The sequence below is a fragment of the Beta vulgaris genome, chromosome 7, assembly GCF_026745355.1.
Source record: "Beta vulgaris subsp. vulgaris cultivar EL10 chromosome 7, EL10.2, whole genome shotgun sequence".
Classification (NCBI taxonomy): Eukaryota; Viridiplantae; Streptophyta; class Magnoliopsida; order Caryophyllales; family Amaranthaceae; genus Beta; species Beta vulgaris.
In genome coordinates this window covers 58,501,200-58,563,529 of record NC_079208.1, presented here as the reverse complement: position 1 = coordinate 58,563,529, position 62,330 = coordinate 58,501,200, and the positions used below count along the sequence as shown (strand labels likewise).

At 35.1% G+C, this 62,330-nt stretch overlaps 8 protein-coding genes across 13 annotated transcripts; 4 read left to right on the top strand and 4 right to left on the bottom strand.

Annotated features, from left to right (window-relative positions):
* Positions 1-3,800: 3,800 nt before the first annotated feature.
* LOC104900142 (osmotin-like protein) lies at positions 3,801-4,753 on the bottom strand. Its single transcript, XM_010687496.4, has one exon. The coding sequence runs from the start codon at positions 4,697-4,699 to the stop codon at positions 3,953-3,955; it is 747 nt and encodes a 248-aa protein (XP_010685798.2). The 5' UTR covers positions 4,700-4,753; the 3' UTR covers positions 3,801-3,952.
* Positions 4,754-12,932: 8,179 nt separating this feature from the next.
* LOC104900141 (CLAVATA3/ESR (CLE)-related protein 46) lies at positions 12,933-13,880 on the top strand. The gene is made up of 3 exons (XM_010687495.4): positions 12,933-13,288; positions 13,442-13,509; positions 13,623-13,880. The coding sequence occupies exons 1-3, from the start codon at positions 13,186-13,188 to the stop codon at positions 13,698-13,700; spliced, it is 249 nt and encodes an 82-aa protein (XP_010685797.1). The 5' UTR covers positions 12,933-13,185; the 3' UTR covers positions 13,701-13,880.
* A 582-nt stretch (positions 13,881-14,462) lies between these two features.
* LOC104900139 (inner membrane protein PPF-1, chloroplastic) lies at positions 14,463-26,586 on the bottom strand. The gene is made up of 11 exons (XM_010687494.4): positions 26,146-26,586; positions 23,572-23,682; positions 23,012-23,086; positions 22,535-22,595; positions 18,467-18,540; positions 18,265-18,369; positions 16,789-16,896; positions 16,600-16,700; positions 16,092-16,241; positions 15,892-16,006; positions 14,463-14,775 (listed from the first exon to the last, which is right to left on the bottom strand). The coding sequence occupies exons 1-11, from the start codon at positions 26,464-26,466 to the stop codon at positions 14,674-14,676; spliced, it is 1,323 nt and encodes a 440-aa protein (XP_010685796.2). The 5' UTR covers positions 26,467-26,586; the 3' UTR covers positions 14,463-14,673.
* A 2,871-nt stretch (positions 26,587-29,457) lies between these two features.
* Positions 29,458-32,930, top strand: LOC104900138 (heat shock cognate 70 kDa protein 2). The gene is made up of 2 exons (XM_010687493.4): positions 29,458-29,910; positions 30,991-32,930. The coding sequence occupies exons 1-2, from the start codon at positions 29,697-29,699 to the stop codon at positions 32,721-32,723; spliced, it is 1,947 nt and encodes a 648-aa protein (XP_010685795.2). The 5' UTR covers positions 29,458-29,696; the 3' UTR covers positions 32,724-32,930.
* A 1,018-nt stretch (positions 32,931-33,948) lies between these two features.
* LOC104900137 (hypothetical protein) lies at positions 33,949-36,926 on the bottom strand. Of its 4 annotated transcripts, none has more exons than XR_791047.4 (3): positions 34,744-36,926; positions 34,537-34,590; positions 33,949-34,427 (listed from the first exon to the last, which is right to left on the bottom strand). XR_791047.4 is itself a non-coding variant. In XM_010687492.4 (2 exons), exon 1 carries the CDS (start codon positions 36,299-36,301, stop codon positions 34,766-34,768), a length of 1,536 nt encoding a protein of 511 aa, XP_010685794.2. In that variant the 5' UTR covers positions 36,302-36,926; the 3' UTR covers positions 33,949-34,590; positions 34,744-34,765. The 4 variants fall into 4 exon arrangements, 1 of the variants encoding a protein (XP_010685794.2); XR_791048.4 differs by having other exon boundaries at positions 33,949-34,244; XR_791049.4 differs by having other exon boundaries at positions 33,949-34,235.
* An 8,102-nt stretch (positions 36,927-45,028) lies between these two features.
* On the bottom strand, positions 45,029-47,284 carry LOC104900453 (WUSCHEL-related homeobox 2). The gene is made up of 2 exons (XM_010687869.4): positions 46,759-47,284; positions 45,029-45,718 (listed from the first exon to the last, which is right to left on the bottom strand). Exons 1-2 carry the CDS (start codon positions 47,258-47,260, stop codon positions 45,195-45,197), a joined length of 1,026 nt encoding a protein of 341 aa, XP_010686171.4. The 5' UTR covers positions 47,261-47,284; the 3' UTR covers positions 45,029-45,194.
* A 1,141-nt stretch (positions 47,285-48,425) lies between these two features.
* Positions 48,426-55,154, top strand: LOC104900136 (quinolinate phosphoribosyltransferase [decarboxylating] 1a). Of its 3 annotated transcripts, none has more exons than XM_010687490.4 (10): positions 48,426-48,583; positions 48,733-48,871; positions 50,094-50,227; positions 50,317-50,380; positions 50,487-50,569; positions 51,327-51,410; positions 51,494-51,646; positions 51,813-51,989; positions 53,205-53,272; positions 54,600-55,154. In XM_010687490.4, the coding sequence occupies exons 2-10, from the start codon at positions 48,784-48,786 to the stop codon at positions 54,694-54,696; spliced, it is 948 nt and encodes a 315-aa protein (XP_010685792.1). In that variant the 5' UTR covers positions 48,426-48,583; positions 48,733-48,783; the 3' UTR covers positions 54,697-55,154. The 3 variants fall into 3 exon arrangements, with proteins under 3 accessions (XP_010685792.1, XP_048504277.1, XP_010685793.1); XM_010687491.3 differs by having other exon boundaries at positions 48,427-48,583; positions 48,724-48,871; XM_048648320.2 differs by lacking the exon at positions 51,813-51,989.
* A 3,685-nt stretch (positions 55,155-58,839) lies between these two features.
* On the top strand, positions 58,840-60,653 carry LOC104900135 (hypothetical protein). Its single transcript, XM_019251020.3, has one exon. It carries the CDS (start codon positions 59,432-59,434, stop codon positions 60,341-60,343), a length of 912 nt encoding a protein of 303 aa, XP_019106565.2. The 5' UTR covers positions 58,840-59,431; the 3' UTR covers positions 60,344-60,653.
* The last annotated feature ends 1,677 nt before the right edge of the window (positions 60,654-62,330 follow it).

The window sequence follows — 62,330 nt, the reverse complement described above, 5'->3', positions numbered from 1 at the left end:
AAAAGTTAGGGCCTGTTCTCTTCGGCAAAAAACAGCTGAACTGAACTGAACTGAACTGAATTCAACTGAACTGAACTGAATTGAACTGAACTGAACTGAATTGAACTGAACTGATCTGAACTGAACTGATCTGAACTGAACTGAACTGAATTGAACTGAACTGAACTGAAATGAATAGTGATATGTGAGAGTAAAATTTGTCAAGAGCTGAACTGAACTGAACTGGTCTGAACTGAACTGAACTGATCTGAACTGAATTGAACTGAACTTAACTGAATTGAACTGAACTGAACTGAATTGAACTGAACTGAACTGAACTGAAAATAAGCTGGGGAGAACAGGCCCTTAGTTGTCTCCCCTTTTTTCTAAATTTCAGGACTACTAATATACTTTTTCCATTTTCAAATAAGTGCAACATAGAGAAGTGACACACGAACCAAGACAAACAAAGAAAGAAAGTTAGGGATCACAATTAAGGAGATTAGACACTTAATTAAATAAAATACTTAAACTAATTACCTAATAATTTTATAACCTAACACCTTTCACCTACCATCCACCACCAAAATGCCACCACCACCATAAGAATAAATGAAATTAATGACGTATAATTAGCAATAATAGTATTGTGTATTAGAAAAGGTAATTTGAGAGTACATTTGAAATTTTAAAAAGATTAAGGTTCAATGCAAAAATTAAAGAAACAGAAAGATACAACGTAGAAAAACATAAGCTAAACAAGTTCATATAAATTCACATGCTTTATAAAATGAACTTTAAGTTCATAAAATCATGCTTTATAAAATGAACTTTAAGTTCATAAAATCAAGTAAATTCAAACAAGTCTAACTTCGATTATTTGTAAAAATTTAAATAAAGAGAATACACCTCTATCTGCGAATACAAGCCCATATACAAAGGCATAAATGCGTAAACACCCAAGACCCACCTTCCCTAGTGAAATGAAGTATGTTCCGAATACCCTTATGCTGGGCCTCAGGCCTTCATCTCTCATTTGCTGACTCCTGGCAAGCATTTATTTGTCACTCAAACAAAAATTTAGATACTAACCCCATATTTCAGGGTGTATTATGTTTTATGTAAACTTATTATCGCCTATTGGGATAACACTTTTCTCTATTTAAATTTTTTCTCACTTTTTTTCTATCTTTTTCCTTTTTATTGGCGGTTAGCGGTTTTAGTTGGTTTATTTGACTAGTTGGAAATATTGGCTATATATATCGTCTTTTTGAGTTGGTTGTTCAAGTCAGCTGTTTGTAAACGTGTTTGGTAAAATTAGTTGTGATAGTTGGCTGTTTATTAGAAAGTTTGGCTTTTTGAGTTGGTTGTTCAAGTCAGCTGTTTGTAAACGTGTTTGGTAAAATTAGTTGTGATAGTTGGCTGTTTATTAGAAAGTTTGTGGACCAACAAGTCAATCCCAAAAGCAACGCCATGCAACTTTTTTATTTTGGCTTAAAAGTCAGTCTTTCAGCCAACCAAAAAGCCAATAACCAAATACTTTTTTTGGTTGTTTAACCAAATTGAAAAGCCAAAAGCCAATAAAAAACCTTTAAAAAACATGGCCTTTTTCTAGTTTTTGTTCACGTTAATAATACAACTCTATTCTCTCTTTGTATTTACTACCCCATTATTGGGTAACTTTTACCTATCTTTTGAGTTTTCTCTCTATATGTAAAAATAAGTTTATTTAGTAATACTTTTTTGTGGGAGAAAAAGAAATTCATTAATCAAGGGACAAAGTATCTATTAATATTTAATACATAGGGAAAACCTTTATAAAAGCATGATTTTCCCAACACTCGTTGTCAAAAGGCACCATTCTAGCTAAGTTGTGAGTAACTGCATTTCCATCTCTTTTCACATGAGATAAATTCTCAATTAACTGACTCAAAACTATCATACACAAATATATCTTCTAATATAGAATTCCAACCCTTTTCACATGAGACAAATTAACTGATTCAAACCTACTACACATGAATAAATTAACAAAGTTCATTTAGTAATTTAGTTCAGCTTAACTATTACAAAAATGTCTGCATAATTGAACTTGGGTCTTGGGTACTCGCAAGTATCTAATCACTATAAACCTTACTTTACCATCAAACTATTAACTGATACAAATTATTGTGATTTTATGGAGCCCATTTCACCATCAAAGGAAAAAATAATAGTCATGTGCTGAACAATGTCAGAGTCAATTGATCAAAGTCTACTTTCAGAGTTTCAGGCATAAGGTAGGTATTGAGCATTGACAACCAAATTTTTTAATAAGGTGATTATTAATCACGATTTTTTTAAAATGTTATTTATAACAGAAGTGTGAAACCATGTTCTTTTGGATCGAGAAGAACTGAATTGAAATTAATTATATTAAATTGTAGAGAGAAAAAAAATAAACTTAAAAGAATTAACTAAAGTGAAAACAAGTCCAAAGAACATGACGTAAATATATAAGATAAATTTTGACAAGTTTTCCTATTATTGTCCTATGCCTTTCTGCACCACTCCCTACTCTGCTTTTCCAAACTACTGCACAGAGATTCCGAAACAAAATCTTATCACCTTTTTTTTCCCTCCCTTTTCCTCTCGTTCTTTCATTTCCATGTCCACAACATATTCCTGTATTACTCGATTACTCCTTTTATAAGTTCTCACTTCCTTTATTACTTTCTCCTTGGCTAGTTTAGCGTTTGGAATGATTAATAAAAACGGAATCGAAAAATTTTGAATAAGAAGGGGACATGAAAATAATAATTGTTACCGTTAATCATTGTTTGGTATGCTAGGGTGTTTGGTTCATATAGTGGTATGGGTTTGGAATTGAGAATGAAACCAAGGTGATATATGTTTGGAACATGATACCTTATACCATGTGTTTGGTTTTATTTGGGATTTTTTTTTTCTTCTATTTGATACCTTGAGATATTAGTATGACTGTATGAGTCATACCCACCTACCTTCTTGAGTTTCTAAACCCCATACCTTATGAGTTTGAGGTATTGGTTTTGAATCTATTAATTTTGTAAACAAACACTAGATATGGGTTTTACTCATTCTAAACCCATACCTCATACCATAATCATATGAACCAAATGCGCCCCTATTAGAATGGAAACAATTAAAAAGGTTTATGATTGATGAAGGAAACGTGATTTATTTCCACCAGTTTGATAAAGGGTAACAAATGGGGGAATGTGAATCCTTCTGGAAATGGTATTTGTTACTTAACACTCATACCAAACAGTTAGAAATGAAAACACTTAGAAGTATTTAAATTCGTTTTCTACATCAATTTTTTCTATACCAGACATCCTCTTAACCCATTCCCTTTCCCCTTAATCAACTGAATTAATTACATTAAAGTTTTAATAGCAATGTTAAACAAAAGATTCAACACATATAGCAATAAAGGTGATGATTAGTTGGGTCGGACTCTTTCCCAACGCAACATTATTTTTACTTTTTTGATGCTAACAAGCGACTAGGTGATGGTGAGGGTATTCCCTTCTAGGTATTGGGAACCATCTCTATACGACTTTACCATTTAAATTAGATGACATCCCGTGATCCCCAATACTACATTAAAAATTAAATAAACGCATTTTGCGCCTAAAACTCATGCTCAAAGGCCAAAGCCCAACAAAAATACCCAAAACTTGTTACAACCAATTTTTGTATCGAGTCAGTAGGCCAGTCTCAAATTGATCCACTAGGTAATAAAAAACAAACATTCTTTACATAACACATCAACATCAAGCATATAAAGAAAGCTTAGATATAGTAACACAATTTATAGCTGAAAGAGACTTCCATTAACATTTTCATACCAATCTCACATCATCCATTCTTCATTAATCCTTCACTTAGATAGCAAACTTACAACAAAAAAGGACCATAATAGCAAAGAAAATGACATATTTTCTCTCTCCTAGTGACAGAAAATGACTTTGAGCTCACGTGGGGCAGCACAATCATGCATGAGAGAAGTGTCATGAGCATAAGTAAAAGTAGCAGGACAAGCATGCTTAAAGTACTGAGAATATGTGTTCCCATGGCAAGTTTTTGCGCTATTATACTGATTCCTACAACAAAACTCATCAGTGTTAAATGCCAAACATCCACTCTTACATCCCACAATCGGTCCATTACCATGTAGGCCTCTAAACTCTAGAGGCTTAGGACAATTTTGTAACAAGTTCGCCTTACATCCCACTACAGGGCAAACTCCTTTGCCCTCGTGGGGTGTTATAGTCATGGGCAAGTTGAAGCCGTCAACAAGGCTCACTCCGTAAGCGGAGTGATCCCTATTACCATGATGAATGCTAAATTGGGCTAGTGTTGCGGGCACTTGCCCGCCTAGCCCATTGCATTCTATGCGCCCACCGCAATCGCCGGTAGCGCAACTAAATTTTCCATTTGAGTAAGTGCACCCCGTCCTGGCCCAAACACGCCCAGCCCAGTGCGTGTTTGGGACAGGAAATGAGCGATGGGTAAGGCTTGATAGGGGAAACCCGCCTTTTTCTAAGATGGGGAAACCATGGTTGGGCAGGACCGCGGGCCAAATTGTGAATGGGCAATTGTTGACAACGGTTAGGATGAGTTCGGATTGGGCTTGGGCTAAGGTAAGGATTATTGCTAGGAAGGAAAAGAGAGTGAGGGAAGAAATGAGTGCCATTTTTTTTGTGGTTTGAGATTGTTTGGATGAAATGAATTGTGTAGTATTGGGTGGTATTTATAGGAGGGAGTTTGAAAGGTTAGAGTATATGGTAAAAAAAAAAAGTTTGAAGTGGTAACATTATTGTAAGCATTTGTAGGAAGACAAATATAGCCTTGCTAGGGTTTGCTGGGAGAAGTGTTTGTATAATTGTATCCACATGTGAATGACAGACGTGGAAGAGATGATAAAGATTGTTTAGAGTTCTTCCAAAAAGGCAAAAGCACATTGTAAAGTTTAGGCTACGTACTAAGCCTCATCATACCAGCAAATGATGAAGAGTTAGAGATTAAAGTCGATTCTTTTGAACTTATTTTAAGATCAATTCAATTTAATCAGTTTCTCTTAATAGTTCTTTTTTTTGTTCACTTTAATTCAGATTCTCTTAATATAAAAGAACAAGGTCTAAATAAGCTAAATAAATCATATTTTGTCTATTAATAAGATATCTAATAATTTGATTTTATTGAGGTCATGGGACCGTATCTCAACGGAATATTATTATGAAAGGTAAAGATTCTCTTATCCTTTTTATGTATAGACGAGCTAACCTATTAAATAAGTTTACTAAGGCTATGTTCAGTTCACCTTATTTTTGCTTATTTCAGATCTAATCAGATCAGATCAGATCAGATCAGAAAAAATAAGTTCAGATCAGATCAGTCAGTTTTAAAAACTCATTTTTACTATTAAATATCTTTCATTACATATTAGTAAAAATTATAATAATTGAATATTAATAAAGTACTCATTGAGACGAATCAAACAAGACCCCACATGACTATATTTTTTCTTATATATTGAGATAAATCTAAAAGATAAGATCTTGTTATCAGATCAGTTCAGAAAAAATAAGTTCAGATCAGATCAGATCAGAAAAAATAAGTTCAGTCAGATAAGTTCAGATCAGAAAATTTCAGGTGAACTAAACATAGCCTAATTCATGATGTGCTGATCGAGTATAACTTTTCTCCTCTTGAACAACGAATACTACTATATATATTGACCGAACTGAAAGAACATAATTACTTCATTTAGGCTATGTTTAGTTCACCTTATTTTTGCTTATTTCAGATCTAATCAGATCAGATCAAATCAGATCAGAAAAAATAAGTTCAGATCATATCAGATCAGTCAGTTTTAAAAACTCATTATTATTATTAAATATCTTTCATTACATATTAGTAAAAATTATAATAATTGAATATTAATAAAGTATTAATTGAGATGAATCAAACAAGACCCCACATGACTATATTTTTTCTTATAGATTGAGAGAAATCTAAAAGATAAGATCTTGTAATCAGATCAGTTCAGAAAAAATAAGTTCAGATCAGATCAGATCAGAAAAAATAAGTTCAGATCAGATCAGATCAGATAAGTTCAGATCAGAAAATTTCAGGTGAACTAAACATAGCCTTAGAGTTGAGTATTGAACAAGATCACTTTCAGTATGTAAATGATTACCAATTAAACATGATTTCCATTTTTCAAGTATTATCATATCCAAGAATTCCTGAAATAAGAGAATGTCACTTCTTTGGAAAAGGACAATGAGAAAAAACCACAAGACAACCCAACAAAAACAAAGGAAAGAAGATCTAGATATTTCTACATGTAAGTTAGCCAATTAGCTAACATTATTAATCTTCAGAAACATAGATTGGATTACATAAATTAATAAGCACTTTTTAAATCCTTCAAAAGAAAGTATCGTGTTTGAGTAAATCCTTATGTTCAAAAGATCAATGGGCATTGAATTTTAACGCTTCCCGACAATAGTTTGGCGCCTAACTTAGGGGAACCAAAACAATGTAATTAGATAAAGTCTAGAAAATGAGAACGACCCAATCCATTGAAAGATTCGGTAATTTTTTTGGAAAGAAGCCAAGTGAAGAAACAGGTTTTTGTACATAGATTATAGACTTTCACACTCGTGCAGTATCCAAGATAGAGGTTTAGAGTATCCAATGTTAAAATAAGATCAGTGAAAGTACTGGTCCTTCATTTCCCAGGATGACTAAATAAAATAAAAGATTCCACATGTCACTGAAATCTTTTTTCCTGAAAAAGGAAACTATTTGCTTTTTAATTTGACATAATTTTTAATTAAGTTATAAATAAAGAGATTGATGAAAGGAAAATATATATTGGAGTTTACACGATTTTTAATACTAAATCTAGTTATTAGACCCGGCTATGTTTCGAGTAAGAAAAAATTTCATTTATCAATATGATATTTTATGATAATAACACTAAATACAACTTAGCCTAGTGGTTAGAACTATAATATATATACTTGAGGTCTTGGGATCAAATCCTATACTAGACAATTTCTTAATTTATTATCGTACATGAATTACATAAACATAAACTCCCTAGGGAGAACGCCACGTGGCACAGTTTCTTGTTTTCGCACGCCTTTTAATATATTTGTATAGATACTAAACATTGGCCCAAAGTTTTTTAAAATCGTTCTGATCTCATCAAAATTTTCAACTTTACCCTTCCTTTTATCATATTTTCTTTCCCAAATCACTACCTGCTGCCACCACGACACTGATTGCCACCACCTCCAACACCATCGTCACCTCCTCCCGCCTCGCCACCACCACCCAGCTCAGCTCGAGGCTTTGGCAAATATTTTTGGCCCAGTTCGAACCCACCTCAATTTTTTTTTGCCTTTAGAACTGGTTTTAGACGAGTTCCAAATGACTTTTCAATCTAATTTCGACCCAACCCATTTTTGCCCGACAAGCTCGCTATTCTTTGGTCGAAATAGCAAGCTTTGGGCACAAAATTTGCCCCAATTATGGTCCAACTCGAACCCAACCCTGACCTTTGATCACCTCGATTATAGCTTGTAGAATATCTTTGTCATATAAACTTTCACATTTTTTTTAATCACTTTTAGTTGCAACAACTTGACTAGTGCCTGGTGGTGTAAGAACAAATGTGTTTAATTTATTTACAATCAATTTTCAATTCACATCACATAAGACATAGGCTTTATGCGCCATTTCAACTTACCCCGTTATAGTTGATCAAAAAGTTTTTTTAACCTAATATTTTAAAGGGTGTTTATAGTTTATAGTTTAATCTTACAAGTACACTTCATACTTAAGGAATACCATTTTCTTAGGAAAGGAGGAAAAGCCAAAAGGTGATTACAAATAGCATGACATAACCTTCAATGCTTCATGGAGCATTTAAGTAAAAGACGATAACAATTATACTTAAAAATGCTTTTCATTAGACTGGCCCTATTTTCACTGCCATAGAGCAACTCCAATTATTGTATTTTAGACTTGCTTGCTTTGAATGTTGTGAGCAAGATACTCAACCATTGAAACAAGATAATTGATAACTACTTGAGAGTAACACCTTCTCCACCAAGATACTTGCTTGACTTTAAAAAGGCAATATGACTTAAAATTAGAAAAAGGAAAAAGTGATGCTTACCGTGCATATCATTGGTGAATGCATCTCTATCCACAAGGACCACAACAAAGGCACAATTTTTTGTTTCCTAACTAATTATAATTAAATAAAAAATTAAAATTCAAAATATTGATTGAAACGTAAAACTATTCAAGCAACAATGTATTGTACCTTACGATTGAAATACTTTATAGCTAGAAAGCACTATTGCTTAAAAACCTCATGTAACAAATTAAGATACAAGGAGTAATAAATCGCCATTGAAATTGCTCTAAGGAAACTTACTCACTCATAATAATTTCCCCTATATCTTAGGGAAAATTTTCAATTCCCACTAAACAAGTACTTCCTCCTTTTTTTTTCAACATTTTTATGTATTAGGGAGCTTTATATTACTTGCAGTACTGATTATTTTTTTATAATAACTTCTCTCTATTTCTCTTTTAATATATAGGAATCTTTTTCTATCTCTTATCTTTTCTTAATTTTTATATCGTTCTTTAATATTAATATTGGAAGTAAAAAATAGTAGGAGTAATAGAATATGAAAACGGAGTTTCCATCTCTATCCTCAATTCCCACAGGCCACAGCAAACAGCCCATTAAAAGAGATTGAGCACGAAAAAAGGCGACAAAAGGAGGCGAATATCCATGCATAGATGCCTAGCAGTAGCAGGAAATTGATAAAGACAGGGGCACCTGTTAGAGGACGTGAGGTCCGAGGTAAATGATAAAAAGATGAAAGCATTAAAGCACGATATACATGATACACGTTGGATATTCTTTACAGCTTTTCCCGCTTTATGGAAACAAAGTTTAGCTATACACACAGATTGAAAATTAAAACTTTAGATTCGGTATTGTTGTGATTTTCTGTTTGAAAATTTTGCTTAGAATAATTTTATCTTTGATCGATTTTTTAAAAATAATCTCACCTTTGAAATATTCTAAAATAATCCTACCTTTGTTTAATAAGTTGAGTTTTTGATCCCAAAAAATAATGACCGGTAACAACAGGTTACTAACACCCTTATCCTCTTGCCCCACCCCACCCCCACCCCCCCACCCCCCATCACCCCACCCCCACCCCCACCCCACTCACCCCCAATGGCCCAATAGCCCCCCTCCCCCCTCGCAACCCCCACCCCCTCCCATTTGCACCATCTCACCACCATAATCTCCCCATTCGCACCATTATCTCCACCATTCGCACCACCTTGAAATCCGCAAAGAAAAAAGAGGACAGAGACAGGAGAAAGAGAGAAGCGGTAATGAGGAGAAAGAGGGGGTGGGGGCCTGGTGGCTAGGGCGTTGTCTGGTGGCTGGGGAGAGGTCTAGGAAGGAAAATTTACCGATTCGCCAAGGTACAGGTTCTTGGGACCAAAAATTCAATCTAGTAAGCAAAGGTAGAATAATTCCAGAATAATCTAAAGGTTGGATTATTTTTGAAAGATCGGCCAAAGGTGAAATTATTCCAGGCAAATTTTCCTTTCCGTTTTTTAATTTTAAAAATCATGTCTAATAATTAATAAAAAATTAATCAAATTTATTAAGAAACATAATGATTTTGAAACTGACAACTAAAATGTGAAAATCACTCTTTTATGGTTTCCTGTTTTTGCTTTTCACTTTTCATCAAAACTGAAAATCAAAAACGAAAAACGATAACGAACAGATCCTTAGTTATTTTATATGAAAAGAAAATAAAGTTTAGTTAGCTCTACTGTATACGGCCCAACTATGTAAGGCCATTGTCCAACGGGCATAACTAGACATATGGACTGAGGAAGTATACGGCCCAATTATCTTAGGCCAGTGTCCAATCAGATACTACTTTAGATGCAGAACGCTGGAGGGCTGAAAGCTCCCAATCTGGTATCCTCATTGTAGAGGGCTAAAGGCTAAGGATAGATATAAATTTTATTAACGGGCCAAACCCATTTAAAAATAATAAGGGATATCCGATATTCTATTTGGGCGACCCACCATATACCCATTAGGCAATTCTCCTTATTTTCTTTATACTCCTATTTGAATATTTCATTTAAGTTCCGTTTATTTTGGAAGAAAACGATTTTCACATTTTTTGTTGTTTGATTAGACAAGAAATTGAAAAGGAAAAACTAAGGTGGAAAGAATTTTCCATTCACTTTATAAACATTCTCCTCCGAAGTTCGAAGGAAAACTATTTTCCTTTTCTCTTTCATTCTCAACTCGTCAATTTCTCCTTCTTGGCTTAATAGTTTTTCATGAAACCAAGCAAAGAAAAACTAAGATTCATTTGCATTTTCCCCTAGAAAACGTTTTTTCATGAAAAATCATTTTCTATCAAACCAACCAAACACTAAAAGAAAAACATGAAGAGAATAGCATCAAATCATCAACAAAGAGAGAAGTGTCCTAACGATCTAATGTGTTATCTTATTAATACTTCACATTAACGTTGGGTAAATACTCTTGAAAAGCTCCATTAATTAAGGAACTGACGAAGATGAAGAATTAAGGGCAAATAAAAAGAAAAAGAGGGGGATTGAGAAATTAGACATTGTATAACACGCATTTATATTGGTTAAAACTTAAAAGTTCATATACTCCTACGGTACCAAACTTTCAAATCGTGGATATCCTAGAGGTAGAGGTGGTAGGCTGGTAGCTCAGTGTAGTACCACCCCGAATTACAAAACTAAGGTTCAAATCCTCATCCCACCAATATGTTGGGCATTTACTTATATATTGTTTAGTCTTGTATCAAACCTCAGAAGCTGATGTGTTCTGTAAGCCAGTAACCTAACAGGGGTTGGTCTTCGTACCAATTATCTTTCCTAATTGAAAAAAAATGTAGATATCCCAGTTCTAAGGACCAAGTACTAGTTCACCACAAAGCCACTGCCACTTCACCACCGGGCACCAACCCACCTAAATTTGTCATAGCCACCCACTGTTCACCACCAAATTCACTATTCCTCCAGTCAATTCATCACCAAAATAGGGAGGAGGGAATCAAATCAAACTCCACCAGCACCATCTGTTCTTAAACTCCTCATCACGACCATAAAAAACCCAATTGTCAACTATAAGCATAGAGAAGAGAGAGTTGGGGGGGGGGGGGGACTGCGAGAGAGCTCGATATAGCTCGAGAGAATGCTAAAATAGAAGAGCATTCTTTGACGGGAGGTTGTCATTTTGTGCCCTCTAAGAGATCCTGCGTTCTTCATTTATGTGTCTCACCTTATGTTTCAGCTTTTCATCCTTCCCCGTTATCATTTAAAGAGTAAGGCCTCTATATTAGGACAAGGTGAGACACAAGACGAAACACAAGAATAATACTTGAAGGTCTAGAACTTGGAGTGCTTAGGGTGGGCAGGAACCTTACCTTCAATATAACAGATAGCTCATAATCAAATACCTACTGGGAATAGGCTACTTCACAATTTGATTAGTCCATTGCTCCATTACAATTCAAAAGTCGAACAATAGTGAACTTCCAACTCTTATTAAACAATAGACAATATTCAGAATTGCCAAACTAATAAACAAATGAATAAAAAATAGTCCGAAAATCAACCCGAGGATCTAGCATGATTAGTCAATAAATAAAGTTAAAATGCATATCTATGATTATTGATTACTTCAAGGACACAAAGGTTCAACTCTTTTAACTTATTCTAAAAGCATGCATATGATAAACACTGCTAATAACCGACAGCAATCATTGCCACTTTTGACTCACATAGGTAGCAAGGCAAATTATCATATGTTGTGTTGAAATCCATTGCCACCCTATAATTTGAGATTTATAACCATAATCCATTATCCAAATTCCACCCTTTTCAACCCAAAAAGCCTTAACCTCTGGCTTTCACAACTTTCTTTTCTGTAATACAGCAATGTCATATGACGTTATTTAGACTATTTGTTTGCTCTCATGGAGATATTTCAGAAATTAGTCTAAACACTAGGCATATAGCCCTGTCGGACATAAATTCCCAAGTCCATGGACCATGTAGCATAAATCATATGAACATATATTATGGTAATGACATGATATCCAGCATTGTCATAATAATCTGTTAAAAAGTGTGGAAATTAATGAAGCGCGTACACAGAATATCAGGCATGAAAGGGTACCTGCAAAGTGTGGATTACTGATTCTAGATGCAGACGACACCATAGTTGAAGTGGGTGAATTTTTGATGAGCTCCAACTCACTTCAAGAATGCATCTGCTGCGCGCAGATTTAGGACCAATTTATGACAAGTCAGCAAGTAACAAAGATGCACAAAAAGTATGTGACAAGAACCTGATGAAACCAACTTAATGCTTCTTCAGGACCTGAAAGTCCTGAGAAAAGAGTTTGTCATCCTAGACTAGTGTTAGTCATATTCATCCCACCAAGTTTATTGCAACAATGAGCAAGCAAGAGCACGGGTGAGTGCTCTGCTCAACCAAAAAAGTTTGTTACTTTAACCAGATTCAACAGAACACATAATAACACATAATGAGAAGCCCAGTGAGAAAGAAAAAGTAGGCAACTAGTTCAAAAGAGAGGCAACTGACAACATCTGCGCAAAACACATTTTCATATTGTCTAGCACCATCATTTTGTTAGCATTCAGTATATAATGCCCACTACTCACTCCATCAGAGTTGCCACAACTGAAAGTTTTTTTGTAGACATTAGTGGGTCCCAGAATCCCTGACCAACAACCTTGTTTTGGGCGCCAAAAAACAATTTTAAAAAGAAATGGAGATAAACCAAAGAAGCAAACAATTTATTATCATGGAAGCAATTATAACCAGTAAGAAGTCAACTCACAATAAGATGAAATCCAGATTGGTCATTCTGTCATTTCATGCCTCAGCATGTAAAGGCATAAGATTCCCAGACAACCAGTGCAACATCCTACATAGTTTTCAAGTTGTGCAATGATTACCAATTATGTATTAGTAAAAGCCACCTTGCACCTCCCAAGCTCATTCACTCCAACACAATAACTCAACTTCAGATGGCGAGAAGGCATACACTCATCCTCCTCCTCTTAGCATGGTTTATCTTCGTGGCTTTTCAATGCAATAGCGCATTCAGCAAGGTTCAAGCTACTAGATCAGGTACGGTACTCTTTTTGCAATCAAATTCTAGGAAGTAATAGTGGATAATGCAAATTGCTATAGCAAAACACATAGTTCTATCACTTTCATACATTGTACACTGACAAACAAGTCATGAAGGATATACCTTTTTTTGTGGGTCACTTTCTGCAGTCAATTTCAAGCTACGATCTTCACAGTCCAGCTCGAAGTGGCCAACCAAGCATCATGTTCCTTCTTGGGTAGGTGCTGCAGCAGTCCCCTTCATCAGGATTGACAGTACATAATTTGAGACCAATTACCATCACTTAAAGGTTTAAGCACTTATCTAACCAAATGAAGTTTCATGTGGCAGGATGGTACGAGAAAAATTCATAAAACGCCATCTGGACCAAATCCAGTTGGAAACCAACGCCCACCGACAAGACCGTGAATAAATGCAAGTGATTCTGCAAGAAGAGTAGAGCTGACAATGCAGGAGCATCTATTTAAGAGTTAGGATATTGTGGGTGTACAAAAATGCGAAAGTAATTACAATTTCAATTTCATTATGCTTCTCTATTGTATCCTTAATTTATCTGGCAGTGAATAGTGCATGCAGTTACTTTCTGAATGCTGTTCCTCGATAAACAACTGCTTTTCTTTGTGGGGTGTTGGGGGGGGGGGGGGATAAAGTTTCTCATGAATTCCATGCTTAACAGCTTCAAACATTATTAACGAGTGAATCTCCTAGCAGACAACTGATGTAGAATTCAATAAAATCCCAGCAGATGAAATGAACTTTGTGCAATTGCCCAGTCATGCTAGAAGTAGGCATATGCTGAATACATGGATAGCGAATAACATACAAAGTATATATAAGACGGCCATACACCAATAAAAATGAACAGAGGTAAATAGGAAACCAGGCAAGGTAATTCATGCAAGATTTGAAGATATAAACAAAATATGCTTGTTAGCGTTCTGATTTTTGAGCAGGCAATGATTCAATATAACTCTGAATAACAATGCACAAACAAGTATAACCCATATAAACCAGTGGAATTCCAAGGTGCAAATAACTTTTCTCCAAAAGAGAATCCAACAAAGACCCACAAAACCAGAATAGCATCTGCTAGAAGTCCCTCATGTGAATCATCAGCATTACACATCTATTATGACATGAAATTACACAAAATATCAATAACAAAAGGCGTAGAGGAATATGGTAGCTTTTGATTCTATTAGATACTGTAACAATTTGGTTTTACAAAAATGTGGTCAACCCAATTACATGGAAGGGGTGATAGCAAATGAGCAGCTTTGTAACACACAAATAGCCAATAAAACAGCCACTATGACACTGACTAGGGTATCATTTCATTAGATATACAAAACTGAATAGAAACTACATACAACTAATGCAGTCAACCCACACGCTTTCGCTTTGATCGCTTGCTCTTCTTTGGAGAGGAATATTTGGGAATCTGCTTGCTGCCACTTGACGCATACGCCTCTTCTAATTCATCCTGTCAAAAGAAGCCCACATGATAGGATGTTCAGTGCAACACCATTTTATCAAGTCAGCACTTAATATTCACACCTCAGATTACAGCTGAATGATGGGATCAATGTAATAGATACTTTTGAAGATTGGGAAAATATATTCGGAACTACTAAAGAGTAGAGGACTTCCGGTCAAGTGAGAAACTCCATGCTGTTATAGAATCAAGATAATGAGACGCTACTGCATTTCACACAGGAAGCATAGAGACACTACAAAACAACAGTGACTCACTGACACATAGATTCCCTTGGAACACAAGATGCACAGTCGCACTCGACTTCACTGATCATGCAAATCGAGATGATAAGAACTAGAAGTCTACATCATTTAAAATAATTATCTAATGTTAATCAACTTTGGCAAAGAAGCTGGATGTATTCAACTCTTTGACATACAGCAAATATGGTTATAGAAAGAAATAGAAAATTTAGACATTTCTTATCGACTCCATACCCTATGTGATATGTCTGACAACCCCTGCCTTATGAGGCCACTATCCTTATCCCTCTCTAAACCTGCCAGGAAGTCCTTAATATACGGCTGTTATTTTCTAACTTCGGACATCATAAATTCCTAGCACAATGGATTATGACCATTGCAACACATCAATACAATTATTCTTGAACCTGTCTCCAGCAGTAATCTATTCATGAGTGGTGCTAATAGATTAACAAGCCAACTCTGACGCCTAGGTGCACTAGCTTCATGAAAAAAACTTACAGAATGCTCAAAACAATGCATGTGATTCTAGTATTTAGTAGCATTGGAATCTTAGACATCGATTAGATGATAAGGTTCAGAAACATGAGTAAGAATTTACACCTGGGCCTCACATTTATACCTCTCCTTACAATGGCCACATAAGAGAATATGTATCAAGTTAGATAAAGAAATCCAAACACCACAAACATCATAGTATCTAAAGATGAAGAAATAGACAATTGACATCTTTAAAGTTTAAAGATCAAGACAGCCATCAATATTGTATATTCTGGCTAATTAAAAGAACAGAAAGTTCAGTCTCTATTTCTTAGTATCATTTGATTTAAATAAGAAATCTCCATGGTAAGTTGCTTACTGTTTCTTTGGATTCCTCATCTAACCCCATTTCAGAACCAGATACAGATGCCTGATCATCTGGCAGTGCTTTGCTCATATGTTGCCCTCTTGCTGCTTCGTTAAATTGTCTTGACCTATTTTTCAAAAATAAGAGGGACATTGAGAAACCTATCATTAATAAACACTACATGAAGTTAACATATCCGGTATAATCCATACCTGTCATCAAGCTGAGCAGGTTGGGAAGCAGATCGCTTTGCCTTTCCAGCACTAATAATTCCACTGGCATTCTTATTCACAACAGGCGTTGCGCCACCTAACTTGCGCAGCCATACCTGCTGTGCAGTACTAAGGACATTATTTGTAAACCTGCCAACCAATGTCATATGCTTCAGATATTGAGATTTTAAATTGCTATTGTGTAGTTTCTAGTTGTTGACATGACGCATCACACATATACTCACTGGAAAACAATCTTGATGAACCATCATATATTAGTACTGGTTTTACGAGACTTGACCTTCATATCAATTTATTAAGGCAACATTCTTCCAGAACTATGACATTATTTATGCATGATACTATGACAGTGCTGCCAGTGCAATATCAGCCACATAAACACGAACTGATACAATGCAGAAACTGCTCTACTATCTTTGCAAATACATGAAATACTAAAAACACTGAAGACAAAAATGAGAATGGAGAGAAGGATTCGGAGAGAAACCAGTATATGGATAATCCGGATGGGACGGATAATGAAAAATAACCAATCATGAGGGGAAGGAACTTGAGGATGAGAAGTGAATTCTTCTGAGCTGGATCAGTCTGTCGAAGGATGCCTTTCAGCAATTGTCATCTTAAAATATATAGGTAAACAATGAATAACAGATAAAAGAAAGGCAGATGTTCTTACCTCCGGAGGCTTCATAAGCTCCATTGAAACATATTGTGAGACGACAAGCAAGACAGGCAAAACAAGATAGGCTGCAGTATCATTCCATCCCAGAGGTGGATGACCATCCTGCAAAGTGACATAATATCAGAATGAAGAATGGAAGGTGATACACAAGACCATAAACAAACAAAAACAGCACGAACAGCATACATGAGACGCGAGAAAGTTGAGTGACAAACAAGAACCTACAATGATTTTAAGACAGTCGTGAAACCGAATAGCTGCCGTGACAAAAACTTAAGGGAGATGAAGACAAAACGAGTTGAAGAAAGAATTTCTGATTGGTACAGTGACAGCAGTCCAGGGATCGGAAAGTCAGCATATGCACAAAAGGTGGCTAATTTGGTGTTCGAGCAATAAGAATTAAGAAAAAAGTTGGACATTGAATGCAAAGGGACAGTAGAAATCAACAACCTGAGATAGCACTCAAGCAAGAGTCACTTCCTAGACATATAGCCCCTTGCCAAGAAATACGGGAAGGGGGGGTAATAACCTCGCTGTTATATGCTACTTTCATTATATATTATATATAAACAAAGTGCAGTTGTTTTATTCCACAAGACACTTGATTACTCCAAAAAGGCTAGAAAAGTAAGCAAAATTGCCCAAATTAGAGGGCCAGGCTTTAATCAGCTGGTCTAGCTAAAGTGACAACGAGAACAACAAGGCTAGAGCAACAATGAACCTAAGAGAAATGAACCAGAGAGGAAAGACTTTAAAACTAACAAAAGCATACAAAGTGACATGAAACTGCTAAAGCTACTGTGCAATCCCCCACTGGAATCAGCTAGATTCCCTCGACTCCTCCATCTGTCTGATCTTCAATCAGTCATCACAGTGCAACCTTCTCCGTTCACTTAAATGAATCATCAACTCTATTACTTCCAGAAAGGATTGTTGGTTTGACCAACAAATTAGGTGGGAAGATGGACCTTCTTTCTTTGATTTTCAGCATCAGGATGATCAACAGGCTGGCAAAGGCTTTTCTCTACTTTCAGACCTAAAAATTCTGGCTCAAATAAAGCTTATGCAAAGCCACAGGCAATGTCCTTACTCTTTTTTCTCCACGCCAGAATATCATAGGCCCTCAACAACATAAAGTGAACTGAATGAAACATTTTGATCACATTCTTCAAACTAAATTTATCCTCTAGCTATGTTATTGGATCCCAGCCTATTCAGACCATGCACATAAACAATTGAAGTTAGATAGCAAGAGACTCATGACAGTACTCTCCAACAATAGCAAACTAAAATTTTCCTCGGAAAGAAGGGGGCAAGTAGGGGACCCTAAAGACAACATATGACAAATAAAAGATTGATGTTGCTTCACTAGGATAGAACCAAAACTCACCAAACAAATAAGTGATAGTATAATACAGAAATGCATCCAGTAAAACTGGTAGAAATTTCACTGATTTAAGGTAGTAGTACCACAAAAGGAAAGAGCCAGGAGACACCAGCACCACTTTGACGTGCAGCAATTGTAGTTGGTCCCCCCAAAGAAGGAATCCAAAAAAATCCTTCTGTAAACAGCCCCTTCAAGTAAAGAAGTTCAGATGATAAGTTAGTTCACATAAGTAAATTTTGAGATAACCCTCATATGGCAACTATCGGCACATAGCTTGAAAATCACCTCATTAGCTACATTCGAAAGAGCTTGATACAATCCTATCCACACTGGTATTGTTGCCAAAGTAGGCAGACAGCCTGTCGTATGTGAACATAGGAAAAAGAGAGAGACATCAATACAGCTCCAGACCCTCAAAATCACGAGACAAAAGGTAAGTCTAGAATCATGTATTTCAGCAGTTTACAGTATCTAGCCAACATATATTATACTTCCTCAGTTTCAAATTACTTAAACCCAAGCTTCTTGGCATGCGATTTTGGAAGGACGATAGACTAGGTAAACAGACAAATAAATGAAATAAAATTAGAACATAATCATTCCTCTTGCCGGTGTTTAAATTATACAATTTAATAAGTCATTTACCTTGTATGTCATCCTCCTAAAACTGAGTACCAACGAGCTTTGTTGCAAGTACTATGAAACAGATAAAGTACATGATAGTGGCATTATATACTCTATAGCCCAGCCATTGATATAGTAACACCCCCCAACCCAGAATTCCAGGCTACATAAACCACCTAGTCATAAGATCGAACTAGATATGTTGCCACTTACCAATATGATAATAAATCTAGGAATTGCACGATTGAATCATAAATACTCTTTGCATTCCATATTAGTTTTTGTCTCCAGAGGATGAGAAACATTAAGGGAACATCATATATTTTGACTTCTTCCACAAATTATATTATTACTTCAAACCGACAGCATTTTAGTTTGTGGCATATTGCATCAGCAAGTCTTCTGTGCGGCAGGCCACATGGTTAGCAACTATAGGGCTGCACGAATAACAACTATGTCGCCGCGCATAAAAGAGAAACTAACTATATTAAGAGATAAGTAACTCCTTTGTACACGTAAACCTTAATAATGGTAAGTAACCCCAAAAAATTAGAAGTAACCCTAAAAAGATTATAAGTAGATCTTATTATATTGATCAGTAATCCTTAAGATAAGTAACCCAGTAGAAGACATAAGTAACCCACTAACCCCAACAATTATAACTTCCCCTACTATAGTAACAAGTAAACCCGACAATTATAAGTACCCGCTGTATATTAATTAGTAACCTCAAAACACAATAATTAACCTTCTATGTGGACTGGCAACACCTGTAACTGTAGGTGTGGCAAACCACATATAAGACTTTATGTTGAACCGTATATGCTTTAATTTATTATTACTGAAAACTTGCAAGCTATTTAAGACACCGTGAAAAGGAAATTTGACAACAAATATGAGGACCCATAAGAATGCAAGATATCTTTAGGACAGTCTACTCAAGTTCAGACCTCACAAGTACAAGATTGGGTCAAACCAGTGTTACCTAATTCGCTATCTAATTCGCCTTTTGAATTCGCCAATTCACCCAAAATGAGCCAAAAATGAACGAAAACCGGCCATAATTTGCTTTTCTCAATTCGCGATTCCCGGGGGAATTAGGTAACACTGGGTCAAACATTTGTTCAAACTGAAGAGGTCAGAAGAGCAGCTGCATGATTAGTTACAACCAGTACCAAAGTCAATATTTTGTTAGAGTTCATAGGATTCTTTCCTTCTGCATTAAGCTACGTGTACTAGTACGTAAGTAGTATTAACAAGCTGACACAGTAAGAAGCTAGAATTGAGATTTTCATTCATAAGTTTTCATCTCCTGTTTGATAGAATCATGGTGTCCTCTTGCTTCTGATGGTCTCGTATTAGAGCAGGTCAGGTTCCTTCATCATTAAAATTTCTTGATTCTCTAGTTGAATTATTCATTTGATTTAGTCAAACAAAAATCACATCTACTTGTTAAGTTCTCATTTGGAATAAACTTGAGAATTGATTCAAATTCATCAAAATCATCACATCTTGATTGATTCGATTCAAAATGATGACTTTAAATTCAGTAAGAATCTCCTTCATCCTTTTGATAATCCTGAAATGAGATAACTGGCTCCTAATTCTATGGTGGTTGCTTTGGTAATTGGAAAAGGTTAATGTTAATAGCTTTGTCTGATAAAACCAAACTGATCCTCTTCGGCATCCTACTAGTGCGTACTTCCTTCATCCTTTTGATAAACCCTGAAATGAGATAATGAGCTGCTAATTTTCACGACGGTGGTTTTGGTTATTGGATATGATCAATGTTGATACTGTTGTCTTATAAAACCAAGTTATGTATCGCTGATGGTTCCTATCAAAAGTCATGTACCAAATGTTGATAGTGTAACAAAATAATAATCACGAGGGTTTGGAATGTCTACAAAACAAAACAAAAAAAAAAAAAAACAAGAACTGTTTTGTACTTCTATATTCCAAGGGAGATGCAACTATTTGAGGAGAGATTTGGATGCATTCATGACAGCAAGAAATATCTGACTTGTCTCAAGGAACAGTAAGCATTCCTATATAATTCACCAAAATCATGATGATTTGGCTTAATACATCCTCTGCCTGTGCCCTTGTGACTGCGGTTGTAATCTGACTCAAATACACCATAATGTTCATCAAGATCAGAAAATGACGCAATCCTTAGTCAGATCGAAGGGAAACTACAGAGTAGTACGAGGAGCCATTTTTATGATGCAGCCAGTTCCAGTCATCTCCGAAGCACATAGCCTTCTATGCAAGAAAGAAAGGCATGTGGATGTTTACAACAAGCCTCATCTCCAAGCAGAATGAAGAATATAAAGTTTCATAGTTAACAATAATGACTTGATATTCATATTCAGTGGAATAATAGGGATCATACAGTCACCACACACCAGGATCGGGACGAATGTCTAGAGTAGGAAATAGTGAGAAGATTCTCATTTGGAAACAAGAGGGATTCAAGCTATCTTGGCTCAAGAAAAAAGGTTTCAGAACATGAAAGAAGTTGAAGCTACTTGTATCAGAATAAAATAGGCTCATTTCCACTGTTAGCGAAAGCGTTAATGTCCTTTTAATTCCTTCACCTGCTATATTACGACAAATAATGCCTCCTATAGGCTATAGCTACCACTGATATAAAAAAAAAATGTTCACAAATGTTTTTTGCTGTAAATAAAGCCAAACTCTGGCACTTGAGATCTACTCATATTCCTTTCCATCAATCGGAGCTAGGCAAATGCCCATTATTGTTCGCAGATGGTTGAACAAACTGGGCTACCTTTTACTACCAGTAGTACTAAAGACGACTTTAAGAAGACAACCTACACTTTCTGTGAGGTACAATTCATATTTGATTCTTATTTTCGAATTCCAGTACTTTAGTTGAGGATCACTTTAATATTGTGAGGTGCATTGTGTAAGGGCTTATGATGTGAGAGAGTTGTGTGAAGGAGATAACAAGAAAATATATTAGCAAAGGCATTGAGCACCAAAGGAGCTGCACATATATACGGTGCCACAATAGAATGAATCAGTTAATAAAAACAGACATTCACTGGCGACAGCAAGGGCACTGTTTTTCCAATAATCAGATTATCTGAATGACAGTGTATGGTGTGCCATTTATTTGGTGGGAAGGGCCCCCCCTTTTAAGACCTCAATCACCCTGGTCCCCCCTTTTAAGACCTCAATCACCCTACGAAAATTTATATGGTCATGAATCAGACACTGGATGTTTTTGAGAGCTTGAATGTTGTGTTTCCACACCCAAGATGGCGTTGAGCAAAGTTTGAACCCACAGTTGAAGCTTGTATGTTTGTTGGTTATCCTTATTCCCATGTTCAATAAAAATTTTTGCGAGCTTGAATGTTGTGTTTCCACACCCAAGATGGCGTTGAGCAAAGTTTGAACCCACAGTTGAAGCTTGTATGTTTGTTGGTTATCCTTATTCCCATGTTCAATAAAAATTTGAAGGTTTTAAATCTGGCTACTTATAAAAATCATTATGTCCAGATAAGTACTTCTATAAGAAACATTTTTCTTTTCATTCTCATCCCAACCTTTCCCTAATTCAGTGGAATCCTAGTTTGGTCCTCATATTAAGATATTAGCTAGAGAAAGGACCATAATATGCTAAAGCTTGACAATGGCAAGTTATTTCATAGTCTATATATTAAAAAAACATAGAACATGAAATTCTAATCGAAAGTTCACCTGCCAATGGATTAACCCCAGCCTGCTTATAAAGACGTGATGTCTCGAGTTGTATTCTTTCCTAGAAAAGAAACAAATAACTACATCAGAAACTGTACTTACAAATTAACTTGAAGAGCACCACCATATCATACCATTGGTCTCAGAAAGAAGAAGACAACAAGAGAAGGGAAAGTGAAGGTAAAAGAATGAAATATCATGGTGTAGGCAAAATATAACTAGCATATGGAGAGTAATGCAGTTGCTTGTGTTCGATGTTCTCATGACGAGGTCATCACTTCTACGGTGAAATTTTGAGCTCTTTGACATCTTCATAGAGCACAACTCACCCAATGGCTAAATCACTTTACAAGAAACTCATAATCACACAGGTCCTCATAATATTGCACTACACAGTACTGTGTTACTGGTGAAAGCTTCAAAATCAACTCAACAACTGCCCATGCAAAAATAAGAACCAATTTTGTGAAATGCTACCTGATTTCCTTTGTATCTTTCTTGTATGGCTTTTATCTTTGGTTGAAGATTCTGCATTGCCAACGTTGATTCAACCTGCAAAAGAAATATATATATATATATCAATAAGCTAACATTACCGTAAAAGCACAAGTAGTTCCAACAAGGTATTCAAGCATCATACTGTCCTAGCGTTACAATTTCTTGTGTGATTTCTCTTCCTTTGAGAGAGTTGCAAAGCTAAATCAGACATATGGGTCTATCTCGTCCACCAAAAGCAAAGTCAATTGGTGCAAATATATAGCAAAGGACATATCTCAATCAGGGACATTCGAATCTTGAAAGATGATTACCGCAAACCACAACGTTTCCTGACCTCTAACCTTAATCATTACATGCGTAAATGCCTAAATCAAATTTCTCGACCAGAGATCAATGACTTGGATCAAGCAGAATTAAGCCATAAATCATATAACAGATTTTGTGCTGTTCTTAATGAACAATCTTATAAAAGAGCAAGTCATCGGCCCTTAATCTATCAATTAAGTTATGGAGAAAAAGATAAACGATTAAACACTTACTTGTTGCTTTGTCAAAGGAAAAGTTGCAACTTTTACGAGGACAGTAAGCAATATGATTGCAAATCCATATGAATAAGGCACGTGTAAAGCTGAAAGCCCGTCCTTCATAACCTAACCAGTGAATAAAGAAAACAATTTACAAGTGAAAGACATGCTCATCTGTTAAAAAACAAACTATACAACAGATGACTACCTAGTGAAGTTTACAGAACACAGTTTAGAGGGGTCGTGCGATACACACAGCTTACCTTCACCACTGAGCATATTGTTTCACCGCAAAGAAATTATTTCACATAGACTAAAAGTCCTAAGGGAAAGCGAGTACAAGAAATACAAATAACCATACAAGTGCCAAAAGAGCAGAAAAAGGTTGAAAAATGAGAAAGAAAACTATTTACTGTATCTATCAAACTGCTATATCATATCCAACTTCACACTACATACCAACGAATATGATGAAAAACATATGCATGCACAAAGGGTATAAGGATAGCAAGATATAGGAAGTCAGATATTGAGAATGAGATCAGTACTGCAACACTTCTTTATTAACAGCTTGCAGGGTTTATATTCAGCATAGGAAGAAGCTGTAGTGGCTAATAGTTGCTTTAATAAATTTTTGAAGTTTTAATATGCATTGTCAGCAAAAGTTAGCATAGTGATAGTATTCAAATGAGTTCGTAAGTGGTTTAGCTGTTAGATTCAATTATAAACGGAAAAGAGAGCATATCTCCTCTAGTCCTCTCTCAATAAAATCAATGAGAAGGTAAATGCCACCTGAGTGATTTTTCATTATCATTGATGTTCAAGACAGTTTACTTAAGCTATTATTGGCAAAGTACATCTAGAAATTTAATTGATCATGAAGAAAGTTTTACAGGTCCGAATAATTTGATAAACAATAGTCATTTTTGCGTTCCAACTCCGAAGTAACGTTTCATGCCTCTCCAGCAGTTCACCAATGACCATGACAAACAATATTGCTTTCCATGATTCCTTTCAGAAGATTGAAAGTTCCAATCTGAGCTATCTCCATAACTTTCAAGTTATTCTACATTAGCCCAAACTAATAAGGGGAATATTTTGCTGTACCCTAGAGAATTTTAATATTGTACATTGTACTTTGTACCCCTGGTGCTTGACTTACCTGGAAAAAAGCTTGAATTCCAATGAATGGTAGTTTATGACCATTCTTTTATAAGGTATCAAACATATTGATCACTAAAGGATATACATTGATAATTATGCCTTTACTTATATACAAAGGTTATTTATTGAGGAAATAATTACTCTCTCTTGTTTCAATTCTCAATGATTTGGAAAAGAAAACCTACCATGATTATGAGTTGACTTACATTAATGAGCAAGAAGGGCCATAAGAGTATATTTACGAGAATTCCTGTTCACTTTAGCTAGATCGAAATGCATTTATAATGAGACAACGTAAAAACCTTAGGGGTATCATAGAATTTTTCTTGTATATCTAATTCACTTTTAACGCACCATTGGTATAATTGGTACTTGGTAGCAGGCTAGCAGCAACAAGCCAACAACAACTCCCATCATATAGTTTATGTTCAGCATCCAACTATAAACCCTTGAGCAAAAGAATAAATCAAGACAACCTTAATCCCAAAGGATTGGGTTGCCTATATGAATTATAAAGTTTTAAAAAAAAATTGATATCCTCCTGATTGGTCATGTAATCACACTCCTCGACTCACCTCTTTTCCAATGCTGTTCACTCCTCGAAACACAACATCTCTATTTCCTTTATTATCCCTTCCTTAAATTACCTAACCTTTTCTTATTATTTCCACTCCAGACCAGTACTTCATGATGTTGCCAGTGAATAAGTTCTGACTATTGGTTTTCCTCCATTTAGTCCTCGATAGCTGCCACTCTAATCCTACAGTGATACTCTTCATTACCGATTCTATCTCTCCTCATATTGCAACACATTATTTCAACAAATGCATCAATCAAAATTGTTATCATAACATATCACATACAAGTATATAAATATATATAAACACAAATTCTAAATACATAATATCGTAAACTTGCCTTCAACACCTAATCTACCTATAGTATTATTTTTGCAGCGAATAAACATACTTTACAGTAGGATGATAGATTTGTCAAATTTTGCAAACATTAACCTCAGATTGTCTGATACAAAACAATTATTTTCTTAATCACTTACTATACCGCAGGCGCTAAACACTGAAATCGAGTAATATTTTACGACTACCAGGATCAAAACTGCTTGTAATTTCCTAATTCATTTTATTAAATACCTAATCATCTCAAATTATTTGATACAGAACAATTATTTTCTTAATCACTTACTAAACCGCTAAACACTGAAATCAAGTAATATTTTACTTCAAGGATCAAAACTGCTTATAATTTCCTAATTCAATTGCATCAGCACCAAAACTACATACAATATTTCCTACTTTATCCATCAAACAACACCAAAAACTACCTAAACCAACAGATTATACAATAAAACAAAAACACGGAAATACAAGACGATTTCTCAATTCACAACACAAAACCGAAATTCACCTTCAAAACGACTTCCATGGCGTCGGAAATAAACCCGAACCAGCCACCACTTTTCTGAACAGTAGCTCCAGAAGCGTCGGGAGAAGCAGAAACGGCGGCATCAGCGAGAGTATAAAGAATACTTTCAGCTTTACTGTAAGCTTCGCTCAAATTGATAGAACTTTCGATTGAAGAAATCGGAGGAATTTGCTGAAAACTGAATTTCACAGTTGTGCTTATAAACTTGCTTCGATGAGGAAGAGAATAGAGTCCATAACGAGAGGATTTCGATGGAAGAACAGTTCCGATAAATGGCGAGGATGAAATTAGGGTTCTCGCCATTGAAGGAGGAAGAGCGAAGGATGGATTCAAATGGTCATGAGAGGTAGAAGCCTGAGTTCTGAGTGTATGGAGGAGATAGAAGAAGTGTTGCTACTCTTTTTTCCCGTCCACGCATTATCCGTTTTAACGAATTTTAATAATCGAGAGGGGGTATTTTTTGTAATATAATACTGGCCAATGGGTGAGTAACGTGGCTAATATTAGTGTCGAATGAGGTGATAATTAATTTGAGAGAAATGTCTTAGACCCTTGGTATAGAATAGAGATCATTTCCAAAATCAGTTTCAAACAATAAAGTGCATGAAAAAACATTTTAAAAATTATTACTCTTTTCCTTCTATATTAATCGATACAATTCGAGTTTTACGCATGTCGATGTATAACTTTGACAATATATATTATCCGTCAATAAATATTATAATAAAAATATATGAAATATATATAATGAAACAAAACCAACATCTCTTAACTGGCATTTGTCATTATATTGTCGAATTAGATTATGTGAATAGTGCATATTGTGAATTTGTTGTTGGAAATAATTAGTGTGATTGAAATATTCATGAAGAATAAACAAACAATAATATTGACAAACTATAGAGTAAGTTAGATTTATATGTGTATATCTGTCAACTGAACTTGATTTAATCTTGTATTATTTGCGTTGTGTTGTGGTACAGAGGCTACTGCTTTAGAAGTGATTTTGCCACCATGCCGTTGCATGCTTCCAATGACAAACTCCCCCCAAGGTTCACACAGCACCCTAAAATTCTACATCCAGACCTCAATAGTTATAGTTTCTCAAGAACAGCTCAATTCTCATAAAGAAAGGTTGGCCATATGTTTTTGGTTAACGGAAAATCATCAGAGAGAAAAACGACCAATAAGATATTTATAAGAGGCCAGCTTGTAAAACAACTCCGAAATAAATCCGAAAATAAGAAGAAACGATATATTGGAAACCACAAATCGCGGTAGGCTTGCAGCGATCTACCACGAGACATCTAGCAGGAACTACGAGATGTGGTGGCTACCGCGAGTCGAGGCAAGCCCTTGCCAAAAAAAAGTACGCCAGGAATCTTCGCGTTCAAGAAGATCAAATGCAACAATTGTATCGACTAATGTGGACCAGATTATGGAATAACTTTGATAAATAGAAGAAGTAAAAAGCAATACCAACTAGTAATACTTGGTTTAAATTAATAAATATATTTTTTAGTACGGTAAAAAATAATGGTGAATTGATAAGGCCTTATATATACTTACTTTAAGAAATAAAATCACGCAAGGTAATAAGTTAATTTTAAAAACAAATAAGGTGTAATATAAAACTTATTACACCTAATTTTGTGAGTATGCCGAACCCGGTTTTTGCGTAACTAAACTTATATGAACTTTTTTGAACCAAGCTAAACGTATCAAAACTCTTTTTCTTATAAGGATTGAAGATAAGTTGAAAACAGGGCCTATGTCATGCAAAAACCGAAATTATAATATAAAAAACTGATTACACCGTACCATATGAACCGACTATTTAAAAACTTGATTATATCATACAAAAACTAACTTTACAGAAGGTGATAATATCAAATAAAACCTAATTATATTAAACAAAATTTGGCTATTTTTTTTATCCATATGAGCCACGAAAATGGTACAAAGAAGGGGAGTGGGGATTAGAAACTATGACCTATAGTTCACATTACCTCAATCTTAACCATTAGACCAAGACATCCTTGGTACAAAATTTGCTATATCATACTAATATATATAGTATACTTGGTGCATATAAGTTATGGTATAACAGATCCATTCAAAAAATTGTATTAGGCTAAATACATTACTAATATAGGAAACTTGATGCACATAAATTATGCAAAAAAACGAAAAAATTTAATTATAAGATAAAAGTACCCAATAAACATTCACTAGATATATGTTTTTGTGAAATCTTAGGCCTTGTTTGGTTGACAAAACAAATTATGGGAAGTGCAAATTCCTAGGAAGTAGAAGTATATGAAGTTGTTTGGTTGACAAAACCATGAAAATTTGCACTTCCTAGGAAGTTCTACTTCCTCTAAAATGGAGGAAGTTACTTATACTTACCTAGGTCCCCCTAGGTAAGTAGAGCTTCCCATAGGAAGTTCTACTTCCCATTGTCAACCAAACACAATTTTACACTTCCTAGGAATTTCTAATACATGGGAAAAATAACTTCCTAGGAAGTATGACTTCCCATATACAACCAAACAAGGCCTTGAAATTCCTTATATTTTCCTTAATTGTTGTGAAAAATGAGAAGTGAGATTATGAGACAGAAGAAGTAATAATAAAAATTATCTATACAAATATATCAAAAGGCGTGCATAAACAAGAAACTGCGCCATACAATAAAAAAATATTGAAATGACATTGTATAGGGTTTAATCTCGAGACCTCAATTCCTCAGGTACATATACAAAAATTTTAACTATTAAACCAAGTTGTATTTAGTATCATTATCATAAAGTATTATATCAATAAATGAATTTATTTTTTCTTACCCGAAACATAACTCAGGCCTAATAACTCATTTAATTATATTTTTTGTACACATCTTGGACTCACAAAAGTAACTTGAGCACGTCAGCACGGCACCCTTAAACAGTGAACAACCTCAAGTAAGATTTAAGAACCCGTCCAACAAAATTAAAAAATTACCTCAAGTACGTAAGTACTCTCTAGAACTTCATACTCATTGGCTTTCCTAGGACAAAAAAAAGTCTAGAACCAACCACCGAACCACCACCCCGAAAAAAAAAAAGCCACGAGTCCTACTCAAAGTCACTAGATCAAAAAACTCAAAAATCAACGGCCAAGATCCTCCAATAACCCAAAATCCCTAAAACACCCTAAATCCGAAATTTCTCGAATAAACCAGACCCTTTTTTTTTTCTCCCCTTCAAACATGAATTAAAATAAAACTTAACCCGCAAAAAAGCATGAGAGCGGGAACCTTTAAAAAACCGATAGATCAACATCTGACGGTCAAGAATCAATAACGAGAACCTTCTCGAAACAAACCTCAGCTTCTTATAAAAAAACCCTCGTTTCTCTTCTCTTACCCTCAAATCACATTATACACACTTCTGCGAAAAATTAACATACATTCACTTCGAAATTCTCTGTAATTTTCTCCATTTTTGTTTCTCAACAGTTTTCTCTTTGTTTAAGTTTCATCGAAGGCAAAAATGTCTGGAAAAGGTGAAGGTCCAGCGATCGGAATCGATCTTGGGACGACATACTCGTGTGTTGGAGTATGGCAGCATGATCGAGTTGAGATTATTGCAAATGATCAAGGAAATAGAACGACGCCGTCTTATGTCGCTTTTACTGATACTGAACGTTTGATTGGTGATGCTGCTAAGAATCAGGTCGCCATGAATCCTACCAACACTGTTTTTGGTATGATCGTCTCTTCTTTTCTATGTTTTTTTTTTTATTAGTTAGCTCGTTTTTGTGGTTTATTTGATGATTTTGATCGTGAACTATGCTAGGTGAAATTTATGTTTGATATAATTTGCTAGTGTAGGTTTAGTTGAGAGATTGTTGGAAATTATGCTTGGCGGTATGGTCGTCTGTTTTTATGATTAATTAGCTTGTTTACGTGATTCATTTGACGATTATGGTTGTGAACTATGTTAGAATGATTTCATTTTTGGAATATATTACGTTGATAATTTGCTAAGCGTAAGATTTCTTGAAAATTTGTTGAAATTTATGCTTGTTGATTATGGTGAGTGATTGTCATGTAGAATTTTGTTAAGAATATGGTGGACGATTGTGCATGTGAAATAATTTGTTGAATTGATAGATCACTTTTATTAATTGTGCTGCAATTGCACTCTGTTTTTTGTGCGATCGTTAACGCACAATCGCGCATGATAATGAATGTGTTCAATTATGTGCAAAATTTATATGGAAGGTGCAAATCAAATTTAGTCAAGATCTACTAATCTAGCATGATAATTTGTTATCTTAAATGAAAATAAATACAACGGAGTTCAGAGGTAATCATTTTTGCTGTGGTGTTTCTATTATTAATTTGGTGACAAGCTTGCTGATGAAATTTTGTTATCATACATCTTATGTTAGATTTGTTCTTCAATTTGTCTGTTGTTTTCGCACAAAGCTGAGTTCTATATCCATGGAGTTTTTTGTTCTTCAATTTTGTTTGTAGTTGTGAATTTGTGATTAGCGCTTGTCTCTGGTTTCAAATTTTTCAAAAACAGCAGATTATGACAGTTATTGTGATTTGTAACTTGGAACTGATAATAGAAGATTAAGAGGTCTTGTTGGAGCGATTCTAATTTCTGGATATCTTATTGTTTCGTTAATTCTGTTTCCTAACTTTTAGTACTATGGATCTAGAATTCCCCTCTGTTTGATGTTTTGTGTTTCTTTGGTGTGATTAGTTTGAGAATAGTTGTTTGTGTCAATGATTTGACGAACTTGACAATTAACGCATAAAATTAATGTTTTCAGATGCCAAGCGTTTGATCGGTAGGAGATTTAGCGACCCGTCCGTGCAAAGTGACATGAAACTATGGCCTTTCAAGGTGATTCCTGGCCCAGCTGACAAGCCCATGATTGTAGTCAACCACAAGGGTGAAGAAAAGCAGTTCTCTGCTGAAGAGGTCTCTTCAATGGTTCTTACAAAAATGAAGGAAATCGCGGAAGCTTATCTTGGCACAACCATCAAGAACGCGGTGGTTACTGTCCCGGCTTACTTCAATGACTCTCAACGTCAAGCTACCAAGGATGCCGGTGTGATTTCCGGACTCAATGTTATGCGTATCATCAACGAGCCTACAGCAGCTGCCATTGCCTATGGTCTAGACAAGAAGGCCACCAGCAGTGGGGAGAAGAATGTGTTGATTTTCGATCTTGGTGGTGGTACTTTTGATGTGTCTTTGCTGACTATTGAGGAGGGTATCTTCGAGGTTAAGGCGACTGCTGGTGACACTCACCTTGGTGGTGAGGACTTTGATAACAGGATGGTGAACCACTTTGTGCAAGAGTTCAAAAGAAAGCACAAGAAGGATATCAATGGAAATCCAAGGGCATTGAGGAGGTTGAGAACTGCTTGTGAGAGGGCGAAGAGGACATTGTCTTCTACTGCTCAGACCACCATTGAGATCGATTCTCTTTATGAAGGTGTTGATTTCTACACCACTATTACTCGAGCTCGTTTTGAGGAGTTGAACATGGACTTGTTTAGGAAGTGTATGGAGCCAGTTGAGAAGTGTTTGAGAGATGCTAAGATGGATAAGAACAGTGTCCATGATGTTGTGCTTGTTGGTGGTTCAACTAGGATTCCGAAAGTTCAGCAATTGCTCCAGGATTTCTTCAATGGTAAGGAGCTTTGCAAGAGCATCAACCCTGATGAGGCTGTAGCTTATGGTGCAGCTGTTCAGGCAGCAATTTTGAGCGGTGAAGGCAATGAGAAGGTGCAGGACTTACTCCTGCTTGATGTTACTCCTCTCTCTCTTGGACTGGAGACGGCTGGGGGAGTTATGACTGTGCTTATCCCAAGAAACACCACCATTCCCACAAAGAAGGAGCAGGTGTTTTCTACATACTCGGATAACCAACCGGGTGTGTTGATTCAGGTCTTCGAGGGTGAAAGAACCAGAACTCGCGATAACAATCTACTTGGCAAGTTTGAGCTGACAGGCATTCCTCCGGCACCAAGAGGTGTACCTCAGATCAATGTCTGCTTCGACATTGATGCTAATGGTATCCTCAATGTCTCTGCTGAGGACAAGACCACAGGGCAGAAGAACAAGATTACTATTACAAACGACAAGGGAAGGCTGTCCAAGGAAGAGATTGAGAGAATGGTCCAGGAAGCAGAGAAATACAAGTCGGAGGATGAAGAGCACAAGAAGAAAGTGGAGTCGAAGAATGCCCTTGAGAATTATGCTTACAATATGCGGAACACTATCAAGGATGAAAAGATCAGTTCCAAATTGTCGGAAGCTGACAAAAAGAAGATCGAGGAAGCAATTGAGCAAGCTGTTCAGTGGTTGGATGGAAACCAGCTTGCCGAGGCAGATGAGTTCGACGACAAGATGAAGGAACTGGAGGGCATTTGTAACCCTATCATAGCGAAAATGTACCAAGGTGGTGCTGATATGGGTGGTCAGATGGATGAAGATGGTCCTGCTCCTGGTGGTGCAAGTGGTGCTGGTCCTAAGATTGAGGAGGTTGATTAAATGGATGTTCTTATGGTCTCTTAGTCTTTTATTTAGTGTACTTTCATGCTTGTAATAATAAGTAGAATCTAGGAGTGTGGTTTGGGGAATACTTTCTTTGTTTTTGGATGTTAATTGTAGGTTGGGCAGTAAACTATGCTTTTCTGCCTGAGTTACTTTTTATTTTGTTAACAATTTCAAAAATGAAATCTTTTTAGTTCCCCTTAAGTTCAGCTTTGTTTTTAGATTTTTCCTTCGATTTTGAATCTCTTTCCCGATACGTTCAGCCCGTCACTATTGTTTCTAGATTTGGCATTGATAAGCTTTGGTTGTGGACTGACCTTGCAACAAAAAGAGAGAACAGCCGAAGCAATGGTTATCTTCAGAGCAGTTGCTAACTTGCTATACTGTATCGGAACTTACTGTTTCTCAACATATTGCGGAACTCTTACAATCGAGTTAGAACTTACTGCGGAATAGAAACTCTTACAATTGAGTTAAAATAGTTGATGGGATTCATCCTAAATCGAGTTGTTGATTTACACAAAAATCAGTTCAGATACAACAATACCAGAATAGAATCAGACAAATAAATAGCTGAAGTTGGGGGGCATCTTACGCTCACCTAGTTGCAAAATTGATTAATATTAGTTTCTGAACTTTGTTTAGTGTAATTTCGGGCGGTAATGAATCTAAAAAATTTCATAAGTTATCTATCACAATCATCCAGCTAAACACTCTTTGTTTCTTGTTTTTGTTTCACGCGATTTTTGCAAAACAAACATCCTCTGAAATATTCATGATTTCATTCAGGAGTTATTTCTTCATCTGAACAATAATATTTCCTTCGTTTTAAATAAATAAAATGTTTCGTTCTCTTATGTGATAATTTTTTTTATCTATTTTAAAACAGACGAAAAAGTATCACATTTTAAAGTCATTTTCTAAGTTAACTAGTTCTTCAAAAAATAAAGTCCACTACTAATACTGTTATTGTAAAGAAGAATCACAAGCAAACACGTATCTTTGAAGGTGCGTATACAATATGCAATCAATATGACCTTTCATACTAATTAATCAAAAAGTAAGTATATCTGCACCCACAATTCTACGCATTTGACCTTGTCCGGTAGCCGCAAAATGAAGACCATAGCATTATTTTAAGTATAGTGAATAAATTAAACACAGAAGATTAATTAAGAATCAACAGACCAATACATACAATTAGATAAGATGACAACTGACATAAGATCAAATGAATTCTCATTAATATTATAAAGATTATCGTACAATCTATGAATCATGACGAATGAATCCATTCTGGTAAAACAGAATCATATCCAGAATGACAAATATAACTCTGTATATATACAATTTTGTTTCGATGTAATATGTCATCTACACCGGAAAATTACGCGAATGAAGATTGATGGTCTTTGTTGCGCAGAGGGTGGTTAAACTAGTCGCTGCTTGGCGTGTAGAATGGCGCCCAAAGTAGCAAATAAAGCGGAGAAATCGCTCCGAAATGTTAATCTGCATTAGCTGCGAAAGATTATAGTAGAGTAGGAGAGACAACAGAAACATTATATCTGAAATATTGATCCATTATTCCGAAAAACAATACAGCTATACATTCTTCAGGTTCTACAAGAAAACACTTCAACTAGAGATTGCACTGTTCACTTATGTCTTGAAATACAGTTCCCACATTCATTTGTATGTTTACTGCACGAACCACTCCACAATATAACAAATCCAATGACCGCTAATATAATAATTTCGTTAAAGAAAGGGAAATAAAAACACATTGATGAAGCAATAAGATCTTACTTACCATTAATCTCTGAACTTCACTTTGCAGGATGAGTGCAGACCCAAAACTTAAAAGCTATTCAAATGCAAAAGAACAAAATCAGACCTATGTTGTTTATAACAAGGCAATAACATCAAGTCCTACATGTTGGATTTCTGTATCCTATATATATGAACCTAGCAACTAGCAAGTTTGAGTAATAATGTTAAGTATGTGATATGCCCTTACTTTTAGGTGAGATATGCCTTAGTCAAGACAATAAGAGATCATTCCCAGCAAGATGGGAACGAAGACAGATTGGAACCTCGTGCTCTTCAGGACCTATACGGGGCTTGGGCACCAAAATTTCTAGAACTGGTCCGGTGTTATCAAAATAAGCTTCTAACTTGGCATCATCTGGAATTCGAGATGGAAGAGGTATCTCCCGTTTGAAGTCACCAGGGGGGCAGTGTTCGGGAGAAGGGTCCGTAAGCTTAAATTTTCTGTCATTTCTCTGGAGATAGGGCAAGCCGGCTGTGCTGGTAGATGCGATTTTAACTACACCATGAGATATTGTATTCCACCAAGAAACTTTGACCTTTTGAAGATCTGTGAATGGCAAGGTAATGACAATCATATACCCATCATCATCTTCATAGATAGATTTTGCACAAGTAACAGGACCGTAAACATTCCTCATAACCCCAGTGAATTCCGGGGCCCATAGGGGTCCTGTTCCGATTGGATGCATCTCTACTGCATCTTGCGTTCCGTCTGAAGAATGCGTATTGGCTGGAAGACAAGAATCCTCATCATTTCCATGAGCAGGGACATCCTTCCTCTTCTTATTGGCAGCAGCTGAGAGATCAAATCCATCGTTCACATGATTAGATGGTTGTGTGGACAAGTTCAAACCAGAGCCATTTAGCAATTTCTTCGAATGGCCATTAGCATGACTCTTCACGGCAGGAAGTGGCCTCTCCAGTTCAAATTCTGTGCTTGGAAGGTTCCTCCATGAAGAAAACTCGCTAGCTTCTTCTGGAAGTGAAAAGCTCAGGTCCCTTCCAGTAAGTTCCATCCACCTCCTCTGCTCATCCTCATCAAGAGCACTAAGATTTGGTTGTCGAACTACCTCAATTCCATGGAGGCATTGAGGGTTAGATAGTCCTCGATAATGTTTCCTTTGCATCTTATGAGACCGAACAAAACCCTTTTCAACACTAAAAGGGAACGGCCTTTCCCCTTGTCGAGAATGCCCGTTCATGTAACTCCTCAATTGCATCTTACCCAATGCATTCTCCGGCCTTTCCTTAAAAACCCACATATACATATTCTCCATATCATGTTGAACCAAGAAAGAATCCAGCTGAAGATCAGACTTCTCAAACCCCGAAACCCCATTACCATCTCTCACAATCTTTCCCTTCGTCTTCTCGTTCAACGAAGGCTTAAAGTAGAAGCTAAAAAACAGCCAAGCACCCCACACACTATCAAGCCTCTTAGCACACTTACGGTGCCCATTCCCAATCTTAGGGACACTAACATGAGTTTCTGACTCATAAACTTGAGTCCCTAACCCAACCTCTAACATATCACAAGCTTCCTGAGTCCAAGACTGCGGAGGCGGAGGGCTACGCTCCGCCGACAACGGAAGGTTAATATCAGGTGGACCAGGACGAGATAGTATAATATGCCTACTGATCTCTCTTTCTTTTTCCTCATGAGATTTCGAACTCGAATCCATTGACAACAATGTTGATGGGTGATGATTCTCCATTGATAAACTTGCTAACAAATCTTCTCCCATTTACTTTCACACCCTTAAAAAATTCAATTCTTCAAGGGTCCTTTTTTCTTATAAATTACTGCAACTAATGACAAATTTCCCCAATCATATCAAATTTCTCAGAACACACACATATTTCACCTCAAATTCTAGGGTTTTCTCTAACCACACTATCTATACATCAATCTCATAATCAATTTCACATAAATAACTCTAACCCACAAACAAATAATCACTTCAGCAGCTAAAAAAATCAAACAAATTGAAAAAACAACAACAAATCCTCTACAATATTAACAAGAATTTCAAATTAATCGGTCAAAACCCTAACCCTCAAAGATTTCTAATTGTTCTAAAATTGACTAACATAACACCCAAAAAAAAAAGTGACCGACCAAAAATAAATAAATTTATAAACAAAATTAGCTCTAAAAATTGAGGAGAGAGAAAAAATAATAAGTACCTTATGAGAAAATAAAATAAAAAAGAGTTGAATTTTTGAGTCAGCGAAAAATTTGAGATGAGATCTTCAAACAATAAAATTCACAGAGCTCCAAAATTGAGGAGAGAGAAAGAGATGAGAGAGAAGGGGAGGGAGAAACCGGGAGAGGCAACAACAGAAGTTCTCGTAGTAAAAAGAAAAAGACGGATTTGTCCCTCTTCAAACAAAATGAATGGCGTTAGTTTACACTGTTAAATGAGATGTTGATAGATTTTAACGTTTAACGTTTATCGTTTGGAGTTCCGTTAAAGGATGACGGAGAGTTGACGGAGGTTAGGGTGAGGGGGTAATTAGTGGATTTGGTTAGCTCTAAACTTAGTTGATGGGCTAGGGTCACTTTTTATTTTTAATAGGGAAGTGGTTGGTGGGTCATACTTTGAGGATGATGTGGATTTCTTTTGATTGAAAAGTCCAGCCCAAAGTGTAACTCATTTTGGGCCTCTTTCATAAGAACAGATATATGGCTTCTCACCCAAAAATACTTGCAACATACTTTCTTTTGGATAAATTCTTATCCAAAGAAAACATTACAGATAAAAAAGGAATAAGGCTTGAGAAGAGGCATAAGAAATTTCCATTGTGATTCTTAAGAACTTCACCAATGGCCGACTTGGAGCAAGTGATTTTCATCGATGCATCGACATTCCACTTGACAACGGAAATAGGCGGGGGAGACCACGGACTTGGGACCTTTGTTTGAGGCGCAAAATCTATACTAATATATTAAAAGGCGTTCATAAAAAAGTTTGTGCGCGTGTAGTTACAAGGAATCGATCACGTGACCTTTGAAATGAAAAGTGGAAGTTTAACCATTAATCCAACATAACACCGTTGTTTAGTATTTCAAAATAAAATATCATAACGTCTTATTAATATATCTCATTAAAAGATTTGCACAAGTAGTTAGAGAGCTAACAGTTTTATGTTAACAACAAGACTATTATAGACATAAACTCTTACTTCAATTCCATGTAGAAAGTTAAGTAATTGCTTTCATCCCCAAACTTTAAAGGGTTTATTTTCCAAAAATCATGCAATTACTTATCATGTCAATACAATCAATTTTTCCTAACTTGACAAAAAAAGTTACGAAAAGTAATAACCCGGAGCATCGCCCGGGACACTCACTAGTTTAAACACAAAACATGTGGATTCCAGTCAAGACATTTTGGATACTCGATGACTTCATTAGGGCCATAGGGAAAGGAATCCCCTCACCCCTTGATCCACCCTTCCTTTATTATATAATAGGCTATGTTTCACCCTTCCTCCTCTTCCTTGCTGTTACGCTATTTTCCATATGTGTTGCATGTATTAAGAAATAGAGGAAGTAAGTATTTACTTTTGATGTACTTCAATATGAGAAAAATCATATGTCTTATATCACACGGGATTTTTAATCAATTGAATAGTTTCATTTTGGGTTCCTATGTGTTTTCGGATAATCCTTTAACATTTCGTCCAACAAGTGGAGCTACTCTAATTCGATGAATTTTTCTATAAGATTTTTTTTCTTGAATAACATTCCAAAAAAGTTTCAGATTGTTTAGTATTCCACCAATAAGTAACCAAAGATTCCAAACTTTTTTGAAATGGTAGATGATAACAGCATGTATGAAACTTGAAATAAGAATATGACCCTCCATAGCATTGGGTGACCATACATGAAGTAAAAATTAGGCGGGTTTAGCAACTGCACTAGGAAATAACAATAAAGCACATAAAATACAAAATAAGGAATTGACCTCATTATCATTACTTAAAATTATTGGATATTTCAAACAAATCATGAAACTCAAAACTACTTGTTATGGGACTTGAACCCAATTCTTTTCGCTTGTCCGATTATCTTTTTATCTTTACTTTTCTCAACTTTAACTAGTTATTTTTATATAAAAAAACACTATAGTCCTATTTATCTCTAAAATACATTGGAATAGTTTTTTTTTTTTTTTGATAACATGTTGACCATATTTTTTTTTTAAAAGTTTGTAAGATGAAAGACCCTACTGAACCAACACCTCGCACAAATATAACCAGCCAAGTTTGTAGGTCAGACTCCTTGGAGGGAGGGGGATGGTAAGGCCAACCTTACTCCAAAGAGCCCTTAGTGGGATTTGGTTCCATGACCTTTGAGATCATGAGACCAAACCTTTACCAGTAGGCCAAGCCTTGGTTGGAATGTTGACCATAAGAAGTTAGAAATAAAAACATTAAGCTTACTATACATTTATAAACACGATTGATACGTAATTTTATAATTTTTTTTTTATTATTAGGAAAGATAATTGGCCCGAAGTTCAACTAGGGATGGCAACGGGCCGGATCTGGACCGGTTCTTGGTGGTACCAAATCCGGATCCGTTTTCTGAGCCTAGATCCAGATCCGAACTGGATCCTACGGATCACAAAAGGCAATACCCAGATCCGGATCCACTAGATCCACGGTTCTACGGATCTGGATCTGACTGTTTCCCCAAAAAGTTGTACAAGCAATTACCAATATTTTATCGCTAAATGATATAATTATTATAACATTCACCAAACTACAATATAGCAATATCCCAACATTTAAAATATTCAATCTTGTATGAGAATGAGATAAACAATAGCCTTAAGTTACTAATTAAAAATCAAAATATTCAAACTATTAAAAACGGAACTACGGGTCGGATCTGGATCCTCTCCGTAAGATCTAGATCCAATTTCGTTTTTTTGCGTGGGATCCGGATCCGACCCAGATTCGCAGGGTCCAAAATGCTAAGATCCAGATCCTTTAAAACGGATCTGGGACGGGTCCAAGATCCATTGCCATATCTAAGTTCAACCCTTGTTAGGCTACTAGCTTGTAGGGCACACCACCTCAGAGGTTGGGTACAAGGCTAAACAACTCAAAATTAAGTGCCCTAACATATTGTTGAAATGAGGATTTGAACCATGGGTAATTTCCTGTAATTCGGGGTGGTACTCCACTTATTTACCACCTCTCCCTCACGTAATTTTATTATATTATCATAAATTAATATCATTTTGTAGTTTTTTTTTAATTTTATTGCAATTTACTTAACTACTTCCTCCGCTTCCTAAAGATCTTTCTTGTTACTCTTCCTACATATACCAAGGAGGATCCACTTGTGTGGGGTGTGGGGTGGGTGAAATAGGAGAGAGAAAGGGGTTCAGATAAATAAACAAATAAAAAAGGGTTAAAGTAGGAGAGAAAAATGGAGTAAAATTGAATTAATAATGTAATGGTGGACCATATGATAGAGACATGAGTAGAGAAGGGAATGGGTAATGGACCCTACCCGGATCCGTGGATCCAGATCCATTTTTGATGGATCTGGATCCTCAAATTTTGGACCCTATGGATCCGGATAGGATCCGGATCTTCCTTGAAATAAAACGGATTTGGACCGGGTCCTAAATTATTACCCAGATCCAGATCCGTTTACCCATTTTTATAATATTATTATAATTTAATAATATGTTTTTGATAATATTATAATATTAGTTATTACATTGAAAACGAATTTTCTCTTGAATTTCATATTATTATTCTAATTATAGTGTGCCTTTTGTGCCAATTTACAGGATAATTAAATTCAAAAATTGGGTTGATAACTAATCTACAGTTTGATAATTGAATAGTGGTAAGTAGTTGCAATAGTTATTTTTCAAAATTTAAATGTATTTTTTGGTTGATATTAGATGACTTTATTATTTAAAATCTTTAAATATTGTGAAAATTAGGTTAGTTTGAAGACAATAGGCAAAGATCCGTTTTGGACCCGGATCCATAGGATCCATACGGATCTGGATATGGATCCTCATTCTTATTACCCAGTGGATCCGGGTAGGATATGGATCCTTGCCTAAAAAACGGATCTGGATCTGGATCCTAGAGGACCCTGTCCAGATCCTACCCATTGTCATCTCTAGACATGAGAGGTAAAAAGGGGAAAACAAATTTCAAAAAAGGAATAAAGTAAAAGAGGGAAAATCTTTTGAAAACGCACTTAAACAGAAAGAGGGAAGATCTTTAGGAAACGAAGGAAGTATATATTTAATAATTCATGAACCGATATGAAGCTCTCAAATGACAATCTTGTAGGCAAATTTTGAAGAAAAATTCTAACAACAATACTAATCTATAATCTATACAATATACACCCTTGGGATTTGTAGTCAATTAGTCCTCTTGCAGATTAGGTATCTAACAAACATTTCTCCCTCTCAGGCTCTTACTGACATTTATGGACAAGAGTACAAGACAACAATACAGCAAAGAGCAGCTTCCTTATCATTTCTCAACTGGGAAAGTCACACAAAAAATTTCAGAGAACCAAAAATTTAGGGGGTTATGGAAAAAAGAAAAGAAAAAGATAGCAGGATATACATAACACAATTTCCAATTAGGTTAAAGCCTGGATAAGAGTAGTGGGTTACTTTAGCTTATATAGGTCAAGTCTGATTACACAGTACTGACAATAATATACAAATAGGATTTGCTTGCTTTCATTTGTCAGTTTCAAAACAAGCTGATTTTACTCATATACACTCAAATCTCTATCGTCCAAAACAAAATAAATTTAGTGGGTATGTAGTCTTTTACAATCTCAGCTATTGGTTGGTACATTAAAGAGAGCTAACCCTAGTGAATTGGGAACATGCAAAAAAATTAAATTATTAAGTATGTTTTCAAAGTTATTTTTTTTGTTTGAGTTTTGACCATTCATATTCATTCTTTTTTATGGGCATGCTCAAAAATTAAAAGTCCACTTGATTAGCTTAAAAAAGGAGGATGGCTGAAGTAGTAGTAATGCAAGTAAACTTAAGTGGGAAAAAACCATGCAAAAGTTAGTAAGCTGCATGCAGGCTAAGCTGCTGCATTCGTCCAAAGGAAAAGGTTTTTGTGAGCTAGTGAGGTACCTAGCTAGATAGCTAGCTCCATTTTCCAATGTGCAGATTGGAAAAATCTATAAAGGGTTTTATCTTCTATAGAATCATATGTTGTGTAATGAGTGTAGATAAGTTGGATATTAAAAATGAGGAGGAGGTTATTGATGTCTTGTATATAGTTTTTTTTTGGTTAATATCTTTTTATTTTAGGTGGTGGAATTATTGCTGAAATATAGAGAATTTCTCTTTATGTCTTATATGAATAAAGATATCGATATAATTTTGCAAAAAATTAAACTCATAAAAGTATAATTTTTTAAATATCGATCTTTGTGTTTTTAATTATTCGTGTCATTTTGGTTCCATCATAACTTGGAGAATAATGATTAATATCAAATTCTTCATCATGATCTTGGAATCTGTCAAAAAATGGAGAATTGAAATGGGTCCAAGTAGCAAATTAAGAGATGGTGTAGTAAGAGATATCCTAGTGGCTACTATGGTGTTGATGACATTGAAAATGTTTTAAGGGTTTTATGAGTTTCTTAGGTGTTTTTTTTTTTTTTTTGTGTTGGGTGTTGTTGCTTGTGCATAGAATTGGTAAGAGTGTGTTGCTTATCTTGTTCTATTGTTTTTTTTTTGATAATTTAGTTTTTTATTACTTCATAACCAAGGAATAGAAGACCTCAACTCAACCCAGGTATTCCTCCTCAGAAGGAGAAAACTTTTATAGTGAATAATCACACCCGGAGGAGAGGAGGTTTTCCATCCTTAAAAGGCTTCAAAAACAAACACATTACAGTATAATATTCCAAATCCAAATACATGAAAGGAGGTCAAGTCTTGATAAAGACTCTTCCCACAAACAACTACTGCTGCATACAAATTCCTACATCTGTGATTCCAATTTTACCATACTCTACTGATTTGAGATTTGAGATTTGAGATTCCACAACATTCTGAAATCCATGAGTTCCTTTTGGCTTGATGGGCCCAGCCTGGCAAGATTCCACACCACGACTTCACACTTCTTCATTCCTGATTTCCTCCCTTCGAATTCTTCCTGCAGCATGCTAAGAATAAATGTTCAAAGCACTCACATCCACGCAATGAACTCGGATTTTCTATGAAGACCTTGCTTCGCCATTGAGTCCGCTACTACATTTGCACTTCGACTTCTATGAACAATCATTAATTCAAGCCCTCCTTTGCGAGCGTTCCTGATAAAACTCAATTGAAAGTTTAAATTCCACGGACCTCCACAGTCACTATTACACCATAGGACCGCGTTCTTTGAGTCGGATTCAATAATCAATTTCACCCCTTTTAGATCCTTGTTAGATGAGGTTATCTTCACTGCTCTAAATATTGCCAGAATTTCTGCACTGTTAATTTCCATAAAAGGTATGGGAGATGAGAACAAACACATGAAATTGCCCGAATGATTTCTTAATACTCCCCGATTGCAGAGCGAGATTTGAAGGTATGAACTGACGCATCAACATTCCATTTTATTGTGTGAGAAGCAGGGGGGCACCATATCACGTCATTTTTGCCGATGTGATTTGCTTTACTTATCTCCAAATTACTGGACCATTGCAAGCAAGCCGGATTTCGCATAATATCCATAGGGTTGTACGGGAAATTTTCTTTCCAACCCGATATCCACCAACCCAATCTTAGAAGAACCATCTCTTTCATGATCTTGATTGATGAGGACTGATTTGTGAAAATGCGTTGATTTCTTTCCTTCCATAAAGTCCATAATATTATGAAAAAAACCGCAGACCATACCTTTTTGAAGAAAGGTGATTTTTTTGGCCAACACCATTGTGAGAAAGCATCCTTCAGACTGAAAGGGAAAACCCATGAAATCTGCCATAATTCAATCCACCATAACCATATCTGAGATGCGACGCTGCAGTGAAGCAAAAGGTGCTCGGGTGATTCGGCTTCTATCACGCATAAAGGACATATATTGCAGTTGCTCTGTATAATTCCGAGGGCTGCTAGCTTGCTTCGAGTTGTAGTCGCATATTGAATTGTTTGGTTGTACAAGTTGTTAGTCTTTGACTCTTTGTCATGATGTTAGGGGTGTAATTTTGGTGTTTTGATGTTGCTCGTAACTAAATTGAGTTTTTATGTAATGAAATAAATTATTATATAAAAAAAAGTAACCACCCTATAAGGTAATAAGATGTGGGAAATAATTTAGATTGAATTAGCTAGTATTCACCATTCTCCCTTTATCTTAGTTTGTAGATAATTTAATCTTATACCATATCGATCATATAAAAAAGATTTTCATATATACCATAATACTAGCGTATGGTGATCTTATACCATATCCTAGTGGCTAGTATGATGTTCATGACATTGAAAATGTTTTAAGGGCTTTTTATGAGTTTCTTAGATGGGGTCCAAGTAGCAAATCAAGAGATGTTGCTTGATCTCCTATATACCATATCATATAAATTTCAATCAAAAGACGAGTTTAAGTCTAATCAAATATAATGAGTTTTTATCAAACAAATATAAATAAAATAATGATAAATTATAGTGAACTAAATATTAATCAGACTTGATCTATCATCATACCTATGAAGTGTCTTTTCGGGTGATAATGCCTTACTAGAAAGGAAAATGATATACATAGCCCTTACGGCTCGTTTGGTAGTTGGTCATAAATGGTGGTAATGGGAATGAATTTGTGTGTAAATTTGTGAAAAATATCATTGTCCATTCCCATGGTAATGCTAATTTATCCTAAAGTGTCCATTTTCCTTCTTGAATTTTCATTCCCATCCAATACCACCTTGTAGGGTGGTAATGAGTGGTAATGAAAATTAGTTCCCCTTGGCGACAAAAACACAAGTTTAGGGGTGAGATTGCTTTCCCACGGAGAAAAAATGTCACCCCATGGAGATTTTAAGGGTCTTTCCCTAATAAAATTACACTTAAAATTCATACCCATTACCACAATTTATTAACGACTACCAAACGGGCCGTTAGGGCTATGTATAAGAAGTTTAAAATAGAAATAAAAATTTGAATCAAGCATTTATTACCTCAAATGATGTGAAATTTTGTCATAAATTCATAAATTATTTCCATTTTAACCTCTAAAGAATAGTAGGACCGGATTTTCCTCGACATTCAAAACTAAATTTAAACTAAAAAATGCACGTTACTTTTTTTTTTAGGTAAACATGACGTTTCATTCATTACCTAATAATATTAAACATATTACAATTCGCAAGTTACCTTTACAAGCATGACAATAACTAATCAAATAAACCACAGCTTAAATAAGAACAACATAATTAAAAAGCAAAGAAGTCAAACATAAAATCATTAAGCAAAATTATATTATCACATGCTTTTGTAGCAAGTCCAAAAATAACCCCTCTAAAACCAATTAATATGATCCTCTCTAATGAAGTATACCAATACCATGCACAATCCCAATAAAATTAAGTTAGCTAATTAACAAAGTTGTTAATTAATTCAATCATCAACGACTCTCACTAGAAAAGAAATCAAAAAAGTGTTGTTGTTGTTGGTGTTGATGATCTCCATTATTATCATTAATATTTGTATCAGAAGAAGAACTTGTAGCACAAGAATTTGCAGCTGAATTATTTGTACTATTTCCACCAAATTTATGCTCCAAAATTCCAGTTGGATGCACAGGGAAAAGATTCAGTGTTTTCATCCCCATGCAATTGATCTTTTGATAATCATGGTGTAATTGATGATCACCTAATGATGATGATGATGATGATGATTTTGAGTTCATCATAGCAGCACAGTAACCACTTAGTGTTGAACCTAGTGGGACCCCAACACCATGAGAACCACGTGTCATATTCTGATTTGTTCCTTGCTTGCCAATGTTAGGTTTTGATGATGATGATGATGATCTCTTGATCTTCATGTTTTGATCATGATCAACTGCAGGTGCACTGTAATGATGCTGTGGTGGATTATAAAATCCAAGGTTGGCTTGTGGTAAATGATAATATGGGCTGCATATAACTGCCAATAACAAGTGCACCATGCCCAAGATTAGATAATATTATGATTAATGATATATGCTTAAAGTTTAGAAATTCAAAATACATCTTAGGTTACCAATGATATGTAGTACTCATAATTCAATGTCTTCTGATCACTAACTTAAAAGTACACATATTACGTATCTAAAAAAAAATGGGACTTTCTTGTTATAAATTATTAGGTGTTCCTCGATATATCGAGAATTAGGTGTTCCCGAGAATATAAAAGAATGACTGCTTAAATGTACGCATGACATTTTATTGATATTATCTAATTTTTTTCAAAAGCAAAAATACTAACATCATCATTGATTTCTTTAAGAAACTTATGTAATCTTTTGATTATGGTGGGTACAAAAAACCAAAGAAAAATTCTACGCTTTTATTACTTGAAAGATTAGATACATGTACGTCACTCAATCAAACAAGAAAGAATAGAAAGAAAGCAGTCAAAGTCATAAGAATGTCAACTTCGAAAAACTCATGTTTATGCTTTCATTTCAAAAAAATATCAACTTCAAACTGAAAACCATTTTCATTTCATTATATACAATTAACAATTCTTGCATCTTTTTATCCATTAAAAACCAAATTGTATACTTCTCTGTTAGACCATAAAATTTGTAGTAGTATGAACATAATTTATAGAGAATTTTCTGTAGCCTATATCTAAAGTTAAATATAATACTAAGAAATATTATTTCTAAATAAAAATAGAGTTAGAAAATACCCCTAAATTTATCGTAACAATATACTTCCTCCGTTTCATATTACTCGTTACATTTCTCAATTCATGGACTTCTAAGCAATTTTTAAAGAATAAGAAAGAGGTAGAGAGTAAAAAGAAAAAGACTCATGCAAAAAAAAAGTGTAGCAACTAGCAAGTAATGTAAAACTTCCGACAATGAAAAGTGTAGCGAGTATTATGTAAAACTTAAGTTTGAGATGTTTTCACAATATCTAACAATGAAAACACCCAATAAGATAAAGAAAGCAAACTTAAATTAGTAAAATGCTTACCATTTGGATTAGGAAGATAATGATGGTGGTAAGTTGGATGAGTAGAAGGAAAAATGGGTCTAGAATTAAGATTAAGACCATTAATACCATTATTAGGAAGATAATGATGCTGAGGTGGATGACCAATAAAACGATTAACACTATGATTAGCAGAAGAAAAAGCAGCAACTAATCTTTCATGTCTTTGTTTCTGACGTTGTCTTGCTTTATGATTTTGAAACCAATAAAAAACATTTTTGCCTTCAATATAACCATACACTCTAAGACGAGAAGTAATCTGCTGTATTTGTTCTGCACTTGGTGTTCGTACACCTTCAGTATACATCTTCTCTAATATCTCTATTTGCTCTTTTGTTGGATTCCATCTTGACCCTCCTACTCCTGATTTTTCTTCTTGATCATGATAATCATCATGATCATGACCATGATCATCATCATCATGGGTATGGTTTACATCATCATCATCATCATGATGTTGATGATGTTGATGTTCTTCTTCCATTGTTTTTTTAAGAAGTAGTTTCTCTCTCTAAAAAATGGTTGTTTTTTTTTGTTTGAGTTTTTGTGGTGTTCATGCAGTTTTATAGTAGCAGTGATATACTCTACTCAGCTGAGGTGGCAGTTAAAAAAAGGAAAAAAAAAAGGAAAAAAAAGCTTTTTAAAACTTTGCATTAAATAGTTTAATTCATGTATTTCAATTTCCTAAGGGAAAAAAATTGTGTTTTGGCGTCTTAATTATTTATAATACAGCTAAATTCCATGGAGTTGATTAGCAACAGAGAATTTGAAGAGTTTTTGCCCACTTTACTAATCTTGTGGACTTGGAAATAGGAAAGATCTAGATTTTGTTAATTTTGTATTGGAATTATAAGCTATCATAAGGTAGTCTTAAATTTATTGTCCCAGGGAAAAAAAAAGTTAGCTGCTTTTCAAAAGGTTATACACTGAATTGAATTAAATGGTGTTCAAGATTATAATTGTGGAGTTTTTATTTTTATTCTTGCTTTAATTTTTGAAATGTATGGTAAAATAATTATATTTTGCATGTTGTTTAGTTTTATAATTGAAATTTTAATTTTTCTATATTATACACATGTTAGAGTGGGCTCTATTGAAAAACATGTGGATAGACTCGTCATTTTTTCGTTGTTGTAAGTGATTATATTATAGTAATGGGTACATGATAAAATATTTTACTGAAGGTTCGATATAGGCGGTGACATATTTAGTGGATGGATCATGGATGTAAATTTTAATTTGCATTTGCCATAAATAATGAGCATGTGATAAATATAAATGTTTCACCAAAGGGATATTAGCATCTATTTCTCTAAATTGCCATTTTTATTGTCAAATAACTAAATAATGTCTTTTTATAAGGGTTGAAAATAAGGTGAACAGAACATGTCATAACTAGTGTTAAATTTTACTCATGTATACTTTCCCTCTTCAAAGGCTTTGCTCTATGCAATTTAACTAAACTTATATGAAATTATTAATCCTTATTTAATATATCTAAACTTATTTTTCAAAAATATTTGATCTTATTTTTGCTTAATTGGACTTATTACACCTCACCTAAGCTTATCAGAAGATTCAGGACTTATATTATCGACTAAAAATAAGGTGTATTGAACATTGTCTAAACACTAAAATCCACCCCCCACAAAAGAAAAACGTTAAAGAAAGGAATTGGTAAAAATAACGAAAAAGAAAGAACGCCTTTTGGCTTTTGCCCCTCCCTTCCATTACATACATTATCGATTCTACATTCTCATCCATTTCACCTTCCTCTTCTCATCTGATTCCCCCAGAAAATTTAGTGGTAAGTTTTTGAAGTGTTAAAGATAACTCGCATGATTTTTGGTAGAAGACTATAATGAGCAATTTTCAAATTTACTCACCAACTTTTATATATTCTGTTTTTTCTCTTAAATTTTGAAAAGCTGTCTAATCTTTTACTAGATTTTGCAGTTTTGATTGAGCAAGAAAAAACCAAACTTGGGTATTTATAAACTAAAATCCATGGAGTCAAAGGCGCCACCTTGCCATCCTACTTATGATTTGAAGGCTGTTATCAAGCTTGCTCTTGCTGAAGATTCTGCTGACCTAGGTCCCTTTTCTTTTCTTTTCTTTTGTTTATGTTTTTGCTAAATAGAGTTCTGATATTGTGGGCCTTCAATACTCTTCATGAATTCCAACTAACCCTTAAATTTTAGGACATAGTGGTTTTTTGGGGGTGATATTCTGAATATTGGGAAAGGGTGTTTTGAATTGGATATAACCTACTCAGATACGGATTGAGTGTCTACTCGGATACGGTGTAAGTATCCGGCTCTGCTATTTTGTAGAAAAAAGTTAAGTTTTTAGTTTAAAATGAAGTATCCAAGTAAATGTGTCCGACACGACACGACACCCCATTTTTGAGGTAAATGAAGGTGTCGGAGTAACATTGGCATACAACTATATAAAGGAATGAATAAGGGTGCACAAATTCATGGATAATGCTTTGTGTGACAATTTGGAATTGATTCTGACAGAGTTATAAGGTTGGTGTAGCATACAAATTTGTGGTTTGCTCATGAGTAATTTTCTGTAGGAATTAAGCCATAGTGATCCTTGTATGTTTTTGTCAGCTGGATTGTTATGATAAAGGTGCTGGAGGAAGAGGGCGGGCGGGGTTGGGGTGAGTAGGGTATCTTAAGAACCTTGGTGTTTAGAAGGGTCAATGAGTGTTTTATGAACGGCATCATCTTTTAGGGGAAATGCTTACAAGCTTATTGGATTGGGCAGATAGTAAAGTCTATACATGTTGTGTCACGGTCTAGTTGCAAGACTTGTGCAATTTAGTGAAGTGTGGGATAAGACTCTGATTAAGATGGTGTGATAGTTGGACTTAGAGATGAAATACTGATACTCGGTATTAGGATTCAGACACTCTATTTTGTGGACGGTTAATAATGATGCATAGGATTGCTATCTGAAATTTGTGGGAAGGTTAAAAGTTTATGAATTTTTTGTTTTTTACTGAGCCCAGCGGAGTCTAAGTGAAGGACGAGCTAAATGTGTTGCTTTAAGGCGTCTTCCATTGGGTAACTGAAATATTTGTTTCAACAAGCTAATGATTACTGTTGCACAATGATAAATCACAACTGAAATAATTGGCTATCGAGATTAGAAGTGGTCAACATAAAATTAGGGCACTGTTTTGGAATTAGATAAAATTGTTTGTGACAAGCAACATTAAGCTAATGGTTACTCCAATTTTGGTGAATGGAAAAAGTTTTCAGTACTGTCCCAAATCCCAATACCAACATGTGTTCCATAAGTTGCAGGAGACGTGACATCTATGGCTACAATACCAGCAGAAGTAGAAGTGGAAGCCCATTTTTTGGCAAAAGAAGATGGAATTGTTGCAGGTATTGCCCTTGCAGAAATGATATTCCATGAGGTGGATCCTTGTTTAAAGGTTTGATGCTTCCTCTGCGTTCTTTTTGATATTTTGTGTTGTTTATTGTGTTTATTTATGACCTTAAAACCTTCACATTTTTCTATTAGGTCGAATGGTGCCAGAAAGATGGAGATCATGTTCTAAAAGGACTGAGATTGGGGAAAGTTTATGGTAATACACAGGAGAATATATCTATGAGACTATGACATTTGGCTTTGTCGACGAAAGAATTTCTAAAGTGACCTACCCAATAAATGCAGTCCATATCTTAATGCAGGAAAAGCGCATAGTATTGTAGTTGCTGAAAGAGTGGTTCTGAATTTTATGCAAAGGATGAGTGGAATTGCAACGCTCACCAAGGTATATGTTAATACTTAATTACTTATACCATGGCAAGGGACAAAACACGAAACTCTAAACTGACTCTATAGGATGCATCACCTTGGTGCCTGATCCACCTTTCTTTCCCTTAGTTTGTGTTCTGCAAGGATGGTAATATGACTTGATTTGCACTCTAATATAATCAAGCCAGTGTCGTGATTGGTTGGGAAAAAATGCTGATTAACACCGGCATATAACTTGGTGAGAAATGATAATGTAATAAGAAGCCTGGAATTTGATGTGTGACATATGCTCCTTATAATTCTCCACGTGGCTGTTTTATGACTTTTATCTATCCTCAGGCCTTTTAATCAGCTTGTACAAGTCAAGTTGAATTAAAAAAACACATATTACATTCAAGCCTGTTTATCAATAGCTTCTGAATGGCAGCCTCTAAGCATGATTCTCAAGGATACTGTTCTATGGGAGCATGACTGCAGGGAGGGACTTATAACTTATAAGTTGTGGGTGGAAGTTATAGAATGTGTATATTTGGCAAATCTCCATGATTTATGTGGCTGCTTTGATTGTTTTTTCTAGAATTACATTGCGGTGTCGAAATCACGCTACCCACTAGTATCATTAAGCTTGCACTATGAGTTCAATGTAACTAGTGCTCTGCTGGGTTTTTGAAATTAGTTTCAAATATGGGTGAGGTGGTGATAGTTGTCGAAAATTGTGTTTTGTTGCAGTTCTTGTGTATGCCAGAAGAGCTGAGTGTTTCATGTGTCTTTAGGCAATGGCTGAAGCTGCATTTCCTGCTGTTATTTTGGAGACGAGAAAGACGGCTCCAGGTTTACGCTTGGTGGATAAGTGGGCGGTATATTATGTTTCTCCTGCTGATCACATTGTGGTTGATCTTTCAATTTATGTTGTTAAACTTGGTGTTCCATCTGCTCTTAGGTTCTAATTGGTGGGGGGAAGAATCACAGGCTTGGTTTATTTGACATGTTGTTGATCAAGGATAATCACATATCAATAGCGGGAGGTATCACAGAAGCTCTGAAGTCTGCAGACCACTATTTGCTGCAGAATAATCTCCAGATGGAGGTTGAGGTAGTATTTTTTTTCCTTATCTATGTCTTACCCTGACCTCGTGAATGTGAAAAAACTTCTTAAAGAACATATATTAGGTGACACAATATCTTTTAGTCCATGTAAATGTGAGGCTAAGGGTTGTTGTGACTAATATTGGCAGCACTCTGATCTTAGTTAATAACAGGTAGAGACCAGAACCTTGGAGGAAATTAAGGAGGTGTTGGAGTATGCATCACAGAACAAGACTTCCTTGACGCGGATTATGTTGGATAACATGGTTATCCCACGGCCTAATGGAGATGTTGATGTTTCCATGCTCCAAGAAGCTGTCAGAATGATTGATGGGAGATTTGAGACTGAGGTAGCTCCGATCTATAGCTATAAATGTTGTCATTTGCGCCTTGGGATGTGGCTATTATCTCACCTGGCAAGAAATGTATAGCATATATAAGGATTGCACATTCTACTGTTAATAAACCCCTTCCCACCTCCTCCGGGAAGGAAATAGCTATACAAATAGACTTCTTTAAGAATCATTAGACAAGGAATAAGGAAGCTATACAAATAGATTTTTTTGAAAATGCTCATCTTTGCTAGCAATCTCTAGTAGGAGAGCACCAAAATTCATGAATGCAAAAGAGGAGAAATGCACCATTGTATAGTTGAGCTGTAGAAATTTAAGATAAGATGAGATTTCATCTCATTATTCTTCAGTATGTGATAGATATTCCAGATGTGTAACCATCTGTTCATATGGAGTAGGAATTTCAAATCTGCCGTTGTTTTAGCCTCATGGTCCTATGAGTCCTTATTTGAAAGCTACATCTGCTTTAATGGTTCAGTTCAAGTAGAAGGATTGGGTGTGTGGTTTTTCGGGCCAGCATAGGCTTGGTTGTCTCCCATTCGAGAGACCATTATCTTCCTTGTAATACTATTCCTCAACTGAGTAGTACTGTATTACTTGCCTTTTTTTCAGAGCTCAACACCCTTTTTTTAACTGAGTAGATATTGCAAGTCTTATTCCCATGTCTCATGGAGTTGAAGATACACTGTTGTCTGGCTTTGCTTCTTGCTTATTGCACAGTCATAATGTTCCACATCAAGGCTCAATACAGATCACTCATAATGCTGCCGAATAACTCCTGTCTTGCCACTTCCTTCACTTGCTATTATTAAGTAATGCAGTTTAGATTGATAAGGGGGTAAACTTAGAAAACAGTGGGACAAGATGAGTCATTTAATGGGACTAAAATCTTAACCCTTCCCCATCTCAAAAATCGAGCTACCATGTGGAGCCTCTTTGGAGGCAATGGGGTCTTAATGCTGATTTGGTGTATATATCAAATCTAGTCTGATGCACTAACTAAATCTGTGATGTTTTTAAATCTTTCTGTAGTTTCATTTTTGCGAATATTGATCTTGGTTGCTTCGTTTCTGTTTTTTATTGTCCAGAAACTTTATATTTCATTTTACAAATATTTGGCTGTTTCTTGGCATGTTCTTATGTCTTTATAGTATCATTATCTCCTCGTAGCATTTATTTAGCAATACTTTTTTCTCATTCTCATTGTAACAGGCATCTGGAAATGTTACTCTAGATACAGTACACCAAATTGGACAGACTGGAGTGACCTATATCTCTAGGTAAGAGCAAACCTGCCGATTGTTATAGATGCAGTCAGTATTAGAGTCATTTTCATCCTTGGTTCTGTAACTTTTATGGGTCAAGGCTTTTGGTCCTAGAAGCTGTCTCGTGCAGTGTGGTTGAGTAGAAAATAATGCTTTGAACATGTGGGCGTGCGAGTACCAGGGATGCAGATAACTTAGCTTCTTAAGTCGAGGAGTGCAAATATGCCTTTCCTCACCTAGTATTAAAATTTCAACTAAAGAGGTTCCTATAAATGGTGAAGTTCCTAGGAATAGCAGAGGTAATACGTGTGCTTTGAATTGAAAGTTCAAGAAGGGAATCACTTGGCTTGCCACATCACCAAGCAACTGCCTTGACTCTAATTGACCTATATATAAGTTCTATTCATATTGATGTCTAAATTTTACATTTCATTCTTGACCCAATATTATTACCCAACTTCACCCACTTCTACCCAACCTCACCCACTTCTATCTGCTGCTTAGAGTGTGCTCTTAATCATGATGTGGATCAATGGAAATCCATGATTCTGATCCACTTAAGCATCATGCAAATCGCGGCAACCCCATAACTTATCTTGCATCTGGAGAGCTTCTGTGTTTCTGAAGTGTTTTGTCAGTCTAAAGTCAGGATTCATATGGTTTTGGTTAAAGCTTTAAAGGTCTATCTCTAGCTTTCTATGATCATGAAGTGGCATCTACTAATATGAGCATATGACAAAGTTGATTGTTATCCAAGGAGGATTGTTTCAGCCCCAAATTATTTTTAAGGTACTGTTACCTTTCCACGATACCAAGTGTGGTATTAGGTATTTAGGTGGAGCTATAGAGAAGTGGAATCCTCAGTATTCAGGTGTTTGTTAACTAGATTTAGCTATCTGTTATAATAATAACCTATGTTACTCTTACCTCAAGATCCATGTTGGATCCTTAACACTCAATCGTGGGTATAGACTCTTTGATACCTCATATTAGGCCAAAACATGGAATTTCTATTTGTAAAATAGTGAGAGTTAGACACTCGACGCATACCTCTGAGTAACATAGCTTATAATGAGTAATGTTTCTCGTCTTCTCCTTTGTTTGGAAGTCATATTCTGTGTCTCTGTGTTTGCTGTACATTTTTCCCACTTTTCTCTTCATTCTTCCACTCCATTACTGTCTTTTCTGTATATCTCTGACTTCAAAATACGGATTAAAGTTTGGATTAAGATTTCTAATTGGTTATGCAGTGAAATCTAAGAGCACTTTGGAGTCAGTTTCTTAGCAGTTTTGTGGCATTGATCAATCTTAGTTTTAATTTTAATTATCTGGGTCTCTGCAGTGGTGCTTTGACGCATTCAGTCAGAGCACTTGACATCTCCCTTAAAATCGACACTGACCTCGCGCTTGAAGTTGGGAGGCGTACAAACCGTGCCTGATTTTGTTGCCGTGTGAACAGGTGGTATCTACTGACTCACCTTCATACTTCTTGCTGACAAATTTTACTGAAAGTTTCCGGTTTCAGCAAATAATGTTCATGAATACCGAACAGAGAGCAGATGCCCTTTGTTTTACTCTAACCTTTGATTATGTTGCTTCATGTAAAGTTTCAGTCTTTCAGTCTTCGTATCGAAATAATAACCTTGCTAATCACCATACTATGGCTAATGCCTAATCATAAGATGTTGTCCTGGTTATGCGTCTCCTGTAGTCTGGTTTCATTTAATAACAGCAGTAACATTTTCTGCGCTCTGCTTTTCATGTATAACAACAGTGTTGTAGGAAAACTCGGTCTCTTCGGCAAAAGAAGTTGTTACTGCCACTTTGCTAGACCCTTTTTCTAACTGAAGGTCAACTATTTTACATAATAACATAGTACTTCCTTAGTTTCTTTCTAGTCGACTTGTATTCTTTTAAGCATGTTTTATTTTAGTCGGCTCGTTTCTTATTTGATAACTTTTCACATCCGCATGACTTCATATACACTTATCTAAATCAAGGATGTTTTAACCTAGTAGTTAAGATTGAGGTGCTGTAAACGATAGGTTACAGGTTCAAATTCTCCCTCCCCTTCTTTGTATAAATTGTATTGCCTTTGTAGCTCATATGGATCCAAAAAAAAAATTACACTTATCTAAGCAGTACTTATACTCTCATGACTCCTCTTATTAATTTGTGCCACAAATCAGTCTTGAAAAATGGATTCAAAAACAGGGAGAAAAGGTAGCCTAATTTTGAATCATTACATCATACATTGAAAAATAAGCTTAAACATCCTAGCACATTGCACATTGCACATTGCACATTGCACATTGCAACTAGATTAGACAAGCTAAATAGAGAGCAAGTCCAGATGTCTAAAGAGTAGAAATTATTTTTTTGATCTTACTACGAGGAATTTCCCACTGTCTTCGACGAGTGGACTATAAAGAGTAGAAATTATGGCTTTAGGGACAGGCTCTTTTTCAAAGGCATTCTGGACTCAATCTGATGTGTAGCAGTAAAAGGAATGTTCGCTGTATCTTCTATGTCCAGCCCAATTATTGCAAGGATATGGCCTATGGGCCACTAATAAAGACACAACACTGAATTAAAAAGAGTTACTAACATTGTAATACTTCCGACTTTTCAATATCAAGGAAAACAATAGAGTTCATATCCACCCCACTTTATATGATTGTCAATTTGTCATGGTAGTTTTTGCCACAAGTTCGTATTACCTTTTTTTTTTTCACTCTAACTATACAAGACTTCAGGTTTTAGATTTTATTTTTATTTTTTCGGATTCCCCCCCCCCCCCACCCCACCTCATTTATATCTTTTTTTAACTTTGGGGAATTCATTCTTAGTAAATTGATTTGAGTGGCTTATTTTTTGATGTCTTTAACTATATGGCGAATTATATCGAATTGAATTGGAAATTAACAAGATTGATATTTGCATATCACATGCAATAATTTGGAATATTATAAATGTCATCTAGCTCAATTGGTAACATCTTAAGGGGAGGTGGTATTCAAGACCTGGGATCGAATATCGTCTACATCACTATACTTAATCGTTATTTACACCAAAAAAAAAAAGAATTTAGGAATATATGCCAAGGCAATAACTTATGTTCTTGTAAGACTAATGACTTAATGACGACATAATCTCTAAAAAGATTTGCATCTCCCAGCTCTTGCTTTTTCTCTAGCAGCTCTAATATGGAAGATTATCCGTGCTCCTTCGTTGAAGGCGATTAAGGCCTCGTTTGACAATTAGCGGATAGCTGTTAGTTATTAGTTTATTGTATTAGCTAATAGATGATTGTATAGCTAATTTGATTAGCTATTTTTATAAAGGTATTTGATAATTAGCTTATACGTGATTGCTACTTAATTGTGTAAAATGACCAATAAGACATATGCATAATCTATCATTGTACCTTTTATTGTATATTATGTAAATTTCACCAATTTTAGGATATAAATGTAATCGAACCATTCATTCCCAAACCTTTAATGTCAAAAAGCTCATTCCTTAACTTTTTCAACAATAGCTTTTTGAGCCCAATCAGCTAATTAAAACTTCTTTTCACCAAACATTCAACTTAGAAGATTGACTAGTTAAATCCTCTATTATGAGTTCAAACCTTTAATTTTGCCCAAAACCTCTTTTTTACGAAACAAGGCTTGAAGCTTTTTTGAACTTGTTAGTTTGTGGTTTCTTTTTGAGGCACTGGGTTGAATTTGGGATATGAGCTTTGTCATTTATAGGATTATTTTGCATGCCTTAAATTTTGTTTAGTAAGAGAAAAAAGGTTAGGAATCCTCCGCATGAGGAGAGCTCCTACCTTATCGTTTACAATGATAAAATGAAGTACATAATGAGTACAATCTTTTACATCAAATTGATTTTCTACTACGTGACCAACATTGGGAATCCAGTCAACAACTTTGTTTGCTTCTCGGTAGATGTGTCGTATTTCCCATGACGCGAAGGAGAGTAGAAGAGTACGAATGTCCCTGATGATGTGAGCGATTTACCAAGGAGGAGACCAGCTGCCTTTAACAGTGTTGACGATCATAAGATTGTCACCTTCGATTATGAAATGCTGAATTTTATTACCGGTGGCAAGAATAATTTCTTGATGCAGTGTCATAGCCGAGGTTGATAGCCACTACCTTATATAAGTTACCAGGGAATCCCTAATGATGATTCGTATAGCTGCAAAGTTACCACGAACAGAGCCATCGAAGTTGAGCTTGAAGAAATGTTGGGGAGATGGCTCCCAAGCGACCATGATGAAAGTGGAAAATTGAGGGTTGGAGGAAGGAGTGAAAGAAGAATTTGAAATATCAATAGCTTATATATCATTCAAGATCATGCCATGTACATATCATTACGTGAAACACTATACAATTACGAAATATAAATAATGAATTAGAGTAAGAATCAAAATTGATCTAGTTGGTTGGAGGTCTCTCTTTCATCGTTATGACAAGGGTTCAATTTTTGTTCCTTGCACAGTGGAATCCCAATCATCTCCACTCGTATAAGGTATATTTATCCAACCCTTTTTCTTTGTTAAAAAAGTAATGTATTAGAGTGGAACAAATTTGAATTGTTAGTAATTTCCTACTTCAGATTTCTCTAAGTAACTTCACATCATAATTAGATATTAGGAGCTTTTTAATTGAAAAGTGCTTCAATTTGACGATGACATCAATTATATACTCCCTCATAAAAAACAAAAGCATAAAAAGCCAGCAAGTACACAACACAAGGGAGGAGAAAATGGGTCATGGTGTTTTTTGTCCTTGTAACATAATCTAATCATCCTCCTAGCATGGGTGATGCAATCAATTCTTCCTCCCTGTCTGCCTCTTGTGATTAGTGATACCCAGTTAATCACTTTTGTTTCCCTTCAATTAATTTTTTACTTGTAATTTTTTCTGTTTGTTTTCTTAAAGTTTGTCTTATAAGAGGTCGCCTAGTTTTAAATTAAAATTAGGCAATGGTAAGTCCAATATTAAAAAGAAAATTAGTCCAATGATGACTAGGTTAGTTTTCTTTTAATAGTTTAATACATTTAGGACATGTTCTCTTCGGCATAAAACAGCTGAACTGAACTGAATTGAAATGAATAGTGATAACTGATATGTGAGAGTAAAAGTATTGTCAATAGCTGATCTGAACTGAACGGGTCTGAACTGAACCGAACTGATCTGAACTGGTCTAAACTGAACTGAACTTATCTGATCTGAACTGAAAATAAGTTGGGAAGAACAGGCCCTTAGTTACTAGATTAACTTTTATATTAAAATTAGGGTATGTTATCCTCAACTTATTTTCAGTTCAGTTCAATTCAGTTCTGTTCACCTCTAGACAATACTTTTACTCTCACATATCACTATTCATTTTAGTTCAGTTCAATTCAATTCAATTCAGCTATTTTATATCAAAGAAAACAAACCATTAAACCATCTATTTTAATAATTTCTGGTTTTCTTAATTATCTTTTGTTTTTTTCTTGGTGACACACGCTTTTGCTTAACCCATGTGAGCTGCCCCTTTTTGGACCCTAAAATTTTTTCTACTTTCTCCCTTCACAAATCATTATTTTCAAAACATACTCATGAAAGATTTTCTGCCTTAAACCTAATTTGATTCTCATTTCTAACCCAAAAATCAAATTACAAAACCATTTTCTCTCTCCTAAAAAGATTAAATTTTACTGCAAACATGCATTTGTGGTCCAAAAAGTGTGTCTTAATTTTGTGACCTTTTAAGTTAAGAAAATATTTACTCCAAAAATTTCCTTCTTATTCCCCAACTCTCTCTTTTTCCTTAAACCAAACACTCCCTTCTACTTCTTGTAGCTCATCCACCTACATTAGGAAATTAGAATCTTTCATTAGCTGAAAAGAAAACTTCTTTTTTTCATTCAAGCATTTTATCAAACAGGTACATGACAATCTAAAATAAGCTTTCGGTGAACTTTTTTTTGAAGAAAAGCTTGATTCTTTGTACTGGGTTTTCCTCTCTTTGAAGGAGAAAGATGAGTTTTTTGAATGATAAGTTTATAAAAACAAAGAAAACCCAGTTGCTAATTTAAGCAGTTTTTTTTTTCCTCCACCAAAAATTTTCATTCTTTTTTAGTACACAAAGAGAAGAGAAAGAAAAAAAAAAATGACAATTTTGAGTGGTTTAGGAATAGTATTAAGTCTAGTTTTTGGTTGTTTGTTATTAGCACTTGTTGCAGAACTTTACTATCTATTATGGTGGAAGAAACAAAGAATAATCAGCAACACCAGCAACAGAATTGATCAAGATTACAGTACTCATGCTAAAGAGATGTTTTATCTCTTTTGTTGGGATAAACCCACAACAATTATCAACAACAACAACAACAACAACACAAATTCTAGCAACACTGTTGTTGGAAACCCAGTTCAAAATGACCCAGATGTTGAAATGGGTTTAGAAACAAGAAAAGATCTGTTGCTCAAAGCTTTAGGAGAAGAAGGTGTAGATTCAGATATCATGAGATTAGCAGGTCATCCAAGATTTTTGTTCACAATTAAAGAAGAAACAAAGGAAGATTTAGAATCTGATGATGGAAAATCAAAGAAAGGATCAAGAACAACAAGTCTTAGTGATCTTATTATGGCACTTGAAACACATACACCTTATATTAGTCCTATGAATTCTCCTAGTAATTTAAAGAAGAAATCTTTAGATAGTAATTATAATTATAACAATAACCCTTTGTTTGAATCATCAGTTGAAGCTGAAATTAGCAGATTAAGATCATCTCCACCTCCAAAGTTCAAGTTTTTAAGAGATGCTGAAGAGAAATTGTATAGAAGGTTGGTAGAGGAAGCTCAGAAGAGTGGGATTTTTCAGGAGGGTATTTTAGACATTTCACATGAGGTGAAAAAAGATGAAATTTTGATGAAAAATGGTGGTGAAAAAAACAAGGAAAAAGAGAGAGAAATTATTCATTGCAATTCACAGGTACTTCCATTGGCTTCTTCTCCTACTAATTCTGATAATTTCTCATTCAGTTCAGTGCAAATTAAACAACCAAATTTGCATTAGATCTTGTTTAAGGGTTTAGTTAGTGTGAATTAAGCCTTTTTTTTTAATTTTATTTTTTAAAATATTCCTGCTTTAATTATTAAAAATAGGCATTATGTAAGATAATCTCCTTGTTATCAAAATTAGAAGAGTTTTGGAATTTCCTAGAACAGAAATATCTGATACCTTCTACTTCAGTGTTTTAGTGCAAAATGGTAAGCCCTTATTTGCAGGGCACACTTGTGTTTTTTCTTGCATTGTTGGTTAAGAAAATTGCTCTGTTATAGCATGTGTAAATAACATTATTACCATATTTGTCCATTATTCTGAGATTCTTATGATTTACTATTATTTCAATGTATCATAATTATGATATTCTAAATGCCAAGATTAATTCAAATGTATCATTCTTTATTGAATTTGTTGTTTTTCACATAGATAGGGTATAAATAAAGTAGTACTCCAATTAAAACAACTTGGAATGCACGGTGTAGTTTTATCATTATGTGTGAGAATAATTACTGCCAACAATTAAAACCAAAAGAGAACTAACCTTATGATTTAAAAAATGCACTCACTCCTTTGTCCAATTGTTATCTATACAAATATATTAAAAGGCGTGTGAAAACAAGAAACTGTGCCACGTGGCGCTCTCTTTAGGGAGTTTTAGTTCATGTAATGACCTCAAGTACATATATTAAAGTTCAAACTACTAGGCTAAGTTGTATATGTAATTTTAAAAACTTCATATATCATTTTACTTAATTAATACAAACTAGTATTGGGCTTGGGCGTTGCTTCGGGTTGGTACCGTTATACAAATTTGATATGCATTTTTTTCCATTTCTATTAAAATATACTTCCTCCGTTTCTAAATAAGTGCAATATTTTTTGTTTTCACGTTTGCCAATGCATTATTTTAACCATTAATATCTTTAATTATCAACAAGTAAAAATTATAAAAAGTTGATATTAAAAAAATTCACATTCAAACGAATCTAAAAACCCCACATGACTATATTTTTCCTGAAATGTAAATCACCAAAGCTAATTAAAGTTTAAACTGTGAATAGTAAACACTATGCAAATGTTGCACTTATTTAGAAACGGAGGAAGTATTAAAGAAAACTCAACACTTAAAAGGTACAAATATAATAATGTGGACACTTAAAACATGATTAAAAGAGGTCACGGGTTCAAATCTTGTTACAAGCTACTTTTACTTTAACCACGTAGCGTGTTTTTATGTAAAACTAGTTATTAGGCCCGGGCTACGCTTCAGGTAAGAAAAAATTTCATTTATTAATATATAATACTTTATGATAATAACACTATCTACTACTTAGTTTAGTGGTTAAGACTTTACTATATGTACTTGAGGTTTTGGGATCAAATCCTATACTATGCAATTTGTAATTTTTTTTTTATTGTAGATGGATTATTTAAACTAAACTTCTTAGGGAGAGCGCCACGTGACACAAAATCTTGTTTATGCACGCCTTTTAATATATTTGTATAGATGCAATTGAAAATATAATATTTTACTGATAGGTGATAATAGTTCAAAATAACATGATGTGTAATAGTACATTTTAAGGGGACCATTTTTTAGGAATTACATGAAGATTGACAATTTGCTCTCAGAAATCTCAGTGCCCTTTTGTAATATTTAGGATATTTCATTTTACATTTTCGTGGATGTCTTAAATTAGTTGTTCTGTTCTTTAATGATCTCATTTTTTTCCACTGTTATTTGAAATTGGGACTCATCTATCAATTTTTTCTCTATGTACTTTTTCACCACTATTAAAATGTGTGTCGACTTGCTATGGAACAATTATTTTGAGACAGAAGGAGTAGTTTTGAAATAAAAACAGATGAACATCCTAAGATTGAGATTTGAGAGTAGGCAAGATTTTCTCATAGTAGTTATACTTCTATAAGAAAAAGAGCTTAATATGTTTCTCAAGCTATGTTTTGTATATTTTAAGAAATTTCTTCCTAGTGA

Bases quoted from the DNA above. Each gene is read 5' to 3' on its own strand.
- LOC104900142 (XM_010687496.4), bottom strand. From the start codon at position 4,699: ATGGCACTCATTTCTTCCCTCACTCTCTTTTCCTTCCTAGCAATAATC.
- LOC104900141 (XM_010687495.4), top strand. From the start codon at position 13,186: ATGGCGAGAAGGCATACACTCATCCTCCTCCTCTTAGCATGGTTTATC. The intron at 13,289-13,441 runs GTACGGTACTCT...CACTTTCTGCAG, and splicing joins GGTTCAAGCTACTAGATCAG to TCAATTTCAAGCTACGATCT. The intron at 13,510-13,622 runs GTAGGTGCTGCA...TTCATGTGGCAG, and splicing joins AGCATCATGTTCCTTCTTGG to GATGGTACGAGAAAAATTCA.
- LOC104900139 (XM_010687494.4), bottom strand. From the start codon at position 26,466: ATGGCGAGAACCCTAATTTCATCCTCGCCATTTATCGGAACTGTTCTT. The intron at 23,087-23,571 runs GTAAGTGTTTAA...TTTCTTTTGCAG, and splicing joins TTCCTTTGACAAAGCAACAA to GTTGAATCAACGTTGGCAAT. The intron at 16,897-18,264 runs GTACTACTACCT...GTCACTTTGCAG, and splicing joins CCTGGCTCTTTCCTTTTGTG to GATGGTCATCCACCTCTGGG.
- LOC104900138 (XM_010687493.4), top strand. From the start codon at position 29,697: ATGTCTGGAAAAGGTGAAGGTCCAGCGATCGGAATCGATCTTGGGACG. The intron at 29,911-30,990 runs GTATGATCGTCT...TAATGTTTTCAG, and splicing joins TCCTACCAACACTGTTTTTG to ATGCCAAGCGTTTGATCGGT.
- LOC104900137 (XM_010687492.4), bottom strand. From the start codon at position 36,301: ATGGGAGAAGATTTGTTAGCAAGTTTATCAATGGAGAATCATCACCCA.
- LOC104900453 (XM_010687869.4), bottom strand. From the start codon at position 47,260: ATGGAAGAAGAACATCAACATCATCAACATCATGATGATGATGATGAT. The intron at 45,719-46,758 runs GTAAGCATTTTA...TGTTATTGGCAG, and splicing joins TTATCTTCCTAATCCAAATG to TTATATGCAGCCCATATTAT.
- LOC104900136 (XM_010687490.4), top strand. From the start codon at position 48,784: ATGGAGTCAAAGGCGCCACCTTGCCATCCTACTTATGATTTGAAGGCT. The intron at 51,647-51,812 runs GTAGTATTTTTT...AGTTAATAACAG, and splicing joins ATCTCCAGATGGAGGTTGAG to GTAGAGACCAGAACCTTGGA. The intron at 51,990-53,204 runs GTAGCTCCGATC...TCATTGTAACAG, and splicing joins ATGGGAGATTTGAGACTGAG to GCATCTGGAAATGTTACTCT.
- LOC104900135 (XM_019251020.3), top strand. From the start codon at position 59,432: ATGACAATTTTGAGTGGTTTAGGAATAGTATTAAGTCTAGTTTTTGGT.